The sequence below is a fragment of the Bombina bombina genome, chromosome 6, assembly GCF_027579735.1.
Source record: "Bombina bombina isolate aBomBom1 chromosome 6, aBomBom1.pri, whole genome shotgun sequence".
Classification (NCBI taxonomy): domain Eukaryota; kingdom Metazoa; phylum Chordata; class Amphibia; order Anura; family Bombinatoridae; genus Bombina; species Bombina bombina.
In genome coordinates, this window is record NC_069504.1 from 825,801,694 (window position 1) to 825,873,782 (window position 72,089).

Here is a 72,089-nt window from a genome sequence, read left to right on the forward strand (position 1 = left end):
ATGTATTAACCCCTAAACCGCCGCACTCCCGCCTCGCAAACACTATAATACATTTTATTAACCCCTAATCTGCCCTCCCTAACATCGCCGCCACCTACCTACAATTATTAACCCCTAATCTCCCGCCCCCATCGTCGCCGCTACTATAATAAGGTTATTAACCCCTAAACCTAAGTCTAACCCTAACCCTAACACCCCCTAACTTAAATATAATTTAAATAAAACGAAATAAGTTTACTATAGTTAAATAAATGAATCCTATTTAAAACTAAAGACTTACCTGTAAAATAAACCCTAAGATAGCTACAATATAAATTATAATTATATTGTAGCTATTTTAGGATTTATATTTATTTTACAGGCAACTTTGTATTTATTTTAACTAGGTACAATAGTTATTAAATAGTTAATAACTATTTAATAACTACCTAGCTAAAATAAATACAAATTTACCTGTAAAATAAATCCTAACCTAAGTTACACTAACACCTAACACTACACTATCATTAAATTAACTAAATAAATTAATCATATTTAAAACAAAATACTTACCTGTAAAATAAACCCTAATATAGCTGCAATATAACTAATAGTTACATTGTAGCTATTTTAGCATTTATATTTATTTTACAGGCAACTTTGTATTTATTTTAACTAGGTACAAAAGCTATTAAATAGTTATTGACTAATTAATAGCTACCTAGTTAAAATAATTACAAAATTACCTGTAAAATAAATCCTAACCTAAGTTACAATTAAACCTAATTAACTACAAGTACCTACAATTATCTACAATTAAATAAACTAAAGTACAAAACCCCCCCACTAAATTACAAAAAAAAACAAACACTAAATTACAAAAAATAAAAAAATATTACAAGAATTTTAAACTAATTACACCTAATCTAAGCCCCCTAATAAAATAACAAAGCCCCCCAAAATAAAAAAAATGCCCTACCCTATACTAAATTACAAAAGTTAACAGCTCTATTACCTTACCAGCCCTGAACAGGGCCCTTTGCGGGGCATGCCCCAAAGAAAACAGCTCTTTTGCCTGTAAAAAAAAAAACACAATCCCCCCCCCACATTACAACCCACCACCCACATACCCCTACTCTAACCCAAACCCCCCTTAAATAAACCTAACACTACCCCCCTGAAGATCTCCCTACCTTGAGTCGTGTTCACCCAGCCGGGCCGAAGTCTTCATCCGATGGGGCAGAAGAGGACATCCAGACCGGCAGAAGTCTTCATCCAAGCGGGGCAAGAAGAGGTCTTCCATCCATCATACAAGTACCAAAATACAAACAAACACTAAATTACAAAAAATAATAAAATATTACAATAATTTTAAACTAATTACACCTAATCTAAGCCCCCTACTAGCTATTAATATAGCTTCAATATAACTAATAGTTACATTGTAGCTATTTTAGGATTTATATTTATTTTACAGGCAACTTTGTATTTATTTTAACTAGGTACAATAGCTATTAAATAGTTAATAACTATTTAATAACTACCTAGCTAAAATAAATACAAATTTACCTGTAAAATAAATCATAACCTAAGTTACAATTACACCTAACACTACACTATCATTAAATTAACTAAATAAATGAATCCTATATAAAACTAAAGACTTACTTGTAAAATAAACCCTAATATAGCTGCAATATAACTAATAGTTACATTGTAGCTATTTTAGCATTTATATTTATTGTACAGGCAACTTTGTATTTATTTTAACTAGGTACAATAGCTATTAAATAGATATTTACTGTTTAATAGCTACCTAGTTAAAATAATTACAAAATTACCTGTAAAATAAATCCTAACCTAAGTTACAATTAAACCTAACACTACACTATCATTAAATAAATTAACTACAAGTACCTACAATTAAATACAATTAAAAAACTAAACTAAAGTACAACCCCCCCCCCACTAAATTACAAAAAATAAAAAAATATTACAAGAATTTTAAACTAATTACACCTAATCTAAGCCCCCTAATAAAATAACAAAGCCCCCCAAAATAAAAAAAATGCCCTACCCTATACTAAATTACAAAAGTTAACAGCTCTATTACCTTACCAGCCCTGAACAGGGCCTTTTGCGGGGCATGCCCCAAAGAAAACAGCTCTTTTGCCTGTAAAAAAAAACACAACCCCCCCCCCCCCACATTACAACCCACCACCCACATACCCCTACTCTAACCCAAACCCCCCTTAAATAAACCTAACACTACCCCCCTGAAGATCTCCCTACCTTGAGTCGTGTTCACCCAGCCGGGCCGAAGTCTTCATCCGATGGGGCAGAAGAGGACATCCAGACTGGCAGAAGTCTTCATCCAAGCGGGGCAAGAAGAGATCTTCCATCCATCAGAAAAGTACAAAAAAACAAACAAACACTAAATTAGCAAAAATAATAAAATATTGCAATAATTTTAAACTAATTACACCTAATCTAAGCCCCCTACTAGCTATTAATATAGCTACAATATAACTAATAGTTACATTGTAGCTATTTTAGGATTTATATTTATTTTACAGGCAACTTTGTATTTATTTTAACTAGGTACAATAGCTATTAAATAGTTAATAACTACCTAGCTAAAATAAATACAAATTTACCTGTAAAATAAACCCTAACCTAAGTTACAATTACACCTAACACTACACTGTCATTAAATTAACTAAATAAATTAATCCTATATAAAACTAAATACTTACCTGTAAAATAAACTCTAATATAGCTACAATATAACTAATAGTTACATTGTAGCTATTTTAGCATTTATATTTATTTTACAGGCAACTTTGTATTTATTTTAACTAGGTACAAAAGCTATTAAATAGTTATTGACTAATTAATAGCTACCTAGTTAAAATAATTACAAAATTACCTGTAAAATAAATCCTAACCTAAGTTACTATTAAACCTAACTCTACACTATCATTAAATAAATTAACTACAAGTACCTACAATTAAATACAATGAAATAAACTAAACTAAAGTACAAAAAAAACAAACACTAAATTACAAAAAATAAAAAAAATTACAAGAATTTTAAACTAATTACACCTAATCTAAGCCCCCTAATAAAATAACAAAGCCCCCCAAAATAAAAAAATGCCCTACCCTATACTAAATTACAAAAGTAATCAGCTCTATTACCTTACCAGCCCTGAACAGGGCCTTTTGCGGGGGCATGCCCCATAGAAAACAGCTCTTTTGCCTGTAAAAAAAAACACAATACCCCCCCCCACATTACAACCCACCACCCACATACCCCTACTCTAACCCAAACCCCCCTTAAATAAACCTAACACTACCCCCCTGAAGATCTCTCTACCGTGTCTTCACCCAGCGGGCCGAAGTCTTCATCCGATCGGGCAGAAGAGGACATCCAGACCGGCAGAAGTCTTCATCCAAGCGGGGCAAGAAGAGGTCTTCCATCCATCAGAAGTCTTGATCCAGGCGGCATCTTCTCTGTTCATCCATCCGGAGCGGAGCGGCAGCATCCTGAAGACATCCCACGCAGAGCATCCTCTTCTTTCTTGATCCGACGACTAGGTGACTGTACCTTTAAGTGACGTCATCCAAGATGGCGTCCCTTGAATTCCGATTGGCTGATAGGATTCTATCAGCCAATCGGAATTAAGGTATGAAAAATCTGATTGGCTGATTCAATCAGCCAATCAGATTCAAGTTCAATCCGATTGGCTGATCCAATCAGCCAATCAGATTGAGCTCGCATTCTATTGGCTGATCGGAACAGCCAATAGAATGCGAGGTCAATCTGATTGGCTGATTCCATCAGCCAATCGGATTGAACTTGAATCTGATTGGCTGATTTAATCAGCCAATCAGATTTTTCCTACCTTAATTCCGATTGGCTGATAGAATCCTATCAGCCACTCGGAATTCAAGGGACGCCATCTTGGATGACGTCACTTAATGGTACAGTCACCTAGTCGTCGGATCAAGAAAGAAGAGGATGCTCTGCGTGGGATGTCTTCAGGATGCTGCCGCTCCGCTCCGGATGGATGAACAGAGAAGATGCCGCCTGGATCAAGACTTCTGATGGATGGAAGACCTCTTCTTGCCCCGCTTGGATGAAGACTTCTGCCGGTCTGGATGTCCTCTTCTGCCCGATCGGATGAAGACTTCGGCCCGCTGGGTGAAGACACGGTAGAGAGATCTTCAGGGGGGCAGTGTTAGGTTTATTTAAGGGGGGTTTGGGTTAGAGTAGGGGTATGTGGGTGGTGGGTTGTAATGTGGGGGGGGTATTGTGTTTTTTTTTACAGGCAAAAGAGCTGTTTTCTATGGGGCATGCCCCGCAAAAGGCCCTGTTCAGGGCTGGTAAGGTAATAGAGCTGATTACTTTTGTAATTTAGTATAGGGTAGGGCATTTTTTTATTTTGGGGGGCTTTGTTATTTTATTAGGGGGCTTAGATTAGGTGTAATTAGTTTAAAATTCTTGTAATTTTTTTTATTTTTTGTAATTTAGTGTTTGTTTTTTTTGTACTTTAGTTTAGTTTATTTCATTGTATTTAATTGTAGGTACTTGTAGTTAATTTATTTAATGATAGTGTAGAGTTAGGTTTAATAGTAACTTAGGTTAGGATTTATTTTACAGGTAATTTTGTAATTATTTTAACTAGGTAGCTATTAAACAGTAAATATCTATTTAATAGCTATTGTACCTAGTTAAAATAAATACAAAGTTGCCTGTAAAATAAATATAAATGCTAAAATAGCTACAATATAACCATTAGTTATATTGTAGCTATATTAGGGTTTATTTTACAGGTAAGTATTTAGTTTTATATAGGATTAATTTATTTAGTTAATTTAATGATAGTGTAGTGTTAGGTGTAATTGTAACTTAGGTTAGGGTTTATTTTACAGGTAAATTTGTATTTATTTTAGCTAGGTAGTTATTAACTATTTAATAGCTATTGTACCTAGTTAAAATAAATACAAAGTTGCCTGTAAAATAAATATAAATCCTAAAATAGCTACAATGTAACTATTAGTTATATTGTAGCTATATTAATAGCTAGTAGGGGGCTTAGATTAGGTGTAATTAGTTTAAAATTATTGTAATATTTTATTATTTTTGCTAATTTAGTGTTTGTTTGTTTTTTTGTACTTTTCTGATGGATGGAAGACCTCTTCTTGCCCCGCTTGGATGAAGACTTCTGCCAGTCTGGATGTCCTCTTCTGCCCCATCGGATGAAGACTTCGGCCCGGCTGGGTGAACACGACTCAAGGTAGGGAGATCTTCAGGGGGGTAGTGTTAGGTTTATTTAAGGGGGGTTTGGGTTAGAGTAGGGGTATGTGGGTGGTGGGTTGTAATGTGGGGGGAGGTATTGTGTTTTTTTTTTACAGGCAAAAGAGCTGTTTTCTTTGGGGCATGCCCCGCAAAGGGCCCTGTTCAGGGCTGGTAAGGTAATAGAGCTGTTAACTTTTGTAATTTAGTATAATTTAGGGCATTTTTTTTATTTTGGGGGGCTTTGTTATTTTATTAGGGGGCTTAGATTAGGTGTAATTAGTTTAAAATTCTTGTAATATTTTTTTATTTTTTGTAATTTAGTGGGGGGGGGGTTTGTACTTTAGTTTAGTTTTTTTAATTGCATTTAATTGTAGGTACTTGTAGTTAATTTATTTAATGATAGTGTAGTGTTAGGTTTAATTGTAACTTAGGTTAGGATTTATTTTACAGGTAATTTTGTAATTATTTTAACTAGGTAGCTATTAAATAGTCAATATCTATTTAATAGCTATTGAACCTAGTTAAAATGAATACAAAGTTGCCTGTACAATAAATATAAATGCTAAAATAGCTACAATGTAACTATTAGTTATATTGCAGCTATATTAGGGTTTATTTTACAGGTAAGTCTTTAGTTTTATATAGGATTCATTTATTTAGTTAATTTAATGATAGTGTAGTGTTAGGTGTAATTGTAACTTAGGTTATGATTTATTTTACAGGTAAATTTGTATTTATTTTAGCTAGGTAGTTATTAAATAGTTATTAACTATTTAATAACTATTGTACCTAGTTAAAATAAATACAAAGTTGCCTGTAAAATACATATAAATCCTAAAATAGCTACAATGTAACTATTAGTTATATTGAAGCTATATTAATAGCTAGTAGGGGGCTTAGATTAGGTGTAATTAGTTTAAAATTATTGTAATATTTTATTATTTTTTGTAATTTAGTGTTTGTTTGTATTTTGGTACTTGTATGATGGATGGAAGACCTCTTCTTGCCCCACTTGGATGAGGACTTCTGCCGGTCTGGATGTCCTCTTCTGCCCCATCGGATGAAGACTTCGGCCCGGCTGGGTGAACACGACTCAAGGTAGGGAGATCTTCAGGGGGGTAGTGTTAGGTTTATTTAAGGGGGGTTTGGGTTAGAGTAGGGGTATGTGGGTGGTGGGTTGTAATGTGGGGGGGGGGGTTGTGTTTTTTTTTTACAGGCAAAAGAGCTGTTTTCTTTGGGGCATGCCCCGCAAAGGGCCCTGTTCAGGGCTGGTAAGGTAATAGAGCTGTTAACTTTTGTAATTTAGTATAGGGTAGGGCATTTTTTTTATTTTGGGGGGCTTTGTTATTTTATTAGGGGGCTTAGATTAGGTGTAATTAGTTTAAAATTCTTGTAATATTTTTTTATTTTTTGTAATTTAGTGTTTGTTTTTTTTTGTAATTTAGTGGGGGGGTTTTGTACTTTAGTTTATTTAATTGTAGATAATTGTAGGTACTTGTAGTTAATTAGGTTTAATTGTAACTTAGGTTAGGATTTATTTTACAGGTAATTTTGTAATTATTTTAACTAGGTAGCTATTAATTAGTCAATAACTATGTAATAGCTATTGTACCTAGTTAAAATAAATACAAAGTTGTCTGTAAAATAAATATAAATGCTAAAATAGCTACAATGTAACTATTAGTTATATTGCAGCTATATTAGGGTTTATTTTACAGGTAAGTCTTTAGTTTTAAATAGGATTCATTTATTTAGTTAATTTAATGATAGTGTAGTGTTAGGTGTTAGTGTAACTTAGGTTAGGATTTATTTTACAGGTAAATTTGTATTTATTTTAGCTAGGTAGTTATTAAATAGTTATTAACTATTTAATAACTATTGTACCTAGTTAAAATAAATACAAAGTTGCCTGTAAAATAAATATAAATGCTAAGATAGCTACAATGTAACTATTAGTTATATTGCAGCCATCTTAGGGTTTATTTTACAGGTAAGTCTTTAGTTTTAAATAGGATTCATTTATTTAACTATAGTAAACTTATTTCGTTTTATTTAAATTATATTTAAGTTAGGGGGTGTTAGGGTTAGGGTTAGACTTAGGTTTAGGGGTTAATAACCTTATTATAGTAGCGGCGACGATGGGGGCGGGAGATTAGGGGTTAATAATTGTAGGTAGGTGGCGGCGATGTTAGGGAGGGCAGATTAGGGGTTAATAAAATGTATTATAGTGTTTGCGAGGCGGGAGTGCGGCGGTTTAGGGGTTAATACATTTATTATAGTGGCGGCGATTTGCGGTCGGCAGATTAGGGGTTAATACTTGTAGTTAGATTGCGGCGACGTTGGGGGAGGCAGATTAGGGGTTAATAACTATAATGTAGGGGTCGGCGGTGTTAGGGACAGCAGATTAGGGGTTAATAGCTATAATGTAGGCGGCAGCGATATCGGGTCGGCAGATTAGGGGTTAATACTTGTAGTTAGATTGCGGCGACGTTGGGGGGAGGCAGATTAGGGGTTAATAACTATAATGTAGGGGTCGGCGGTGTTAGGGACAGCAGATTAGGGGTTAATAGCTATAATGTAGGCGGCGGTGATATCGGGTCGGCAGATTAGGGGTTAATACTTGTAGTTAGATTGCGGCGACGTTGGGGGAGGCAGATTAGGGGTTAATAACTATAATGTAGGGGTCGGCGGTGTTAGGGACAGCAGATTAGGGGTTAATAGCTATAATGTAGGTGGCGGCGATATTCGGTCGGCAGATTAGGGGTTAATAAAATAATGTAGGTGTCAGCGATAGCGGAGGCAGCAGATTAGGGGTTAATAAGTGTTAGATTAGGGGTGTTTAGAGACTCGGGGTACATGTTAGGGTGTTAGGTGCAGACTTAGTGTTTCCCCATAGGAAACAATGGGGCTGCGGTGTTAGGTTTTTTTTCAGCCGAAACTCCCATTGTTTCCTATGGGGAAATGCCGAATCTTAACGAGCTAATTCGGATTTATTCGGAGATACGGCAGCTATTTCGGATTCATTCGGTAGATTCGGAAGTATTTTAATTCGGAAATCCGAATCGATCCGAATCTCCGAATTTACCGAATTTACCAAATTTCCGAATTAATCCGAAACGAACCGCACATGTCTACTTGAAAGTGATGCAGCATAGTTGTAATAAAGCTGACTAGAAAATATCACCTGAACATCTCTATGTAAAAAAGAAAGATATTTTACCTCAAAAGTTCCTCAGTAGCCACCTCCCATTGTAAAGGATTTTTAAGCAGCATATTAGTATGTCTGTCCTGGGACTGCTGAAAGGATGAGCCTCGTGAACTCTCATATTATTTCACCAATCAGGTAAAGGAAGCTTACTATGAAATCTCATGAGAGTTAAGTCAAATCTCATGAGATCACAGTAAGAGTTCATGACCTCAGCACTGCTGATGCTGATTGGCTGCTGTTCATTTCTTCATTTTTTTTTATTTATTTTTACCTGCAGCTGGGAGCAGGTGAAGTATAACTTTTCACACAGAACTTACTCTGCTGAGCTGAGGAAATTGTGAGGTAAAAATCTTCTTTTTTTACATAGAGATGCTCAGGTGATATTTTCCTGTCAGCTTTTTACAGTTATACTGCATCAGTTTCAAGTGATTTAGCATATGAGTATTATGTCCCTTTAAGCAATGTATCTGCATTTGTCACATGCTTACCAGGCAAGGAAGTAGAATATGAAGTAACAGCAGTGCATAGGAATATAGTGAAGGAAAAGGAAAATAATCATTATAGGATTGATCATAGTGTGTTTGCTTTGAAATTTAATTGTAAAAGGACCTGCATATCAGAGTAACATATCTAAAGCAATGTGACATAATAGTCATGTTAAACAAACTGAAATACAGTAAAGTTCCTCCTATATGTTGAATTCTGCTCAACTACATAATTGCATTAATCTAAAGTGAAAGTATTACTCTCTCATATATATAGGAAATGGTACTACTATTGTTGCTATAACAACACCCAAAAAAATCTCTTTTTGCATTCAGAAAAGTTAGTGACCATATGCTGACATTACCTATGTTCCCAAAGCTAATTATAGGACTAATCCTATCTTCTCTTAATGCACTATGGGTATAATCCTTCATTATAATCATGTATTAAAAATTAAACTGACTTATGAACACTAAAAGTGCATGCTATTTGTTTAGCATTATCCAGTGCAGTGTCATAAAGGTCATATTGTTTCTAGGAAATACATTTCACATAATACAAATATTTTTCACATTGTGACATTACAAATAAATAAATGTATGTTCCTTTCATTTCAAAAGGCTGAACCTTTTTTTAGTATCATAGTAAAAAATGCTTTTATCTATTTTGGGTATATGCCTTATGTAATTGGCATATAAGATGCATTGGCATATAAGCTTCTTCTAATAATTATAGCATGCAGATTCAACATTATTATATTTCAGAATTGAAGAGAAATTAGTAATAGGATACAGCATAAAATAAAAAAAATAAAAAATAAAGGTTGTATAGAAACCCTTGACATATTTTCTCCTGGTGAATAGTAGCATTGGAAACAAATTACATAGTATGCATTTGGAACATATTACACTATAAATTATTTACTGATCCATGTTTTTCTTTATAAATATTTACCTGTGCTGTACACTTAATTCTAATACTGTTTTAGTGCAAATGCAACAAATTGAAGGGACTTTGTACTCAGATAGTTTTTCGATTTATATTAACAAGCAGCATTTAGATGTGTTAGTTTGTTTGGACTTACAAAATGTGAAACGCATGTCAATCAAAATAGTCCAGTGTAGCAAAGTCAAGTTTATTCGCCTTTAGATCCAAGGGGTAGATTTAGCATACTCCGGGCGGACAGGATTCATTATAGCGAATCATGTCCTTCCTGCATCACTAAATGCAGACAGCATATGCTGTCAGCATTTAACATTGCACGAGCAGTTCTGGTGAACTGCTTGTGCGATGTGTACCCCAGCCGCTAGCAAGGGGTGTCTATCAACCTGATTGTATTTGATCGTGCCGATTGATGTCCGCAGCCTCAGAGGCAGCTAACTAGTTAAGGAACAGTGGTCTTAAGATCACTGGTTCTTAACTCCAGTTTCCGGCAAGCCTGAAGACTCGCACGGAAACAATTACATTGGGGTTGATACGGGGGTTAGTAAATCTGCCCCAAAGTATTGTGTAAATAGCTCAAAAATACCAAAAAGGCTAGTGTTATATGATCGTTTAGAAACACTGTGAAAAAATGTGAAATCCATTTACATTGCAACTATTACAAAAGTATCAGTTTGTGCACTTTATATGAATTCCCATTTCTAGGAGTGTGCATGAATCTATTGAACTATGTGGTAGCTGTGTTTGAAACAATATCTATAGTAATCTCATACAAAGTAGTAAACATTTATTGCAATGTTATACAAAGTTGCAATCACTGCTGCTATATACATGTGCACTCTTCTGAGCTCCTATGAGTCTACTTCCATTTACAATTCTACAAAGGATACTAAGAGAACAAAGCAAATTTCATAATAGATGTAAATTACAGAGTTCTTTACAATTGCATGATCTGAAAAGTTTAATTTTGACTTTATTGTCCCATAGTGGTAAAACTGAAATGCAGGTTTTGAATAGAAGCCTTATTGCAATACACTTACATTATCTTCTAGATGCTTCTAGTAAAAGCTATCACAGTTTTACTGAAAGATGTGCACAAAGCATATGCATATATGCACCAGCATTGAAACACAACACTTGCTCAATGAGGACACCGTGGCTTGTACTGTGTAAGGAATAACATCACTGCAGATGGCAAACACACCACTGCCAACTGTATGAATAGGTGCAGCAATGTTTGTGCATTCAGCATCTACACTTAGGTTCTGCATGCATAAGTGCAGTGTAATAGTTATCATTAAAGGGACAGAACACCAGATTTTTTTTTGTTTAAATAGAACGATAATCCCTTCATTACCCATTCCCGAGTTTTGCATTACTAACACTGCTATAGATATACACTTTTTACCTCTGTGATTACCTTGTATCTAAGCCTCTGCAAACTGTCCCCTTATTTCAGTTCTTTTGACAATCTTTTTAGCCAATCTGTGCTCACTCCAGGGTAACTTCACGTGCACGTGTTCAATGTTATCTATATGAAACACATGAGCTAATGCCCTCTAGTGGTCAAAATGCATTCAGATTAGAGGCAGTCTTCAAGGTCAAGAAATTAGCATATGAACCTCACAAAATTAGATTTCAACTAAGAATACCAAGAGAACAAAGCAAAATTGGTGATAAAAGTTAATTGGAAAGTTGTTTAAAATTACATTCCCTATTTAAATCATGAAAGTTTTTTGGGACTTGACTGTCCCTTTAAAGGGACACTGTACCCAAAAAATTTCTTTCGTGATTCAGATTGAGAATTAAATTTTAAGCAACTTTCTAATTTACTCCTATTATCAAATTTTCTTCATTCTCTTGGTATCTTTATTTGAAATGCAAGAATGTAAGCTTAGATGCCGGCCCATTTTTGGTGAACAACCTGGGTTGTCCTTGCTGATTGGTGGATAAATTCATCCACCAATAAAAAATTGCTGTCCAGAGTACTGAAACCAAAAAAAGCTTAGATGCCTTCTTTTTCAAATAATGATAGCAAGAGAACGAAGAAAAATTGATAATAGGAGTAAATTAGAAAGTTGCTTAAAATTGCATGCTCTTTCTGAATTACAAAAGAAAAAATGTGGGTACAGTGTCCCTTTAATACAGTGATAGTTTTTACTAGAAGCAAGTTTTTTCTTATACAAGTGTACTTCAAAACCATTTTTGTTATGTTTTTTATTGGGATATGAAACTCAACAAAATGAATACAATTTAATAAAAAAATAGTTTCCAATTTACTTCTATTATCAAATCTATATTGTTGCCATGTTATTCTGTGTTGAAGAAATACTTTCTGGAGCACTAAATGGCAGGAAATAGTGCTGCCATATAGTGCTCTTGCAAATGGATAATATTCTTAGAAAAACAGCTGCCATATTGTGCTCTAGATATGTGCATGCTCTTGAGATTATGTCCCTACTTTTCAAAAAAATATACCAAGAAAACAAAGAAAATTTGATTATGGAAGTATATTTGATAGTTGTTTAAAATTTCATGCAATATCTAAATCATGGAAGAAAAATGTTGGGTTTCATTTCCCTTTAAGGATGCATGTTAAAAATAATGGAAGCAAAAATATATGTATTTGTAACAGTTACCCATTAATTAGTGATATTCCGCAAACATACTGCAATTTAAAGGTACAGTAAAGTCCAAAATAAACTTCCATGATTCAAATAGGGCATGTGATTTTAAACAGCTTTCTAATTTATTTTTATCACCAATTTTGCTTTGTTGTCTTGGTATTCTTAGATGAAAGCAAAACCTAGGAGGTTCATATGCTAATTTCTTAGACCTTGAAGGCCGCCTTTAATCTAAATGCATTTTGACCATTTTCACCACTAGAGGGCGTTAGCTTGTGTGTTTCATATAGATAAAATTGACCTCATGCATTAACAGAGGAGTGAGCACTGACTGGCAAAATGCAAGTCTGACAAAAGAACTGAAAAAAGGGGGCAGTCAGCAGAGGCTAAGATACAAGATAATAACAGAAGTAAAAAGCATATTATTATAACTGTGTCGGTTATGCAAAATTGGGGAATGGGTAATTAAGGGATTATCTATCTTTTAAAACAACAAAAATTCTGGTATTGACTGTCCCTTTAAGTATTGTGCTATACATTTATATCAAAAAGGCAGTACCTTTGTAATAGACCTTCTTATGTTTGTGGTGATAATGTGGAGGGATATAAACAACCGAGTATATGGTAGGCGAGCAAATCATCATAGTGTAGAAATCTCTGAAATACTTTTCTTATTTAAGAGAGAAAAACCCTACCTTGGCCTGAAGTGTAAAACAAAGCAGTGACCTAATGTATTGCTTCAGCCTAATGCCCAAGATTTTCCAATAACTATCATAGATTTATTGTCTGCTTCCTCTAAAAGTCTATTTTTCTCAAAATTAAACTATTTGCTGCTAGAAGCCAACGCTAGATGTCAAAGGGATAAACCGCTTGAGAGATTAGTCACACATGGGAATTAAATTACCACAAGCCTATATTATACAACAAAAAACATTTACATTTGTGCATTTAGTACCCACAAAAGCATATTCCAGTGAAGGGGTAAAAGCCAGAATGGAAAAGTTAAATAATTAGGTTTTCTATTAAAATTTATTTTAGCCAATCAGTGCTGACTCATAAATAACTCCACTTGGATGAACACAGTATTATCCATATGGCCCGTATGAAATAGATAAGAGAAAAAATAGATTACAATATGACCCTACATTTCGTTTTTTTAACAAAGATTAATAAGAGCACAAAGCAAATTTGATACTAAATGTAAATTGGAAAGTTGTTTAAAACTGCATGCCCTATCTGAATTATAAAAGTATAATTTTGACTAGACTGTCCCTTTAAAGTAAGAAAGTAAAACATAAAATATAGTGTTACACAGTAGACGTGCATGGACAGGAACAATTGTTTTGGATAAACTGTTTATCAGAGAAAAAAAGAAATCCTTGAACCCTAAGATTCATTCTTTAGGTTGTTTAGTTATTCATTAACTAAGTGCCTTTTCCATTATTTCCTATTGGGAAGGCGGTAAGGGCATCAGAGGAGCAGCTGTACAGCATTGCAAATGGTCAGATAGGCACCCAGTGTGAGGGTTTAGGTGAGTGGAACTCAAATGCAGGAATCGATACACAGGAAACGAAAAGTAAATTAAAGGGCTTTACTAAAACAAGAAAAAATGAAACACAACTAGCCAAAAGTCAGGTACTAGGAGATCAGTCCAGCAATAAGGTAATAAGGACAAAAGCAAGGACAGGCCAAAAGGTTGGGTACTGTGAGAAAAGTCCAGCAACAAGGTACCAAGGGGGTAAAGCAGGAGCAAAGTCAAAGAACAGGCCAAAGGCCGGGTACCGTGAGATCAGTCCAGCAACAAGGTACCAAGGGGTAAAGCAGGAGCAAAGTCCAAGAACAGGCCAAAGGCCGGGTAACGTGAGATCAGTCCAGCAACAAGGTACCAAGGGGTAAAGCAGGAGCAAAATCCAAGAACAGGCCAAAGGCCGGGTACCGTGAGATCAGTCCAGCAACAAGGTACCAAGAGTCAGTCCAAGGACAGGCCTAAGGTTGGGTACCGGGAAATCAGTCCAACAATAAGGTACTAAGAGTCAGTCCAAGGACAGGCCTAAGGTTTAGTACTGGGAGATCAGTCCAGCAACAAGGTACCAAGAGTCAGCCCAAGGACAGGCCTAAGGTTGGGTACCGGGAGTTCAGTCCAGCAACAAGGTACCAAGAGTCAGTCCAAGGACAGGCCCAAGTTTGGGTACTGGGAGATCAGTCCAACAACAACAAGGTACAAAAAATTCAGCAGGTAGAGGAATACCAGCAGGTACAGGTGGTGAGATCGGTATGGGATACCAGGAAGATTCAGTGGATACAACAGGATTCAGGTAAGCTGAAACTGGTACAGCGAGTACAAGAAACTCAGCAGGTACAGGAATCCTGGCAGGTACACTTGTTTAGGATGGCACAGGATAAAAGGTGAGTGCAGCTGGTACAGAAGGATTCAGGTAAGCTGCCTCTGATACAGCAAGTATGTGATACCAGGTAGGTTCAGTGAATATAGCAGGATCCAGGTAAGCTGCATCTGATACAGCAAGTATGTGATACCAGGTAGGCTCAGTGAATACAGCAGGATTCAGGTAAGCTGCCTCTGATACAGCAAGTATGTAATACCAGGTAGGTTCAGTGAATATAGCAGGATCCAGGTAAGATGCCTCTGATACAGCAAGTATGTAATACCAGGTAGGTTCAGTGAATATAGCAGGATCCAGGTAGGATGCCTCTGATACAGCAAGTATGTAATACCAGATAGGTTCATTGAATACAGCAGGATTCAGGTAAGCTGCCTCTGATACAGTAAGTATGTGATACCAGGTAGGTTCAGTGAATACAGCATGATTCAGGTAAGCTGCCTCTGATACAGCAAGTATGTGATACCAGGTAGGTTCATTGAATACAGCAGGATTCAAGTAAGCTGCCTCTGATACAGTAAGTATGTGATACCAGGTAGGTTCATTGAATACAGCAGGATTCAGGTAAGCTGCCTCTGATACAGTAAGTATGTGATACCAGGTAGGTTCATTGAATACAGCAGGATTCAGGTAAGCTGCCTCTGATACAGTAAGTTTGTGCTACCAGGTAGGTTCATTGAATACAGCAGGATTCAGGTAAGCTGCCTCTGATACAGTAAGTATGTGAATATGAATATGAACTAGCTGGTTTTGCTATTTGAAACCACAAACAATTCAAATAGACTACAGGAAGATCAATTCTCCTTACCTTATCACCATTTTACACTCACACAAAGCATCCTTAACTAATTTATTTCTTTATACTTAGACAAAACAATTGAAAATAAACATTTTAGTACTTATCTGTCCTACCTCCCACTGGGAGTTTAAATTATTCTCCTTGTTTGCATAGCTTTTACATAGACAAAACTTAATTATTGAATTTGTTTTAGCATAGGTGTGGATAGAACAGGCCAAATGAGCTATTTCAAATTATTAAAAAAAAAGTTAATCAAGTTATTTGTGTCCCATTTAATATAATCCAGCAGGTAAAATAGATTACTGGGAACACATAAAAAGGGGAGAACATTTTACAGCACACTGTTACTATTATTTTGTGCCAGTTCCTTATAATCTTTTTTTATTTTGGTGTGTGGGGGGCAGGGGGTCTACAAGTCACATATCTATATTCATTTGCCCTAAAAGACATTGGAATATCCTACCATATATTAAAGGGAGAAAAACACTTGGGACTTTGTGGGTCATTGGGGGAAGAAATGAGCAGAGCATGGGGAAATTTGGTAAGCAAAATTTATACCACTGACTGCACCATTGAACTTATTATGGCCGGAGAGCTGCTAGAGGAAAATAAATATATACAATTAAGTATAATGTCTAAACCACAGTTTGCTCTGTCTGGCATCTACTTTGGCCATATATTCTATAACATCATTTCACAATGCTCTATATGCTTCTGATGTATAAGTCTGTTCTTTCTATAAAAGTTAACAAAATAGGTTAAGGTCTCCAAATCGTTATCTTTCCAGGATTTACCTGTACTTTCCAATAGGCAAGGTATGGTCTTAGGGTTGCCACCTCAGCAATGTTTTCCAGGACACTTATGAGTTACACATGCTGCAGGGTATGATGGAAGGAACATGTATTGTGTTTCTTGACAACTCTATCCATATTCCTCCCTGAACACCCTGCAACATGTATAACTCATAAGTGTCCCGCAAAATATGACTGAGGTGGCAACCATATGGGCTGTTCTACTTCATATGTACCTAACTGCTCAACAAACATCTAATTTGGCATTTGTAACTATGTCACTCCCTAAGTAGCTTTAATGGCAACATATATAGATTTCTCTTCATGCCTGATTTACCTATGAATTGTGCTGGATTTGTGTAGATACTTTTTTTATATAGATATTTTTCCTGAGTATATAAAAGCTTAACAAACCCAACCAACCCTTACCTGCAGTTTCTGCAGATCTATAGGTACATTTTCTTAGAGCATGCAAAGACAACATTTACGTGTTACTTCAATGAAGTGTGACTTCTTAAACAGCTGGTTTTACTCCACGTTCCAACACAAATACTCTCAGCTGGTGATAAAATATAACACCAGCTCTAAACTCATTGTGGGGGAGATCCTCAATTGAATTTATATTCTGTTATTTGATACTAGTTTCCAATGTAATGTCTCCATATTTGAAAGATCCTTTGATTGTTGTCAGGAGTACAATTTCAATGCTAAGGGCTTAGACTCTACAATTTTTACCAACTTCCAAAATATTCTCTACTGTCTCTAACCATTTTCAGCTAATCAGAAAAATAAAGACCACATTGATGACACTTAGCCCTTACCTTATTTTAACCAAGGTTTATCTTCCCAAACAAACATTTATGACCATAGAAAGCCGAATACTATTACTTTTTTATATTAAACATCATAAAAAAGGTGTTAAAATATGCATAGAAAATATAGTACTATAAAAAGATATAGAAACCAGTGCACAGTTTTAGAGGCACCGATAGTCACTTAACATTCCGTGAACATTTTTCATGCTCTTTTATAATTTCTTGGAAGCTATTCAAAAATCACATATGTGCAAATATTTTAATCCTTTCTGTACGTGGGCATATAATGCAGTAAAAAAAAAAAAAGATTCATAATGATTTATCTGTTACAGAATCCATGTAGGTTTATAATTTAGAGTGTGTGTATATATATATATATATATATATATATACACATACACACATATATATATATATTATACTTTACTTATGAAGCGCCAACATAATCCGCAGCACTGTCCATGGATACAATTCATTTAAATAAAACAGCACAAGACTTGTAAGAGAGAGGACAAAATTTACAAACGCATACAGGAGGGATTGAGGGCCCTATTACTGTGGGAACAATCTAGAAGGGTAGGAGGTTGAGAAACAGGAGGTGAGGACTGCAAGATTTAGAAAGATGTTAATACAGAGTTAGATGAGGGAAATGTTAGGTAAGTGAAATTAAATTTATTGTTGAGTTGGGTGGTAGGCTTCCCTGAACAGAAAAGTCTTCAGGGAACATTTAAAGGAAGAAAGGGCAAATCCTGACAGCATGAGGGAGAGTTTTCCAGAGGGTAGGTGCTGCACTACTGAAGTCCTGCATTCTAGCATGAGAGGAGGTGAGAGGAGGTGATAGTCGCGGATGCAAGGAGCAGGTCATTGTTGGATCTTAGTGGGTGGGCTGGAGTATACTTGTGTATTAGAGAGAATAGGTAGAGTGGAGCGGTGTTGGTGAGAGCTTTGAATGTAAGGGTGAGAATTTTGAATTTAATTCTGCTGTGAATGGGGAGCCAATGAAGGGACTCGCAGAGAGGTGCAGCAAATACAGAGCAACGGGAAAGGGGAATCAGCCAGACAGAGGCATTTAGGATGTATTGAAGGGGGGAAAGGTGGGAAAGAGGAAGGCCAGCGAGTAGGTTATTGCAGTAGTCAAGTCGGGAAATAACAAGGGAGTGGATTATTTGCTTTGTGGTGTCAGCACTCAGAAAAGGGTGAATCTTGGAAATATTGCTTAGATGGTTGCAGCAGGATGTAGAAATCAATTGGATATGGGGGATGAATGATAGATTTGAGTCAAGTGTAACTCGAAGGCAGCGGACTTGGGGCGATGGGGAAATGGTGATGCCGTCAACAGGGCTAGAGAAGTCAAAAGTCGGTGTAGAGCTTGAGGGTAAGAAGGAGCTCAGTCTTGGACATGTTAATCTTTAGGTGGTGAGAGGCCATCCAGGAAGAAATACCAGATAAACAGTTGCTGACATGAGAAAGGACAGAGGGAGAGAGAGCAGGGGTGGAGAGGTAGATCTGGGTGTCATCAGCTTAGAGGTGATATTTGAAGCCATAACTGTTGATAAGTTTACCCAGCCAAGAAGTATAGATGGAGAAGAGTAGAGGACCCAGAACAGATCCTTGAGGTACTCTAACAGACAGAGGCATAGGACACAGAAAAAGACCTGTTAGAAAGATAGGAGTGAATCCAGGAAAGAGCAGAGTCACAGAGGCCAAAAGAGCTAGGGGTCTGTAGGATGAGGGGGTGGTCAACTGTATTAAAGGCAGCTGAGAGGTCATGTAAGATGAATATAGAGTAGTGGCCAATATTTTTAGCAGAGAGAAGATCGTTAGTAACCTTGGTAAGGGCAGTCTCAGTTGAGTGTTTGGGGTGGAATCCAGATTGCAGGGGGTCAAGCAAAGAGTTGGTGGACAGGAAGTGGGTTATGCAATTGTTAACTAGTTTTTCAAGGAGTTTTGATGTTAGTGGAAGCAGTGATATGGGACAATAGCTTTCAGGAAAATTATTTTTGCAAATAGTGTGTTTGCTGAACATGCCAGGGCTGTGTGTGGTGTGGTGTTTTGCGCAACTGGGGAGGGGCAAGTGTGTCTAATGCAGAGGAGAGAGTTTTGTTATAGTGGGCTGTAGCAAAATCAGGACAGGTTATAGTGAAAGTGTGAGGGAGGAGATTTTGAATGACTTTTTAAAATTGGAGCGGATCCACAGCATATATAATTATAAAAAGATAGAAAAAATAGAAAAACAGGAGTCAAAGGGAAGAAATAATAAGGATGCTCTAGCCAACACTCGCCATTAATATTAAATATTAGTTACAAGAGTAAAGCTACTGAAGTGATCTGAGCCAATACACGTCCAGACAGCATGTAAATATTTAACACATTTACTATGAAGAAATCACAAAAAAAAACACGCAAATCACCTTAAATACAGGGAGTGCAGAATTATTAGGCAAATTAGTATTTTGACCACATCATCCTCTTTATGCATGTTGTCTTACTCCAAGCTGTATAGGCTCGAAAGCCTACTACCAATTAAGCATATTAGGTGATGTGCATCTCTGTAATGATAAGGGGTGTGGTCTAATGACATCAAAACCCTATATCAGGTGTGCATAATTATTAGGCAACTTCCTTTCCTTTGGCAAAATGGGTCAAAAGAAGGACTTGACAGGCTCAGAAAAGTCAAAAATAGTGAGATATCTTGCAGAGGGATGCAGCACTCTTAAAATTGCAAAGCTTCTGAAGCGTGATCATCGAACAATCAAGCGTTTCATTCAAAATAGTCAACAGGGTCGCAAGAAGCGTGTGGAAAAACCAAGGCGCAAAATAACTGCCCATGAACTGTGAAAAGTCAAGCGTGCAGCTGCCAAGATGCCACTTGCCACCAGTTTGGCCATATTTCAGAGCTGCAACATCACTGGAGTGCCCAAAAGCACAAGGTGTGCAATACTCAGAGACATGGCCAAGGTAAGAAAGGCTGAAAGACGACCACCACTGAACAAGACACACAAGCTGAAACGTCAAGACTGGGCCAAGAAATATCTCAAGACTGATTTTTCTAAGGTTTTATGGACTGATGAAATGAGAGTGAGTCTTGATGGGCCAGATGGATGGGCCCGTGGCTGGATTGGTAAAGGGCAGAGAGCTCCAGTCCGACTCAGACGCCAGCAAGGTGGAGGTGGAGTACTGGTTTGGGCTGGTATCATCAAAGATAAGCTTGTGGGGCCTTTTCGGGTTGAGGATGGAGTCAAGCTCAACTCCCAGTCCTACTGCCAGTTTCTGGAAGACACCTTCTTCAAGCAGGGGTACAGGAAGAAGTCTGCATCCTTCAAGAAAAACATGATTTTCATGCAGGACAATGCTCCATCACACACGTCCAAGTACTCCACAGCGTGGCTGGCAAGAAAGGGTATAAAAGAAGAAAATCTAATGACATGGCATCCTTGTTCACCTGATCTGAACCCCATTGAGAACCTGTGGTCCATTATCAAATGTGAGATTTACAAGGAGGGAAAACAGTACACCTCTCTGAACAGTGTCTGGGAGGCTGTGGTTGCTGCTGCACGCAATGTTGATGGTGAACAGATCAAAACACTGACAGAATCCATGGATGGCAGGCTTTTGAGTGTCCTTGCAAAGAAAGGTGGCTATATTGGTCACTGATTTGTTTTTGTTTTGTTTTTGAATGTCAGAAATGTATATTTGTGAATGTTGAGATGTTATATTGGTTTCACTGGTAAAAATAAATAATTGAAATGGGTATATATTTGTTTTTTGTTAAGTTGCCTAATAATTATGCACAGTAATAGTCACCTGCACACACAGATATCCCCCTAAAATAGCTATAACTAAAAACAAACTAAAAACTACTTCCAAAACTATTCAGCTTTGATATTAATGAGTTTTTTGGGTTCATTGAGAACATGGTTGTTGTTCAATAATAAAATTAATCCTCAAAAATACAACTTGCCTAATAATTCTGCACTCCCTGTATAAATAAAAACAATAGGTAAAAAATGTCCATAGTAAAGGACCTAAATCCCGGGATTAATGGTAAAAATACAGAAATCAATAAATATAAGTGTTAATAATAAAACACCATTATATATGAACAACCATCATCACCCTATATCAACAAACATCCCATATAACAGTCCAATGCACATGAAAAATATAACATATAATAAAGGTATAATCCAGAGCAAATGCAATTATTTTGAGCCTTCGAAACACGTAAGACACCAGATAAAGACATTTTTCAAGATCGCTGCACATATCAAGTTCTCCAGTTTTGTTCCTAAAGTTTTATACCGTATTTGACCCAAGAGGCTCTTATTACAGGACTTTCTTGACAACAGAATCTAAAGTATATAACGCTACTTTGTTTGCAACATGCTTAAAGATTACCTCATATGACATTGAGGTTTTTAAATATATTCTGGACACCTGAGAGTCTACCATACCCCAGGAAACACCTGAGAAACAATAGTAAAATCCTGTGAAGCCTGGCAAGAAAGAGCCAGCAGTCCACAGATCCATTCCTATTCTTAAAGGGATGGACAAACAGCACCCCTCTCCTGAGCTCTCCACTTACCTTGAATCTATATCTACACTGGATATTTAAATGAACAGTCACTCTATTATCTACAACTCTATTCCATAATTGTTCTATGCTTGGAAATTTTTGGACTACATTATTGAAATTGAATGTTTTTATATATATTTTTGTGTAAAGTAATATTTTTGGGTAAAGTATTATCACTTCACTGACAACTTATTATCCTATAATATAAAAGGCCAAGTGTGTTTGTCCGAAGCTGTCATGCGCAGTAGAGACAGCACAAGGACAAACACACCTGGCCTTTGAGTCCCTACCTGATCTGCAGCAGAAGTGAGCGTGACCAGACATGTGCGGGGGGCGTGGCGGAGGCGTGGGTAGACGTGAAGGGCCGTGAAGGGGGCATGGCCGGTTGTGAGGGGGCGTGACCGGGCGAGAGGGGAGAGAGATAGAGAGGGGGGAGAGAGAGGGGGAGAGAGAGAGAGGGGGAGAGAGATAGAGAGGGGGAAGAGTGAGAGGGGGTAGAGAGAGGATGGAGAGAGAGAGAGAGGGGGGGGAGAGAGGGAGAGAGATATGGGGGAAAGAGAGAGAAGGGGGAGAGAGTGAGACAGAGGGGGGGAGGGGGGAGGGAGAGATGGGGGGAGGGAGAGAGAGGGGGGGAAAGAGGTGGGAGAGAGAAGGGGGAGAGAGGGGGAGAGTGGGGGAGAGAGAGGGGGGGAGAGAGGGGAAGAGAGAGCATAAAAGAGAGGGGGAGAGAGTGCAAAAGAGAGGGGAGAGAGCGCAAACAAGGGGGGAGAGAGAGAGTGCAAAAGAGAGGGGGAGAGAGAGCGCAAAAGAGAGGGGGGAGAGAGTGCGCAAAATAGAGGGGGGAGAGAGAGTGCAAAAGAGAGGGGAGAGAGAGAGCAAAAGAGAGGGGGAGAGAGAGAGAGCACAAAAGAGAGGGGGAGAGAGAGCACAAAAGAAAGGGGGAGAGAGAGAGCACAAAAGAGAGGGGGAGAGAGAGAGCGCAAAAGAGAGGGGGAGAGAGAGCGCAAAAGACAGGGGGGAGAGAGTGCAAAAGAGAGGGGGAGAGAGAGAGCGCAAAAGAGAGGGGGTAGAGAGAGAGAGAGTTCAAAAGAGAGGGGGGAGAGAGCACAAAAGAGAGGGGGAGAGAGAGAGCAAAAGAGAGGGGCGAGAGAGAGAACAAAAGAGAGGGGGAGGGAGAGAGCGCAAGGGGTGGGAATGCTGTACTGAAAAAAATGCCCCGTGCTTTAGGACTAGTCATCTTATCATTGACATAAGATTACTACTGAATACCTATTGCATAGGATTTTTTTTGATACAAGTATACTTAGATTTCACTGTGACATCTACAATTAGACACCTATCAATGGTAGCATTTACCATCTGTCTAATACTTTTTATTTTGATATATTTGCATATCTTATATTTTTTTGACATCAGGTTTAGCACCATTTAAACTCCATTCTGTTCTTTATATATATATATATATATATATATATATATATATATATATATATATGTATATATATATATATATATATATATATAATATGCGTGATTCAGAAAGAGCATGCAATTTTAATACCCTTATAAATTCACTTCTATTTTTGAATGTTCTTTGTTCTCTTGGTATCCATTGTTGAAAAAGAATACTGTATCCACTGTTATTATTATACTGCATTCTTGTGTGCCTTGTTCCCCTTTTCAGTACTATTGTGAGACCTAGCTTGCACGCCCTAGCAGCAGCACATAACAATACTTTAATCAAAAATCACATTATTTGAGAATATTTCTTAAAATAAATAAGCCTAGATTATAAGTGGTGCACAGCTAATACAACGGGAAGCACAAATGTGATTGCAATGTTGGGATATTTTTACTGTTTGAAACATATTTCTATCTCAAATGCATGGGCTCGCTGTACCTAATGCTTCCTATACGTACTATGACGAGATCAAAGAGGAAACTCATGCTCGGATTACAAGTCCAAGGCTATTCCTTGTACTCTAACGATAATCACATTAACGCTGTAAATATTAACCAAAGGGAAAAGCTCTAGTAAAATCATTATGACGTTATAATCCGCAAAACTGGCATCTTAGGTTTTATTTTCACACTATTTCAAGACCTTTTACAAAGAACATTGCTATTGTGCATAGACAAAACAAACTAATGCCATTTTTAGATGTACTGAAAGGGGCAGCATACTGTAAAATGAGTTTCCCTTTAATGTGTTTAGAATTATTGTTTTACCTGCTGTAGAGTTTAAAATTAATAGGGAAATTATCCTTTAGGCATATTTTTTATCTGAAATAGCTGTATCTGCTAAAAAGAAAAAATAAATAAATATCTGTATTTTCATCATGAATATACCTCGGTAATGAAACAAATACACATGTCTAGAGATAACCAAGTGCTGCGGAATCTGTTGGCGCTCTACAAATAACCGATAATAATAATAATAACCCTGGTTGTGTCATACATTTCCCTGCTATAGCCACCATGGGGAGAGAGGAGACAGGAAAGAGAAACCCACCTACAGTTAACTGCAGGATTGTTCTATTGTTTCTTTTCTCTGAGAGAGAGCTTAAAGGGATAGTAAACCCCTTTAGATTGTTACATTAAATGTTAATGAAATACATTTGCAATATACTTTATTTATTTTACCCCTTTTCATATAATTTAGCTGTGGAAATGTAGGATCTTCTAAATCTAACAACCTAAATTGCACCCTGTTGGTTTCTCAAGTATAACCCTGTTGTGTTTCATTCCCCAATTGGCTTTAAATTATAGCAACTGCAAAATAATGCATTTTATACTAACATTATGATCATGGCTAGCTGGTTGTCTGCAGACTAAAGCCAGATTGCAACTGCAATTAAGGCAAATGCTGGGTGGAGTTTGGCTATAGAAAAACAATTGCAGTAAATCGGATGTTAACTTTTTTTGAAATTGTTGAGCTTATATTGTATGATATTCTATATCAAACATGTCTTGTAAGCACAATCAGCTAGATTACAAGTTATGGCATAATGGCTGTTCGCAATGAGCGTGTTCGTTATTTTCATTGCACACTTTTCATAACGTCGGGATTACAAGTCTGAAAAGAACCTCGTTACGCATCGCGGTAATACGAGTACCGCATTTATTTCCAAAGGGGAATCACGGACGCATAATGGAATCTCCAATGCAAATTGAAGAATACCGTGATTTGTCCGCTAACACTCAATATCACGAGAAATACACACTGCTCTTTCATATCACGCATACAACTTCATGGACACAAACTAAAATAAGATCAAATGGACAAACAACAATCGCTCACACAACATAGCACATACGAATTAAATATTCACAATACTTTACTACTAATACTACACAACATTTACACTAAACGAGGATTACGAAAATACGTGGCTATCTGCATCACGGAACAAAACAACATGAAAAAGGAATTGCATCTTAATACACAAACAAAACATTCACATTGATGATTACAAAATATTATTACAAAATAAACATTTTCAACACTTAACTAATACGATATGAACAGAAATCGACATTTAGATTTTGGGATAGTAAATTTGGAGAATGTTATGCAAAATGATCACTATGACATCATCTCATTATACTCTCAATGCAAAGAAATAGAGCCACGGTTTTGCAATTAAAAATCTTCTTTATTCAAAGGAACAGCAGTTGATAAATACTGTCAAACAGATCAAACAGCTTGGGTTGAGATATCTTAGGTGATTCCAAGGGACCCACTGATGCGTTTCGGCTCGCTGGCCATAATCGTGAGCTGCGGAATCTGTTGGCACTCTACAAATAACTGATAATAATAATCGTGGCAAATACAATATTGTGGGACAATAGAGTGAGAGTTAGTTAGTGAGAGTGAGAGTTAGTTAGTGAGAGACAGAGAGTTAGTGAGAAAGAGTGAGAGTTTGTCTGGGTGAGTGTGCGAGTGCTGTTGTTTGGTACATTACATAAACATATTTACATGCAAACACATTCAATACATGCATACGTATATCAGTAGCACTACATACACACACATACACTCTATACCCCATTCCCTTTAATGCCATACCCATCCCATAGTTTGAATTTGGTTGATTTACAACTTATTATTTACATACCCTCATTTAGTCCCTTTTTTATACGTTTGTCTGTTAATTAATACCCCATTACCTATTTTTTTTGAAGACAGTTTTATCACTTTTTACTTTTAGTTCATTATTTTGACCCCCTTACATTTGGGCACTTTCACATTTTAACGAGTATGGCGGGAAGGAGGGCTAGGGGAAAGCCGAGGCAGGAGATCAGCGAGAAGCTCTTACATCTTATTACGCAGCAGGTTACTCAGCAGGTTAGGGGGCAGGTTATGGAGGAAGTTAGGCAGGAGAGAGGGACAGGGAGGGGGAGAGGAAGGGGGAGACGTAACAGAGAGGAAGGGGGAGAGGAAGGTGGAGAGGAAGGGGTGGGTGGACCCAGCCACTTGGTTGAAGATGAACAAGTGGCTGGGCCCAGTGGTGTAGGTCAGGAGCGCAGACAGGGTGCAATACACTCCAGAGGCTCACATCACATGGGAAGCTCAGGCAGAGGGAGGAAAGGTATACCACAGAGGAGAAGGAGGTCCTCAAAGCAGCCTATATGGAGAGGGCTAGGAGGCTGCAGGCACCGAAGACCACCCCTTCAGAGAAGAAAAAGTTGTGGCTGGAGATCACGAATGCTGTCAGCGCAGTGGGGGAGTGCAGGAGTGAACTCAAGAAGAAGATGTCAAGGGAGAATGCATACCATGCAGGGAACGGTGGTGGCCCAGAGCAGACATTTGTCTACAGCCGCTGGGAGGACATGCTGCATCCCAACATCTCTGAGGTGGCCATAGTCGGTATCGAAGGAGGAATTGATACCGGGAACCTGCCCCTATCATCTGCTGGTAAGCTCATTTAATAATCTCTTTACATCCACCTCATAACCCATTCACACCCAAAAGAAATTAGGGATATAAATAACGCAATTACGCTTTTTTAAACGTTATTACGAAAATACATTCAGAATTACCTTGAGAAAGTTGGATTGGAAGAAAAGACAGCACATTAGGTGTGCATTTAAACAGATATAAGACGCACGCAAAAATACATTCATATTGACCATCTAGATAGCCGAAAGACGGGTTTGCAAATACGTAAATCGTATTGTTTGATTTTGGTTGCAATTAAATTACGAAGGCAGCCTCATTAATACACTTTCAAACATAACATTTACATCTTTATTTGGAACTGTGCTAATATCTTGATTTCTTTCATTTTCAAATATACAGAGTCTGAGGCCGGGGAGGAGGAAACACAGCACCAACATAGGCAGGAGTGTGGTGAAGAAGGTGACAAGCCACCTCTGGGAGAAATGGAAGATATCCCTGCACTTTCACCTCCTGAAGAAACCCCACATGCAGAAGACATCCCTGCACCAGCCCCCCGTGCAGAACCAGCCCCCCGTGCATTAGTCCGCCATGCACCAGCAGCCGTCATGCACAAGATCCTCCTGAGGAGAACATTCCCCCAGAGGTATCAGAGGTGGAGCTGATTAGGGCCTTCCTGATAGAAATGCAGAGCTCCCAGAGGGAACAACAGGAATACCAACAGTTCATGACAAACACAATGAATCGACTGATTGAAGGACAAAATAATATTTTGCAGGTCCTCCAGGAGGTGACAGGCAGACCAGGAATGGGAAGACCCTCAGCTCCTGGACCCTCAACTCCTGGGTAGGGATGGGCGATTATTTCGAAAAATTCGAAATTTAAAACGAATTTTTATACATTCGTTCGTTCGAATCGAATTTCAAATGTTTATATGTGTAAATGTTTAAATGTTTAAATGTTTAATTCTACCGCCCGCATTGAATTTCCAGTGGGCGTAGCAATTGCTAGGAAAGCTCAGGAGCAGTAAAGAACATAGCTTCGATTTGCTGATTCGTGGATACATATATCTACCGATTGTCATTGCCTCACCCATGTGTTCACTTAAATACTAGTAGTTTATTGGTGTTCCTTCAACACATTATACCAAGAGATTGAAGCACATTTGAGAAGAGACGAGAATTGCAAACAGGGATACAATTGTATGTTCAACATAATTAAGGACAAATACATTTAGGGTTTCATGTCCCTTTAAGACTGACATTTGAAATATATGCTCACAGTACTATATTTAGAGAATAACAATGTGGAATCGATAGATTACATGATATTGAGCATTTACATTAAGAAGAAATATCAGGACATATTATGATAAAGGTCAATGCATATTGAGAAATTAATTCAAATACAAATGAGCATGTTTAGGAATTTTCAGTGTAGAAAATTAAACATAACACATTTTATTTTTTTTAATGGGAAAATATTGTTGACAAACATATGAAATAAAATGGAGTATATTCATCGCTGAATATTTATGGATTAACACTTGCCTCAAAATAGAATCGGGATCAACAACACTGCCCTCATTTGTTTCTTCCAAGAGACAGTCATTTATTTGCTCTTTATCATCTATGTTTTAACAATTTACATGATTGACACAATCCATAATCCAAGAAAATCATGGTTTTAAACCTGTGTTCTCATTCACAAAAGTGGCAAATCCAATATTGTGGGACAACGTAATCCAATCAAAGGACGGAATCAACACCTTTGCATGTGACGTTTTAAACCACATGGCGCATCTGAGATTGCGTAAAAACATAATCCGAACCAAAGACGGATTTTAATCCTTTGCATGTGACGTTTTACACCACATCGTGCATCCGAGATCGCGTAAAAACGTAATCCGAACCAATGACGGATTTTAAACCATTGCATGTGATGTATTGTGCCACATGGCACATATGAGATCGCGTAAAAACATAATCCAAACCAATGATGGATTTTAATCCTTTGCATGTGACGTTTTACGCCACATGGTGCATCAGAGATTGCATAAAACCTAATTCGAGCCAATGATGGATTGTAATCCTTTGCATGTGACGTTTTAAGCCACATGGCACATCTGAGATTGCGTAAAAATGTAATCTGAACCAATGACGGCTTTTAATCCTTTGCATCTAATGTTTTACACCACATGGCGCATCCGAGATCACGTAAAAATGTAATCCGAGCCAATGACGGATTTTAATCCTTTGAAAGTGGCGTTTTATGCCACATGGCGCATCTGATATCATGTAAACACGTATTCCGAACCAATGACGGATTTTAATCCTTTGCATGTGACGTCTTAGGCCACATGGCATATCTGAGATCGCGTAAAAATGTAATCCGAAACAATGACAATTTTTAATCCTTTGCATGTCAATAACAAACGTGTTTCTATTTTAAAAACTAGTATGTGCCATATTGTTATCTATCAAGCAGTTTGTTTCATGCAATGCACAGCTTCAAATAATGTAATGCTACATAACATTATACTCTGATATATGAAATATAATCCATTGTTGGTAATAAATATATATTTCATTAGAATAGGAAGATTAGGAAACATTTAGGAAGCTGCAGGTTTTAATATGGAAACAATGCTACTATATACATTAAAAAAATGTGTATGGTTTATACATTATATGTTACCTATAGCAATACATCGTTGGGTAATTACATACAGGGAGTGCATAATTATTAGGCAAATTAGTATTTTGACCACATCATCCTCTTTATGCATGTTGTCTTACTCCAAGCTGTATAGGCTCGAAAGCCTACTACCAATTAAGCATATTAGGTGATGTGCATCTCTGTAATGAGAAGGGGTGTGGTCTAATCACATCAACACCCTATATCAGGTGTGCATAATTATTAGGCAACTTCCTTTCCTTTGGCAAAATGGGTCAAAAGAAGGACTTGACAGGCTCAGAAAAGTCAAAAATAGTGAGATATCTTGCAGAGGGATGCAGCACTTTGCAAAATGCAAAGCTTCTGAAGCGTGATCATTGAACAATCAAGAGTTTCATTCAAAATAGTCAACAGGGTCGCAAGAAGCATGTGGAAAAACCAAGGCGCAAAATAACTGCCCATGAACTGAGAAAAGTCAAGCGTGCAGCTGCCAAGATGCCACTTGCCACCAGTTTGGCCATATTTCAGAGCTGCAACATCACTGGAGTGCCCAAAAGCACAAGGTGTGCAATACTCAGAGACATGGCCAAGGTAAGAAAGGCTAAAAGACGACCACCACTGAACAAGACACACAAGCTGAAACGTCAAGACTGGGCCAAGAAATATCTCAAGACTGATTTTTCTAAGGTTTTATGGACTGATGAAATGAGAGTGAGTCTTGATGGGCCAGATGGATGGGCCCGTGGCTGGATTGGTAAAGGGCATAGAGCTCCAGTCCGACTCAGATGCCAGCAAGGTGGAGGTGGAGTACTGGTTTGGGCTGGTATCATCAAAGATGAGCTTGTGGGGCCTTTTTGGGTTGAGGATGGATAAAAAGTGGATGTGTCAGGGAGCTCAGTAAAACAGTTTAAGCCTGCCCACTGTTCACACTCCTCACAAAGTGTGAAAAAGTTGAAAAGACTGAAAGGAAAGATTGTGGGTGGCGCCAGTGAAGGCTAACTGTGAGAGTAATTGATTTCTGGTGGGGAATATGTCTAAAAGTGTGAGTCACAATTTCCAAAAAATAAAAGTATATATATAAATCACAACTATACCTATTGTAAAAAGAGATTATTTATAATATTACCAAACTAATTCAGCTCTAAGGACAATAAAAAATAATCCTAAAAAACAAGTTATTTAAATAAATTGATAATATTTTATTTTAATACATAGACTAGTCAAAACATTAGGACATTTAGAGTAGAATTGCACCGGTGCCCCTAAAATAATTAGTATTAAAAAATCTAATAGAACAATGATTCCTAAAAAACAATTCCTAAAACACAATATAATATACTTATTCCTAAAACACAATGTATTATACTTATAATATACTTCTTCCTAAAACACAATATATTATACTTATCAAACAATCTAAAATAAAGAACATAAGATGAGAGGTGATTCGTGTGATGCAGGTTAGTGGAAGTATAATACAGATACCAGCTCTCAAAGTCCCTTTTAGTAACCTTGCAGCGATAACATTAGTCAGATTCTGATTTACTCCTATTCCGGATAAGTGTAATAAAGTTGCAACTTAAGATATTTTTCCAATTTGTTACATCAAACTTGTTACATCAAATTAGCCCAGGCTGATCTTTTCAGTATTGATGCGTGTAAGATAAATCTAGTATGCTGAATCTGGGTCTCAGCGATATTGGCAAGCTTTTGTATTATCAGTTCTTACTCACCAAATATCCCCTCAGTGTAGCACAGTCTGGTTTCACTGTTGTATAACCGCCAGGCTATCTCACCAACAGTTGGACTTTCCTTCTTAATTTGCGACAAATACCGATCAGCAGTTTCTTCGCTTTAATACTTGAAAATCCTCAGAGGGTATAACGATCCGTTTGCAGAAGTGCGCGCACTTATTTTGAAATTGCCGCTCCTACTGTTCAACCAATCTGTCTTCCTTTTGTTTGCACAGATTCTGGCTTCTTGGTATACGGTTCTGGGAGCACAATGATGGTACATACAGGCTCTCAATCAGCCTCTCCTTGCTTTGCACAAAGCTCACAGGTGCTGGGAAATCAGTCAATCCACGCGTATCGGCTCTCATGGGGCCTTTGTCAAGATAACTGTTCCCATTGTTTCTCTCCTAATAAAGGCTGTAAAATTAACCCCTTAGTGTTCAAGTCAATTAGCTCATCAAGATGTTTTCTTTCTTAACAGTTTTTGTTTTTTCAAAAAATAATAAATAAATTGGTATCTTAAATCCTTTGTTGAAGAGTTTTTATTATATATTGTTTTGTATTCCAGACTTGCAAGGTTACTATCAATGATAGAAGTATAATACTACATATTTTGGCATTTCATGCTAAACATTCATCTCTAAATGTGGATTACACATCTCACCACCTAAAAACATTCTTCATAAGTCCATTTTAAATAAGGGGAAAGAGAATAAGTCAACTTGGATATCTATTATACATTTCAAAATGGATATAAAAAAATTAATTTATTACTATGAGATTAAGTCTAAAATTAACATAATACTAGCTGGAAGCCTCCAAATTTTATATAGAAAGATCTATATATATATATATATATTAGATGACAGTAGTCCATTTATATATACAAAATTCATATGTCTTACAAAATGTATAATATAATAAATGTAATAAACAACCTAAGTTTTTATATATACAAAAATATCAGTCTAGATAGAAAATGTATTTAATGGTATATTTTAAAATTATTGTTATAGATCCAAAACGGAAATGTTAAGAATATTTAATAAGATAAAATTGAGACAGACCAAACAATTTTTTTATAAAATCTAAAAAATCTAAAAACTCAAAAAAGGACCAGGATAGACTAAGTGTTAGGATTTAGGGTTTAAATTCTATAGGCCATATTCAGATAAGTCTATTCAGATCAAGCTCACTATTCAAACCTGATGGATGTAACGTGCCAAAATTATAGATCAATTCTGCTTCTTGTCTAAGGAGCTTCCTCTCCATATCTCCCCTTCTCCCATCTCCATGCACTTTTTTTATCCCCCAGTATTTCATACAATTTAAATTTCCCTGGTGTTTTTCATAAAAGTGTTTATATAGTGTCGTGTCTTTCCTATAATTTTCAATACTAGGATAATAGGATGTGCTCCCTAATCCTATCTCTGAGTTTTCTACTCGTGACTGTAATCTTTTGCACCTCGGTCAAACGAGTAGAAAACTCAGAGATAGGATTAGGGAGCACATCCTAAGTATTGAAAATTATAGGAAAGACACGACACTATATAAACACTTTTATGAAAAACACCAGGGAAATTTAAATTGTATGAAGGGGAGATATGGAGAGGAAGCTCCTTAGACAAGAAGCAGAATTGATCTATAATTTTGGCACGTTACATCCATCAGGTTTGAATAGTGAGCTTGATCTGAATAGACTTATCTGAATATGGCCTATAGAATTTAAACCCTAAATCCTAACACTTAGTCTATCCTGGTCCTTTTTTGAGTTTTTAGATTTTTTAGATTTTATAAAAAAATTGTTTGGTCTGTCTCAATTTTATCTTATTAAATATTCTTAACATTTCCGTTTTGGATCTATAACAATAATTTTAAAATATACCATTAAATACATTTTCTATCTAGACTGATATTTTTGTATATATAAAAACTTAGGTTGTTTATTACATTTATTATATTATACATTTTGTAAGACATATGAATTTTGTATATATAAATGGACTACTGTCATCTAATATATATATATATAGATCTTTCTATATAAAATTTGGAGGCTTCCAGCTAGTATTATGTTAATTTTAGACTTAATCTCATAGTAATAAATTAATTTTTTTATATCCATTTTGAAATGTATAATAGATATCCAAGTTGACTTATTCTCTTTCCCCTTATTTAAAATGGACTTATGAAGAATGTTTTTAGGTGGTGAGAGGTGTAATCCACATTTAGAGATGAATGTTTAGCATGAAATTCCAAAATATGTAGTATTATACTTCTATCATTGATAGTAACCTTGCAAGTCTGGAATACAAAACAATATATAATAAAAACTCTTCAACAAAGGATTTAAGATACCAATTTATTTATTATTTTTTGAAAAAACAAAAACTGTTAAGAAAGAAAACATCTTGATGAGCTAATTGACTTGAACACTAAGGGGTTAATTTTACAGCCTTTATTAGGAGAGAAACAATGGGAACAGTTATCTTGACAAAGGCCCCATGAGAGCCGATACGTGTGGATTGACTGATTTCCCAGCACCTGTGAGCTTTGTGCAAAGCAAGGAGAGGCTGATTGAGAGCCTGTATGTACCATCATTGTGCTCTCAGAACCGTATACCAAGAAGCCAGGATCTGTGCAAACAAAAGGAAGACAGATTGGTTGAACGGTAGGAGCGGCAATTTCAAAATAAGTGCGCGCACTTCTGCAAACGGATCGTTATACCCTCTGAGGATTTTCAAGTATTAAAGCGAAGAAACTGCTGATCGGTATTTGTCGCAAATTAAGAAGGAAAGTCCAACTGTTGGTGAGATAGCCTGGCGGTTATACAACAGTGAAACCAGACTGTGCTACACTGAGGGGATATTTGGTGAGTAAGAACTGATAATACAAAAGCTTGCCAATATCGCTGAGACCCAGATTCAGCATACTAGATTTATCTTACATGCATCAATACTGAAAAGATCAGCCCGGGCTAATTTGATGTAACAAGTTTGATGTAACAAATTGGAAAAATATCTTAAGTTGCAACTTTATTACACTTATCCGGAATAGGAGTAAATCAGAATCTGACTAATGTTATCGCTGCAAGGTTATTAAAAGGGACTTTGAGAGCTGGTATCTGTATTATACTTCCACTAACCTGCATCACACGAATCACCTCTCATCTTATGTTCTTTATTTTAGATTGTTTGATAAGTATAATATATTGTGTTTTAGGAAGAAGTATATTATAAGTATAATAAATTGTGTTTTAGGAATAAGTATATTACATTGTGTTTTAGGAATTGTTTTTTAGGAATCATTGTTCTATTAGATTTTTTAATACTAATTATTTTAGGGGCACCGGTGCAATTCTACTCTAAATGTCCTAATGTTTTGACTAGTCTATGTATTAAAATAAAATATTATCAATTTATTTAAATAACTTGTTTTTTAGGATTATTTTTTATTGTCCTTAGAGCTGAATTAGTTTGGTAATATTATAAATAATCTCTTTATACAATGGGTTGAGGATGGAGTCAAGCTCAACTCCCAGTCCTACTGCCAGTTTCTGGAAGACACCTTCTTCAAGCAGTGGTACAGGATGAAGTCTGCATCCTTCAAGAAAAACATGATTTTCATGCAGGACAATGCACCATCACACGCGTCCAAGTACTCCACAGCGTGGCTGGCAAGAAAGGGTATAAAAGAAGAAAATCTAATGACATGGCCTCCTTGTTCACCTGATCTGAACCCCATTGAGAACCTGTGGTCCATCATCAAATGTGAGATTTACAAGGAGGGAAAACAGTACACCTCTCTGGACAGTGTCTGGGAGACTGTGGTTGCTGCTGCACGCAATGTTGATGGTGAACAGATCAAAACACTGACAGAATCCATGGATGGCAGGCTTTTGAGTGTCCTTGCAAAGAAAGGTGGCTATATTGGTCACTGATTTGTTTTTGTTTTGTTTTTGAATGTCAGAAATGTATATTTGTGAATGTTGAGATGTTATATTGGTTTCACTGGTAAAAATAAATAATTGAAATGGGTATATATTTGTTTTTTGTTAAGTTGCCTAATAATTATGCACAGTAATAGTCACCTTCACACACAGATATCCCCCTAAAATAGCTATAACTAAAACCAAACTAAAAACTACTTCCAAAACTATTCAGCTTTGATATTAATGAGTTTTTTGGGTTCATTGAGAACATGGTTGTTGTTCAATAATAAAATTAATCCTCAAAAATACAACTTGCCTAATAATTCTGCACTCCCTGTATATTCAGAAATAATAGAAAGAGATTAATCATCTAAGATGTGTGCATTAAACACAGTGATTTTTTTAATACTACTACAATAAGATGTAAGGAAAACTGGATAATATGTGTTGCCATTATTCAGATAATAGTCTGTTTTAAATATATTATATGTCTATGTTGATATCAAAATAAATTATAATAAAATGTACATTAGGAATGCATATCCATAAATTAAGATTTGTGGTCAGCATCACTTAAGGATTCTCAACATAAAATATCTTTTAGGGCAAACAAAGGCCAACACAGCCCCTTTGGAGCCATCTGACAAGGTGACATAGTGCATCACAGTCCTTGGAAAGAGTTGACAAGGGCAAACAAAGGCCAACACAGCCCCTTTGGAGCCATCTGACAAGGTGACATAGTGCATCACAGTCCTTTCAGGGAGTTGACAAGGGCAAACAAAGGCCAACACAGCCCCTTTGGAGCCATCTGACAAGGTGACATAGTGCATCACAGTCCTTGGAGGGAGTTGACAAGGGCAAACAAAGGCCAACACAGCCCCTTTGGAACTATCTGACAAGGTGACATAGTGCATTACAGTCCTTGGAGGGAGTTGACAAGGGCAAACAAAGGCAAAAACAGCCCTTTTAGAGCCATTTTACAAGGTGACATAGTGCATCACAGTCCTTGGAGGGAGTTGACAAGGGCAAACAAAGGCCAACACAGCCCCTTTGGAGCCATCTGACAAGGAGACATAGTGCATCACAGTCCTTGGAGGGAGTTGACAAGGGCAAACAAAGGCCAACACAGCCCCTTTGGAGCCATCTGACAAGGTGACATAGTGCATCACAGTCCTTTCAGGGAGTTGACAAGGGCAAACAAAGGCCAACACAGCCCCTTTGGAGCCATCTGACAAGGTGACATAGTGTATCACAGTCCTTGGAGGGAGTCGACAAGGGCAAACAAAGGCCAACACAGCCCCCTTGGAGCCATCTGACAAGGTAAAATAGTGCATCACAGTCCTTGGAGGGAGTTGACAAGGGCAAACAAAGTCCAACATGGCCCGTTACTAAAAATCAGATAAGGTGAAATAATTTATGAATGCTCCTATTCATATGTGTTGTTCTGTTTCAGATATTCAAAATAGATTGTAGACTATTAGCATTTGATAGTCACTTAAAATATTACATTCAGTGGTGCCTCCCCCATTTCATTGTTCCCTATCTCCCCACTTATGTCTCTCTCTCCTGTCTCTGTCTCTCCCCATTGTCTCGGTCTCTCCCCATTGTCTCTGTCTCTCCCCTCTGTCTATCTCTCCCCTCTGTCTCTCTCTCCCCTCTGTCTCTCTCTCCTCTCTTTCTCTCCCCTCTGTCTCATGTGGCTATAGAATTTCATTTAAACCAGTGATTCCTTAGGTGTATGTTGGACAACAAATACTAATTTATTAATGCTCCTATTAATGCTCCTATTGATATGTGTTGTTCTGTGTCAGATATTTAAAATAGATTGTATACTATTAGCATTTGATAGTCACTTAAAATATTACTTAAAAATTCAGTGGTGTCTCCCCCCTTTCAGTGGTGCCTCTCCCCCCCCCTTGTGTGTCTCTCTCCCTCTCTCTATCCATCTCTCTTTCTCTATCTGTCTGTCTCTCTCTCTATCCATCTCTCTCCCTGTCTCTCCCACTCCCTCTGTCTCTCTCCTTATGTGTTGTTCTCCCCCATGGTCCCATTCTCTCTCTGTCTCTCTTCCTCCCCCTCTGACTCTCTCATCCCTTATGTGTCTCTCTAACCCTCTGTGTGTGATTGTCTCTCTCTCTCTTTCTCTCTAACCCTCTGTGTCTCTCTCTCTCTCCCTGTCTCCCTCTCCCCTTGTCTCTCTCTCCCTCTCCCCCCGAGTGCTCTTCTGTGTTTCGGTCTACCTTTTATTTATTTAATTAATGAATTGGTGGTGCCATCTGAGGATGTGGCCACTGGATCAAGACATTTTTATATTGACTGAATAATGAAGGAATCTATAAGCATAATTTGCAGAATTAAAGTAAAAAGTATGTTTTAAACATATTTTAATAGGCCTGGATTTCTAGATCTCATAACCAGAGCAAGCATTTTGTTATCTGGCAAGAGTTTCTGTTACAATCCTTTAGACTAAATCAGATGTTTACTAAGTTGACCAGTTTTTCAAAGACACCATTTATTTAAAGGGACATGAAATCCATGTTTTCTTTCATGATTTAGAAAGAGCATGCAATTTTAAATAACTTTCCAATTTACATCTAATATCTAATTTTCTTCATTCTTTTGATATCCTTTCTTGAAAATCATATCTAAATATGCTCAGTAGCTGCTGATTGGTGGCTGCACATAGATACCTCATGTGATTGGCTCACACATGTGCATTGCTTTTTCTTCAACAAAGGATATCTAAAGAATGAAGGTGTATCTTAGCCACTGCCTCACCAGCCTCTGAAGTCACCGCACGTCACTGGTTTAAAGGTATTGATAGATTTGAATCAAGAATAATTAATAATAATATTCAATTGATCCTTGAAACTCTGATTGTTCACTGGTATTTTTAATGGAACGTTTGATCAATACATTAAAAGCCATATTTTTAGGGGGAGGTCCTACGTACTGACGTAGCACGCTTGAGGATAGCGCGCGAGACGCGCTAGGGAGCGGAGAGGACCATCGCAGTGTTTGGAGCACCGGAAGTGAGGAGACTGAAACAGACGCTGGGTTCCACAGCCGGCAGACAAGCAGCTCCCCCCCCCCTGGCTTCCACAAGCGGCGCAGTACACTCACTAGGCGGGTGTTGTATGGGCGAGGGGAAGCGGCCTGAGGGGAAGCGAGTACTTGCTTAATATATCCCCGAACGGGGTCTATATATATTGTATCAGGTGGCGAGATTACAATTTGGGGGCTGTAGTAATCAGTCCCTTGCATATAAGGTATTTTTAAATTGACTATAACTCTGCTGCCACATATACTTTCTCTGCCTTTCTGGCCGCTCCCTCCCCCCCCCCGCCCACAGTATCCTAAGCCGTGAGTGATAAGCACAGTTAGTGCATATAGAGGACTATAGATTGGCATAGTCAGCATAGCCATCTACCCCCGGAAAAGGTGCTGTGGAATACAAGGGATAACCCCCACTGTCCCACCCCTGTCTGAAAGTAGTGTCCTGCTTTTGTTTTATTCTTTGCTCTTTTCTGACAAGAAAGGGGATAAATAGAGAAAGGGACTATAAAACACAAATATAGTGATACACAAGGGGGACTGACGGATGCTTCACAGAAATCAGCGCGCTGGACTGCTGTAAAAGGTCCAGCTTGCTCATACTGGCACGCTGATGTGCCGTTTTTTTTGTGAGTATTATTTTGAAAATCACACGCAAATCTAGATATCCTATCTTACAGTCTTACACACATGAGGCCTTGTGTCCCTGTTTTCTTCTCTTTTGTTATATATGGGATGGAGTTACCAGCATCGGTGAAGGAATGGCAGAGAGACAGCGTGCTAGGCTGCTGTAAAAGGCCTAGCCAGCATCACTAGGCACAACAGAGTGCTGCCGTTTTTGTGAGTACCCTGCATACGTAGATTTAGCTCTGCACTTGTTCTAAATGGATTTACACAGGGATGGCCCTGTTTGTTTTCTCTTTCTTTTTTCTCTTTTCCTTCTGCATGCACAAATTGAGGAGCAACTACGTCTTGAGTGAAACAGCATGCTGGACTGCTGCTAAAGGTCAAGCCCGCAACTACTGGCACATTGAGTGCCGCTAAAATCTGTGAGTACCCTGTGCTTCCCCCTCCCTTCTTTCCACATTTGATGATATTGATACACACATGGGGCGTCCTTTCTCGTTTATATCTATCTGTCTAGAGATTTCTGAAGTTGGAAGAAAAGAAAGAATCTCCTGGAACACTTAAGGATGCAACTGCAAGAATAACGCTGTTTTCCCTTGGTTGAAAATAGGGCGGTGTGAAGTTGGTACTGACTCTGGACTTATCAAGTACCAATATGTTACATAATTAATATTTACTTCTGGTATTACCTGTAAGACAGTATGTAATTTGCCTGTGTATTCTTGTTTTTTTTATTTTTTGCCTTATCTCTCCTCTTTGAGGGTAACTTCTGTTTTTTTTTTTTTTAGTAATTCTCTCCTCTCTGAGGGTAGTGTTTAATAATGTTCATTATAGGTATAAATCAATATTGGTACACACTTTGTCTATAACACTGTGCGTAGATACTACCTAGGTTTACTGTAGGGATTTGGGGGGTGTTGCGGACCGGTGCTAATTTCAGGAGTTAGGGTCTGAATAAAACTAAGCTGAGGCTCAACTTATCTTTAAAGATTGATAGAAAGTATATATGGGAGATTGAATTATCACTTTTTTCTCTTTTTTTATTACATATTCCCTATGGATAAATATATATCTTCAGTACCTAATAATAAAACAGTAGCCATGACAGGGAGAAGGCAACAGGAAAAAAAGCAGCCTAGGCGCAGCACAGAGCTAGCTACAGAAATCTCACAAGACTCAGGGCCAGATTTAATAACGAATACTGAACTGCTGAAACAAATCACTACTCTCTTTCTGCCCAAATTTGAGGCAATACAAAGCACTGTAGAGGTAATCTCACAAGAAACAAAACAAATCTCTGCAAGGCTAGGCTTAGTTGAGCAGCGTATCTCGGACTTAGAAGATAGAGATATTGAAAAAGATAGAGAACTATCAATTATACAAAAACAAGTTAAATTTTTAAGTGATAAGGTTGAAGACCTTGAAAACAGGTCATGGAGAAATAATTTGCGCATTATTGGAATACCTGAAAACCTGATAGAAAAAGATCTTCTGCACTTCGCTGCAGTTCAGCTACCTACTTTATTAAAAATCCCAGTAAACAAACAGGCAATGATAGTGGAGCATGCCCATAGGATTGGGAGTTTCAGGACACAGGAAATGGGGGAAACTAGGCCTAGACCGATCATTGTTCGCTATCTGAATTATCAAGATAAGTTAAAGATCTTACAGGCATATAGGCTTCAGAAGGAGGTCTTTTACCAAAATAAGAAGTGTCTTATCTTTCAGGACTTTTCTTATGAAACCTCCAATAGGAGGAAACTATGTGCACCTTTATGTTCCAAATTAATAAAGGAAGGTCAGATTATTATACCCGGCTAGAATAAGTATTAAAACCCCAGATGGGTTTAAGACCTTTGATAATCCTCAGGAAGCAGAAAAAATTTTATTAGAGGAAGTTAGGTGATAGGGAAGGATATAGTTGAGGATATATTGTATTGTTGTTGAATAGGATGGTTCGCAGTTTAGGGAATATCATGTTGTTGCTAGAAGAACCATATAAGGGATTGCTGGAATACAATGATAAGGGATTGGATGGGGAGGGGGCGGGTTGTGGATGGATGAATGGACCCTTTTTTTTTTTTCTTCTTTTCTCTCTCCCTTCACTCTCTCTCGCTTTCCCCCCCCCCCCCCCCTCGACCAGGTTGGGAGCTAAGGGGTATAGCACAAGCTGAATGTTGAATGAGTGGGAAGTATAAGATAGGTTCCTGGAACGTAGGCGGTTTTAATCCTCCAATAAAAAGGAAAGCTGTTTTGCAACATTTGAATAAACTTAAAATAGATATAGGTATGCTGCAAGAAACGCATCTTGATGAGGGGGAAAGTCAGAAGTTGAAGTGGGGATGGGTTGGAGAATTGGTATATGCCCCCGCTATTCATAAGAAAAAAGGGGTTGCCATTCTGTTCAGGAAAAATTTGCAATACCAAATTGTGAAAAAGGAAATAGATCCACAGGGTAGATTTATTATCTTGGAAATGGAACTAGGGGGGAGGAGAGTTATAGTGTGTAATGTATATGGCCCAAATGAAAAGAAAAACTGTTTCTGGAAAATGCAAGATAAACTGATGGGATCAGATAGGAATATTATTCTTGGGGGGGATCTGAACATGGTGGCATCAGGATTAATAGACAGGAAACAACAAGTGGGGAAGCAGCACTCGGGAAATAGGGACACTAGAACATTTAAAAAATTCTGTTATAACCTAGATCTTCTAGATATATGGAGAAATACTTTTCCAGATAGTAAGGAATATACTTGCCTCTCCAAAGCATATAAATCCCTTGCGCATATCGATATGTTCTTAATTAGTAAGAAATTGTTCACCTTGGTTCAAGAAACAACAATATCGCCAATTACCCTCTCTGATCATGCGCCAATCTTGCTCTCTTTAGTAATTAACGCTAATAAATCATTAAATAATAAATTGTTCTTCCCAAGTTATCTATACACAAATTTGAAATTTCAGAATTTTTTGCTTAGTAAGTGGGAGGGATACCTAGACAAAAATAAGGGATCTGTTGAGAATATAGAGATATTATGGCAAGCCTTTAAGGCAGTAATTCGAGGAGAAATAATAGCCTTTTTGGCTAAAGCAAAAAAAAAAAATAATAGTCATTGATTGCAGCTCACGAATCAGATTGTTAATAAATTTCAAAGATACATACAGAACAATAATAGTGAGAATTGGAATCAATATCTAGAGGCTAAGAAACAGAGGGATCACTGGTGTATATCAAGAGAAATACAAGCAGAAACAAGGCGAAATAGTAAGTTCATGGCCTATGGTAATAAGACAGGGAAGTTCCTGGCTAAAATGATTAATTCTCAGAAATCAAGTAAAGATATAATGATTATTAAAGTGGAAGGTAAAGTTTTTACTCAGCCATTGGATATTATTAAGGAATTTCAAAAATTGTATAGGGAGAGAGAAGTTGAATATTGTAACAAGGAGCAGTTCTGGGGAAGTATTAGGCTCCCCCAAGTTAAGAAGGAAGATCTTGAAATGTTAAATACCCCAATAACCCAGGAGGTAATTAGTAAGGCTTTTAACAAATTAAAACTTAATAAGGCGTCGGGACCTGATGATATTCCTGGGGAGTTATATAAGATCATTGGGGATAAAATTATTCTTACCTTAACGGATATGTATAACTCCTTCCTTATAGGGGGGAATAGCCCAACCAAATATTTTAATGAATCCAGGATTGTCCTGGTACCAAAACAGGGGAAGGACTTGACATATATTGAGTCTTATAGACCTATTTCCCTGCTGAATGTGGACTACAGATACTAACACACATTCTGGCAAATAGACTTCAGATAGCCATTGGTCCACTTGTGCATTCGGATCAAACCGGATTTATGAAAGGTAGGACGTTGGTAAAAAACATTAGAAAATTAGAACTTGTAATAAATTACTGTGATGTAGCGAATAAAGGGGGTTAATTTCTAGCTAAGGATGCCGACATTATATCTATCGATACACAGAAGGCTTTTGACTCTCTGATTTGGGATCACATGTTCACCACCTTGGGAAATTTTGGGATTAAGGGTAATTTTGTGAATATTATCACATTATTATACAATACACCCCAAGCTGCACTAGTTATTAATTCTACTCTCTCAGATAAATTCAATCTACAATGGGGGACAAGACAGGGTTGTCCTATCTCACCCCTGCTATTTAACTTATCCTTGGAACCCTTAGCTATCTATTTCAGAGAATACCTAGAAGGAATAGATATAGGACAATTTAGGATACAACAAGCAATCTATGCTGACGATTTGCTCATTTTCACATAAAATTTGAGAAATAATTTACCATTAATAGTTGATGCATTGGACATATTCCAGACATTTACAGGTTTTGGAATAAATAAGAGTAAATCGGAAATATTATGGCTGATTAAAAATAAAGACTCCCGGACATGCCCTGAGTTCCGGTGGAGGAGGAGCTGCACAGCTGCAGCTCAGCTCGTTTCTCCAGTCCCCTGGATTTTGGCGGAGCTCTTTTCGCGCCAGCCCCTGCTCTGGGGCTTCCCTTGGATAGTACCAAGAACCACTCCGGAACCCCTGACAGTGGCACAACATCCCACTGTTATACCCTAATCACCAGTTGTTTTGGCCTTTCGGAGAACAGCTTTACAACCTACTGATCTCAAACAAAATTATGGCTGCCTCTTATTACACCTAACTTTACTACACTGTTCTGCCATTTTCAATCAAACTGCCTCACATCGTAGGCTGTATCCTTCCTTGGAGACAAGACGTTTGCTGCGGTTCCTGGCCCTCCCCCCTCCGTGTGCTTGCCTCACCTGACAGCCCAGCGTGAAAACCATCAACACAAACCATCTCTCTGCTGTACCTGTTGTCTCTCCGGTCCTGTCGGCTGGGGCCTGTCCTTCTCCCTCCCCCACCGGTGCTGCGCGGGAGGGAGTTGGGCCCGGTCTGGAGAGTAGACCTGGAGTGCAGCTTGCCCCTGCGTTGCTTGGCCGCCCGGCGCGGCGCCGCCCACTCCCCCCCCACCGGTGCTGCGTGGGGGGAGCTGAGCGCGGTCCTCAGCGGGAGAGCCGACATAGGAGGCCCTGATACGGCGTCTGGGCCGAAATTAGCCCGACAACGATCTGCGGGCTATCACAGAGGATAACTGACGGTAGGATTCTCTGGAGGGGGTGAGTTTGCCAGCCACGCTGGAGATAACCTAACTGTGGGAACTGTTTTCGCCTGTAGCAAGGGGATGGAAGAACAGCCTTAGGAAATATTTTATTCTCTCTGAACCCAGCTAAGATTGGGACCAACAAGGGTTTGAGTGTGAAGAGAAGAAAGAGACATTCTTTATACTGTTTAAACTCTTATGCTCGCAAACTTTTGCTCCATATCTGTCCTTTAATTACTGAGGACACTGCACAAGTTCTCCTTCTATGGTTCTGCAGCAAAACCCCTGTGAAGTACCTCAGACCGAGTAACATTTCATTTAAAAACTTGACTCTACAAAAACAAGACTCCGGGTCACTTTAAAATATATTGAAGAGGCTGTTTTTCTTCTGTTTTTCTATCTGTTTGTATCTTTTTGCAGAATTAAGTTTACTTTACTTATTAATGGATATTTTAGATTAGATTCATCAGCTTATTGACGGCTACTTAATTCTAGGCTTGCCAGGCCTATTTCTTCTATCACAGCTAGTTTATTGTTGCTGAGAGATTTCTTAATAATAGCTTTACTGTCCATCAGGGTAATCATTCTATACTGAGGATAGGCTGATCTAAGACACACATAGCATGTATTTAGTGTTGTAAAGTAATCTGTATTTTCTAGAGGTTATATTTCAAGGAAGCATTGTATCTCTACCATGTCTCTTATGTAATTGATTGACATCAAATTCTCGGACCTATCCTTGTTAAAGATTAAAGAAAGATAAATCTCTGGGGGTTTACTCAGTAGAGAAGACTAGTTAAACTAAAAGCTTATAGTATGTACCTTCCTTATAAAAACTTTAAAAGATTCTGAGAGGTAACCTAAGCCCCGTAACTAAGTATATTTTAATATCAATCTATCCCAGGCCTTTCCTGGTTAAATATCTGGCTAAGCACAAAACTATATCCATCTTTTTGCTATAAGTAACGCCTCTGCCCCTACTGGCTTTCAGGGCAATAGAAAGGAAATAAGGATACAAATCCAAGGTTAAAACCCCTTTTTATCTAAACTTAATTGTCAACAGTAAAATACCTAAAACGCCCTAGACATAAAAGAAGTCACATTGTGCAAAGGCTACACTGATATATTGGCTATTTAGTAGGTATGAATAATTATTGGGAAAAATGTGAACCAACTTGGTTATTTACTCTTCAAACACGGTAATTGTGGCACATACTGTGGCGACTGTGGCATAACCGTGGTGTGTACAACAATGAGGGTGTAAAATTGGCTCTGTGACAAGGGCATAGAGAATAGATTAGGGACTGCAGCAAATTGAGCTGCCTAGGTTTACAATAGATCAATTAAGTTACTAATATAATTCTGTAAAATACACGTAAAAGGGAGTAACAGTAAAGTAGCCCTGGAGGGGAAGAAGGAGGAGAAGAAAAAGGAGAAATTGCTGTAAATTACAATGTAGTATTTAAACACCTTCTCAAAGGGTCAATTTGGCCGAAGGAAGCAATAGACTTTAGAAGTAAAGTAGGGGCTAGGGATATCATAAGTGGAAGAAGCTTTTAGAGCAAATGTGAACACAAAGAGCCGGAGAAGAGAAGGGGTTAAACTCAGAGTCGCTTCTGTAGTGGCTCCACAACTAATCACCTATTAGATTTTGGATACTATTAACAACACGTGACCTTTTTCACACTATATATCTCCCTCAATTGTCCATCACTATCACTATCACACAGAACCCCTCACATCCCTTCGGTTTTATCACCTCCCTGCAGGGTTTTTTTTTTTTCCTTTTTTTTCTTTTTTTTTTTTTTTTTTTTTTTTTTTTTTTCTTCTTTTTTCTCTCTTTCTCTCCCTCACTCCAAATATTAGCACCCTGGTAAACCTAAAATTAAGAGCACACTTCTAAATCACAAGTGGGTACACCACACATGGATAAATTTTTAAACACTCTCGGCAAAACCCCTTCTCCAATCATGGCGAATAGAAACAAAGATAAGAAAATAAAAAGCTCAATAAGCACCTCAGTGGATACTAACCTAGCCTCCAGCAATTTTCCATACCCCTATGAATCTTCCAATACTCAAGCCTTGGTGGATAGTATCTTAGAAGCACTTGCCCCCAAATTTGACACTCTGAGGTCAGAGATTAAGCAAGATATGAGATCACTTTCACAAGAGCTTAGGCAATTCTCTAACAGAGTACAAGAACTTGAGCAACGAGTCTCAGATCTTGAAGATCTAACGGTCACATATACTACAAAATCTAAAATTAATGAAGCAACAATTGAAAAACTTCAGTTTAAAATTGAGGACTTAGAAAACCGCTCTAGACGGAATAATTTTAGAATTGTAGGAGTACCAGAAGAGAAGCAATATGATAACCTAAACAACTTTATTTCTGAAACACTAGTACAACTCCTCAAAATTCCAAGTGCATATCCCAAAATTATTATTGAAAGAGCTCATAGATTAGGGAGACCTGCCTCAGACAACACAGAGAAAGCTAGGCCAAGACCAATTATAGTCAAACTACTGAATTTCCAGGATAAAATTACCCTTTTTCAATATTACCATAAAAATCAGCCCATTGTACTAGGGAACTCTAGTATTTTTATGTTCCAAGACTTCTCGGTTGAAACGGCAACTAAGAGAAGGGTGTTATCCCCAACATGTACTAAACTTATTAACATGGGCATACGGGCTACCCTGATCTATCCAGCAAGGCTCAAAGTATGGGACAAGGACGAAATATATTACGCTGAGACGGCTAAAGAGGCAAGTGAACTCTTAGCCAAATTAAAAATACCTGAATAATTAAAACACTCAAACAAAAAGTGAGACAGTTGATAATTGTTAAGAAATGGTTCAAAATCTTGGTTCTCTCCCCCGGGTGCCTAGGCTTCCCCCCAATCCCCACCCCCCCCCTCCGCCAATTTTTTTTTTTTTTTTTTTTTTTTTTTTTTTTTTTTGTGTTTCTGGTTTATCCCCTTATATTAAATTAAGAATATGACAAAGTTAGATAGTATTACATTTGTTTCGTGGAACATTGGAGGTCTCACATCCCCCATAAAAAGGACAGCAATTTTAAACCAGCTGAGGAAAATAAAGTCCGACATAGTATTCCTCCAGGAAACGCATTTAAAAATAGAAGAAACTAGGAAACTAAAGAAATCCTGGGTAAAGGAGGTACTGGCCACTCCAAGTTTAAATAGGAAGAGAGGCGTAGCCATACTCCTCGGGAAAAAGATAATGACCAGTGGCTTAGAGATTCTCAATACACAGGTAGACCCAGAGGGGAGATTTATACTGTTAAAAATCAAGGTGGCGAAAACCATATACACATTATGTAACCTATACGCACCTAATGTGATAGACGCATCTTTTTGGGATTCCTTATTAAACAAAATTATGTTATTCCAGGAAGGCTTTTTGATATGCGGGGGTGATTTCAACATGGCCCCACAATATCCGCTAGACAGACTAAGATCAGCCGCCAATCAACTTAAAAATAAAAGAGATAATTTAGAAACCAAGATTTTTAAAAAAATTACACAGAACTTGGCAACAAAAGACATATGGAGAGTGCAGAATCCAGAGATAAGAAACTTTACATGCCTATCTAGGGCCCATAAATCATTTTCCAGAATTGACCTATTTTTAGTAGATACTAAGCTCTTTGAGCGGAAAATAAGGACAGAGATCTTACCTATCTCCCTATCGGACCATGCCCCCATTGTTCTTCAGTTTCAGGAACTTGATAAGAGATGTAAGCAAGTACGTTTTTTTTTTCCTAGGTATCTATCAAAAGATTTAAAATTTAAAAATTGGCTCAATCTCAAATTTAAAGAATATGCGGAGCATAATGTTGAGTATAGTAGGCATCCTATGATATTTTGGGAGGCAGCAAAGGCTGTTCTAAGGGGTGAAATAATATCCTACACAGCCAATCTCCAGAAAAAAATCAAAAGTAGAGAGAAAGAAGTGACTAGCTCATTAATTAACTCTTATAACCATTATCTCTTAGATAAAACAAGGATTAACTGGCTTAAATATATAAAAGCCAAAAATGAGAGAGATACGTATTTATCCTACCAGGCTTCGCAAAAAGAATTAAAACTTCAAGCCAGACTGTACAGATTTGGAAACAAAACAGGTAAGCTCCTGGCTAATTTAGTGAAAGGATCAAAAGGAGCAACCTTGATTGAGTCACTCCAACAGGAAGGCAAAACAATAACTAGGTCAGAGGAGATAGCAGACCTCTTGTTCATATATTTTCAGGAATTATACTCAGCCAAAAAATCGGACGAGACCCAATCTGCTCAATTCTGGAGACAGCTGACACCCCCTTCTTTAGGGAGGGATGAGTTAGAGATCCTAAACGCTCCTATTATGGAGCTGGAAATAGAGAAAGCCATTAATAAACTTGCATTGGACAAGGCACCCGGCCCAGACTCATTACCAAATGAATTTTATAAAATTCTTTCGCCATTGATAGTTCCAAATCTTTGTAATTTATATAATGCAATATACATAGACCAGCTTCCAATCCCCCCCTCTTTCTCGGCATCAAACACAATATTAATACCTAAACAGGGTAAAGACCCCACCTTGAAAGAGTCATACAGACCTATAGCTCTACTGAATATAGACTATAAGATTTTAACATCTATCTTAGCAAATAGACTACAATCTATCCTACCTATAATTATACACAAAGATCAAGCAGGTTTTCTTTACAAACGCAATTCATCAGCAAAGATAAGAGAAGCTCTATTGACGGTAGACTATTATAAGACAGAGGTGGATGGGGAGGGGGGGGAGGACATCTCTGACAAGGCAGTCATTTCTATAGATGCGGAAAAAGCATTTGACTCTGTTCATTATGATCATATAACAGAGTCTTTACTTAAATTTGGGTTTGAAGGTAAATTCTGTCAACTGATTAAAAATCTATACAACAAACCATCTACAAGACTGCTGGTTAACGGCTCCCTTACCCCAGAGATCATACTGGAGAGGGGGACCCGACAGGGATGTCCTCTCTCCCCCCTGCTTTTCGATATTTCTATAGAGCCCTTAGCTATGATGGTAAGACACCAATTAGAAGGCATAAAAATACGAAATAAGGAGCTTAAAATTGCATTATATGCAGACGACATTCTTCTCTACATAGCAAATATTAAAGACAACCTGCCAAAGTTAATATTGCTTATTAAACAATTTGGTTCTTTTTCAGGCTACAAAGTCAATACTTCAAAATCAGAACTGCTATGGCTGAGAAAAAATAAGAAATCACCATCAAACATACCCTTTAAGATAGTGTCAGAGGCCTTTAAATATCTAGGCGTCCTAATTCCATCTAATATAGACAAGCTTTATGAATTAAATATTCCCCCAATATTGCAGGATATTAAACAGAGGTTAACAAGTTGGCAAAGTCTCCCCTTGTCTATAACTGGTAGGATAGCCTTGTTCAAAATGGTACTATTGCCAAAACTGTTATATATCCTCCAAAATGTTCCAATAATTCTCAAAGGGAAAGACATTCGGCAGCTGAACGTGGCATTGAGAAGATACATCTGGCAGGGCAAAAAACCAAGAATTGCTTTTTGTAAATTACAACTACCAAGAAATCAAGGGGGGTTGGCACTGCCGGATGTACGTTTGTATAATATAGCTTACTCAGCACGCATTGTGGCAGATTGGATCTTTTCTAAAGATTATATAACAAATAATGATTTAGAGAACAACATATGCTACCCATTCCTTCCAGTAGCCTTAATACATTGTAAACCTAAATCAATACCACAGGAACTGAAATCATTTAAAACTATTTACAACCCTATACAAAGTTGGTGGAAATTGGGCAAGCTTCTATCAATAGATGGTAATGCATCTAAGTTTGTTCCATTTCGGGGTAACCCGAAATTTCCGGTTGGCCTAGACTCAGCCATATTCCAAAGATGGCACACGGTAGGATTGGATAGGGCTATTCAGTTTATAGATAGAGAGAATCAAGTGATTAAAACCTATGAATCACTCAGGCAGGAATTTGATATTCATAATAGAGAGTTCTTTGCCTACCTGCAAGCCAGACACTTTGTAACAGATCTCAGGAGGGAGGCAAACGGAAGATGGACGTGGGGGAAATTGGAGGGGTGGTTGGAAATGGTGAAAAATGGTCAGTGCTCCATCTCACCATGTTATTATATGTTAGCCTCCCTTAGGGGTACATCAAATCTTGAGAGACTCTCGGCTGATTGGAACAACTTAATACCAGAGAGCAATGTTGATGCCCAGCTGGTACAGGGCTCCTTTACAAGAATAGCTCAATCCACACTATCCTCAACCTGGAGGGAATCACAAGTTAAATTGCTATATAAGGCGTATTTCACCCCAGAGAAAGGTTTAAAATGTGGGAACAATAAATTCAATAAATGCCCAAAATGTTCACAACCCGCAGCGGATTTGGTCCACATGATATGGAGCTGCCCTAAGATGGGTCAATTCTGGAAAAAAGTAGAATATTGGTTAAAAAATAAAGTAAAGATTCCTCCATTTGAAATAACCCTGAGTTATTGTGTTTTCCTGAGAAATGTTAGAGAAAAATCACATCCCCAACATAAACTAATTAACATGACAGTGGTTGCAGCCAGATATTTGATCTTTAAGAAATGGAAATCGACTGCAACACCCACGATTACGGAGATCAAAAACTGTCTAAAAAAACAATGTATATTAGAACAGCTCGACACCAATATGAACGACGAAGGGGACATTAGAAAGTTTTTCGCAAAATGGTCCTTGTTTATTAAGAGCTTTTCGGCAGTGGAAATAGATTATATGATTTTCCCATTTAGAAATTCGGAACTGGTACTATTGGGGATATGGTAGATTTCATTGGGAGATATTTTTTTTTTTTTTTTTTTTTTTTTGGCGGGGGGGGAGGGACAGGGGGGAGCAAAATCAGGGAGCAAGTGATAAATATGACTTGTCTCCAAGATATGACATAGTATGACAAAACAAGGTAATTTAGGGTATATGTGGCATTTGAAAGTCTAAATTACATGATTATTTTGCGGAATAGAACAAATATTATGTCACTAGGTTTATTTCTTTTCGTTATGAATACCTTGAAGCTGGTGGGAATATAGAAAACAGGAAAAAAAATAAGGTTGAGACTACTTTTGTTCTTTTTGTTTTTTCTTTTTATTTCAGAGATGCAACAGAAACAATAACAGGTTTATTACGATCGTATATTGTGAATATCTTTGCTGTATTTATGTATTTTGCTCTTTGTGGTTTTTCTTTTTTTTCTGTTCTGACGCATTACATTTTATGCTGTATTGTGAACTCAACCTTAATAAAAATATATATAAAAAAAAAAAAAAAATAAAAAATAAAGACTCCCCTACAACACCTTTTATGGAAGCAAAAGAATATATCTCATATCTGGGGCTGAAATTCTCACGCAACCCAGGGAAGTGGTATAGTTTAATCTTTCTCCCACTTATTGCATCAATGAAAGAAGATATAGATAGATGGATGAATTTGCCCCTGTCTTTATCTGGCAGGATTCAGCTAATAAAAATGATTTCATTACCTAAATTTCAAGCTATGCCTCTCCTCTTGGCAAAAAGGGATAGCTTGATAATCAATAAACATATCAGGCAATTCATCTGGAAGAATAGCAGATCTAGGATAGCCATGAAGCGCATGTTTGCTGGGAGGAAGGAGATGGGAATGGCCATCCCGGATTTCGAAGCTTACAACTTAGCCGCTAATATGAAGTATGTTGCAGATTGGTTCTTAGAGACAGATCACTTCTCGGTCTATGTCATAGAGGAAGGGCTAGTTGCACCATTCTCCTTAAAAGCCCTAACTCATATGTCACCATCCGAAATCCCTAAAAGGATTAAACAATTAATAATCATTGAACAACCGATACGAGCTTGGCGCAAGTTCTGTGCAAGAACGGGCTCTAACTTTAGGGTCTCTCCATTTTTAACCATTAGAGGGAACCCAGAGTTTTCAGAGGGATATGACTCCTCAAGATTCGGGAAGTGGACTAATGCTGGGGTTAAGTATATGATTCAAGTAGTTAATACAGTGGAGAATAGAGTCAAAACATTCAACGAATGTAAGTTAGAATTCGGTATTACTAACTCCCAATATTTTGCTTTTCTGCAACTTAGACATTATGCTGAACAAATTCTGAAGACGCCAAGTTTGGAGTGGAATAATAAAGCCTTAAAACAAATCCTCTGCTTATTTAGTATAGGGAAACTCTCAATCTCATCTATATATGGGGCCTTACTAGTTAATCAAGATCAGAGTAATATTAGATATCTAACTTTAAGATGGAGGGAGTGTTCGGCTATTTCCATAGAGCCAGAGCTCTTGACTAATTCGGTTAAAAGAGCAGCAAAGGCTATGAAAGGGGAATACTATAGAGAACAACAAATTAAAATCTTATATCAGGTATATGTTACCCCGAAGTCTCTCTCACCGTGGGTAAAAGGTAGAGATAGTTTGTGTTGTATTAGATGTAAATTAGGTTTAGCTGATATATATCATATGTTTTGGTCCTGCTCGGTGATTCAGAGATTTTGGGGTAAAATCTCATTCTGGTTAACAAAATTTTTTAAACGACACACCTATATCACATGTCAGAATGTTTTCTTTTTAACAACGTATGAGGAAGCGGGGTGGAACCCCTTATTAATAAATATAGCTATTCTTATAGGTAGGAAAATAATTTTGAAAAATTGGCGATCCCATAAGGAGCCCAAATTTACAGAATTTAAGAAAAGTATACATTATCAGCTATTCCTAGAGCAGATTAAAGTTCAAATGGAAATGGAAGTAAATATAGAGGCTTTTTTTGCTAAATGGGAAACTTATATTAAGTCGCTGGATACCAATATCAGGAAGCTGGTCATTTCTCCATTTAGAGATTCAGTGTTCATATTGGAGTCTAACTTAAGGGGGGAATGGATATACCCCTAGGCCAGCTGGCGGGGGGGGGGGGGAGGGGGGCAGGGCTGGAGAGATTTGTATGGTGCCTATTTTTTATGTGTGGTTACTGTTGTTTCCTTTTTTATGGTCCTTTTTGTATGGGATTTGTATGTTTGTGGTATAAAAATTGCTTGAAAATCCAGTATTGTGCACAAATATGAAGCTCTCCTGATTTAGCAATAAGTTTGTAGCCATATAGGTTGAATTGGTAATTGTATTGATGTTTGACAGTCCGGCCCTGTGTGGCGCAAAGGATAAAGCGTGTGTGCTTTTGTGTCTCTTTTCTTTTTTTGTAACATTGTACACTACTGGCAATAAATAAAATAAAAAAAAGCCATATTTTTAAAAGTCAACATTATGTACTAATCTTTATGATTTTATAATATGATATTTCTCTTTTTGATAATATATTAGTACGCATGTATGCATTTGAGATTGAAACGCCATAGAGTTATTTTAGACACATGCCCTTGGATTGATTTTGTAGACTCCAACAATTGGATAATATGGGATTGTGTAATATGATCAAATCTAAATGGCCACTCCACATAGCCTTTGAAACAAGGTTAACACATAGATTAAGATGATTGCCTTTGTAATCTTAAATAGAATTATTTTAAGATTTATGGTTCAATCAATTACTATTCAGAATCTATACACGGTAGATACTTCAGTAAATATTAAAGATTAAGAATAGAATGGTATCTATCTGACATTACTTTTACAGAGTATGTTTTGTGAATATCTCTTTACATTAGGATTAAATGTATGTCATCCCAATTTTAATGGACACATTTAAAATTGCATTTTCTAGGTTAGAGGAATATTAATATTTGTTTGAGTGAAATGGACACTCTACACATAAATCATTAGCAAATCCCTTTACATATCATACATCATGAAATTACATCAATGAATTTCCGCACGATTATGTTTTATGTATACTTAGAAGCGGCTGAGAAGCTCAGAACAGTGATGACCTAATGAGATTGTCTGCATCTAGGCACTCAGATGAATAGCAATGACTGTCTGTACAATCATAAGATGATTATTGGGGGTTTGGATGTAATGTGCATGTGACATCATAATGTCATTCATGACAATTCATAAAAAAATAGGAAAATAAATAAAAACATATGTTCATGTTGCATGATATAGAAAGGGGGCAGTAGTGTCTTTTAAAAATAATGGAATAATATATTTTAAAGCGACAAAGCTGTAGAGTTTATTTTTCTTCAAGAGTATGATTTGTAAACAATAATACATGTTAGATACAATTTATATATATTTGAAGTACCATCAGACTCAGAGGGAGCCACTTCATCCTCCATCACACAATCTCTGTAAAACATAATCGCCTAGATTTAGAGTTCTGCGTTAGCCATCAAAAGCAGCGTTAAGGGGTCCTATATAAACAATAAAACTATATTTGTTTTGGAATTCATCAAAAATGAAAATCTGTAAGAGAAAAAAAAAATTATATTAGAATCTGAAATCAATTATATTATTTAATGAACACATGAATAAACAAATATTTGTTAAATCTAATAATTGGAAATTCATCTTCTGTCTATGCTCTAACATGTATTGTTTGTTTTGAGATGAAAGCCAGGTTCAGACTCGAGATCTATAGCTATCTATAAATAATTTTAAATTAATCACATTAAATTGTTTAATCAAGAGTTGACTTACATATTAACAATTAAAATTAGACATAATGCCTAATATCCAATTTTGTTTGAAAATTCATAATTATTCAATTGTATGAGGGACATAATTGAATGTAATATTTCATGTCCCTTCAAAAACTAATATACCTAAATGTCAACTATGAAATGTATCCCTTTAACTGTCTGATTGATCATTATCTGAGTCTTAAAAAAAAGGACATGTTGAAAATTGTCAGACACATTCAATATATTCTGAACTATTTTCCCATTATTCCTCCTATGATTCTTAATAGCATGCATTGTGCAAACTAACCTGGATGTATGGTTTTTAAAAGTTGGTTCTATTCAAAATATCAGTTTATCTTCAATATGTGTCATATTCATCACTTTGCAAATAGAGGATTGTGAAATAACATCTAAAAGAAAAGAGGAAACATAAGTGTTTCCCATAGGATGTATTCTGCATCCCCAGTCTTGTTCCATAGAATTGTGTCCACTTACCATGTGAACGTGTCTTTGTATGTTTTTCCAAGTCAGCACAGTTGAAAGACAATACCACAGACAGGATCACATAGGTAATCTTCACCTTCAATCTGGTATTCTTCACCTTCAGTCTGGTATTCTTCACCTTTAGTCTGGTATTCTTCATCTTCAGTCTGTAGATGAAGTACATCTCCCTAATGGAAAAAAAAGTGTAAATCAAACCGCTAATAAAATGGTACATAGTTCTGCATCCCTCCCCTACCTACCTATTTCCTAAAATGTTTATAACAATAGCTTACTAAGCGTATGTAGCCTCTTGTGTTCTGTTCTAACAATACATTGTGAAGCTGACTCACATACATTGTCCATACTTAATCTCTGATGTCTGACTTTGTCAATTCTAATGTGCTTCAGACTATCCTTTTATCTGCTATTTGCTGCATTTTTGACTTTCAGAATATCTAAAATCTAATAATGTCTAAACTAAATACTAAATGTAAACTAATTGTATGCCATATGATGGATCATTGGGAAAAATCCCCCCCCGTCTCGGTCCATACATTGTGTCTACTTACCACTTGATGTTGTCTTTAAAAATCAGGTGGCAAAGTCATTACAGGAGCCAATACCAGAATCATATGATGTACAAATTACCTATGATAAAAAAATATATTTTACATTTTTCTATAATCATTTCTTGAACAATCCTAACATGTTCGCACAATTCTTTCATTTTACACAGTCTCACATATTCATAATGTTCCTATATAACGTATAGTATTTACCATCTGAAGTGGCAGTTGATGATGTTGGCTCTGACATTGAAATCCTTTTCCTGGAATGGCCCCTCTAGAACTGGGTCGTCCTCATCTTGGAGGAGGTCTCGGGGCGCCTGGACAGCCTGCAGCATCCCAGCCCGCTGAGCAATGTTATGAAGGATGCTGCAGGCTATAACGATCTTTGCCACCGTACCAGGGCTGTATTGGAGGGCTCCTCCAGACCTGTCCAGGCATTGTAACCTCATTTTGAGGAGCCCAAACATCTGCTCCACTACAGACCTGGTCCACTTGTGCAACCGATTATAGCGCACCTGGGCGTCGTCAGCTGGGTTACGCTATGGCGTAATGAGCCAAGGCCGGCTCATGTAACCTGAATCACCTATAAATAATGAACATGACAAAATGTAAATATTAACAATATCTTACACATTATGATCTGAAAATACATTTAAATAAAATGATACAATGCATTTGTGTATACGAAAACCGCCTAAACCAGACATTTGTGGAAATTGACATAAATGGTTAAAGCGCATCCTAGATCTGCACATTTAAGCTATGACCTGCTACATATCTGTTTTTCGCTAAAACTAAACATTTTCTGAAAGAGAAATAAATGGTCAAAGCGCGTCCTAGATCTGCACATTTAAGCTATGACCTGCTACATATCTGTTTTTCGCTAAAAGTAAACATTTGCTGAAAGAGAAATAAATGGTTAAAGCTCATCCTAGATCTGTACATTTAAGCTATGACCTGCTACATATCTGTTTGGAGCTAAAACTAAACATTTGCTGAAAAAAGAAATAAATGGTTAAAGCGCATCCTAGATCTGCACATTTAAGCTATGACCTGCTACATATCTGTTTGGAGCTAAAACTAAAGATTTGCTGAAAGAGAAATAAATGGTTAAAGCGCATACTAGATCTGCACATTTAAGCTATGACCTGCTACATATCTGTTTGGAGCTAAAACTAAAGATTTGCTGAAAGAGAAATAAATGGTTAAAGCACATCCTAGATCTGCACATTTAAGCTATGAACTGCTACATATCTGTTTGGAGGTAAAACTAGACATTTGCAGAAAGAGACAAATAAATGGTAAAGCACATTCTATATCCGCACATTTTGCGCTTTACACAAACACAACTGTTTGCGAACATTACAGTGGCAATTGTCTAACTAATTAACTATGCTGTGCACAAGTACTCACCAACGAGCCACCCATGGGGAAACTGTCTGTCCTCAAACTGCCGCCACAGTGACGACTGCCTGAGGATGCAGGCATCATGACAAGCCCCACTGAAATTCGCATACACCTGCATAATCCGCATCCGTGCGTCACAAAAAAAAACCCTGCACATTCAGACTATGAAAGTGTTTGCGATTTCGGTAGGGGATCTCTTCTGCTGGAGCATGCAGCGCAATGTGGGTGCAATCTATTGCTCCCAAAACATTGGGTATTTGAGTTATTGCATAGAATTCACTCTTGATTCGCCTCCAATCGTCCTCATTTTGAGGGAATCCTATGTAAAGCTTACAAACTCGTACCATGGCATCCAGAAACTTGTCAAAAACCACAGAGAAGGTGCCCTGAGACAACCCATGCATGTACCCCTCTGACGATTGAAAATTTCTGGAGGCCAGGATGTGTATGCAGCAGAGCATCTTGGTCATGGCAGGGATTGCAGTCCATATACGTTTACGTGGCTCCAGAGGAGGTTTAAGTACTTCGTAAAGGGCCATGAGTTGCTCTCGATTGAGCCTATACTTGTCATAAACCTCAAAGTCGCTCATGTTCTCAAAGGTGGGCCTCACCCTTTCAACACAAGGACCTCTGATCAGACGTTCCCTACGCCTCTCTTGGAGATGCCGAGCCCGCCTGATTCTGTTGTACAAAACTTGTCCAACAGCACCTGCACAAGCTAACTGCGGATTATCCATAATTGAAAAGCCAAACAGCACAAAGCCAAACAGCAGAGCAAACTCTCAAGGAGTAAAAAGGTATGCAAAAACACAAAAGCGATTTAATACAATGTCGACCAGGGACGCTTTGGCCATGTTGTTTGGGGGATTTATAGTGCAAAATGTCCTATGGTAGCATCTTCGTAATGATTGCTGATTGTATCCAATTGATTGTACCTGAATGCTTTCAAAGTGGGTGTTTTTTAAGGTGTTTGCTGAAATGTTGTTTTCCCCAATAAATCATAATGTGAAAGTGTTAAAGTGTAACATATACAGTGCATCTTTGTGATATTTGTTCATATGCATAAAAAATACTTATTAAACGCAATGTTATTGTGAAAACCACACATCCACGCTAACATGATTGAAAGGGCATACTTGTGTATAATGTGTGCATAGACATGGCATAGAATCTGATCGATCAATGTTGCTGCAATATTGTTGCAAAACGATAAAGTAACGATTGACATTTCTAATATTCTATATATAAGTGATTGGCAAGATTTCAATATTTTACGTGTCCCATTAAAATCGCAATAATAATGAAGATATTCCGGCTGACATCTATAATATATAAGTGATTGGCGAGATGTCAATATTTTACGCGTCCCATTAAAATCGAATTAAGAATGAAGATCTTCCAACCTCTCATCTACGCATATGTAATATTGCAATATTGAGTGAGAAACTGCTGAAAGGGGCGGTACAGTCCTAATACTGTAATCTGTATGGTTGAAGCTTCGAATGATGTCATCATATTAGCAACATGCCTGTCTAGTTTACAAATCTTCGTTATGTTGTTGTATTTTGCAACATTCTTATTGTGTGCTAATTAAAAAGATAAATGTGTGCTTTGTTGTTGTGTGATGTGTGTTATGTACATATATGTATGTATGGTGATTCTCTCTCACATATGTTCATTAATATAAAGCAGTATAGCATTGTTATTCCTTCCAAAAAAGCGACAACTTTATTTTCTAATGATATCTTATTATTCTACAGAATTCCTAATGTTATATTATGTTTAAATTGTGATGTTAAAGGGGTAGTAAAGCCATAATTTCTCTTTCCTGATTGAGAGAGAGAATCCAATGTTAACCAACCTTCCAATGTACTTGTATGATGTAAATGTGTTAATTGTTTCTATATGGTTTGTTGAGTAAAGAGCATTGCACATGTGTGGGGCAATGACAAGAGGCATGTATGTGCAGCCATCAATCATCATCTGGTGAGCCTATCTAGATATGCTGTTCTTCCAAGTTTATGCCTTGAATACATGAAATGCTATAATAGACATAAATGAGATAATTATTTAAAATGGCCTACTGTTTGTGAATAATGAAATGTTAAAAAGTATTTTTTCTGTCCGTTTAAATATGATTTAATTCATGAAACCGATTTCGTATTGTTGATGATCGAATTGATGGTGATTTCTAGTTGATGTAACGTAATTTCGTAAATGAATTTGATGTTGTAGTGAGGTTCACACAAGTAAAAGCCATAACTCCAGTGTGAAATAGTCTGTTTCTTGATCTATTTGTCATAGCGGGACCAACACAAGAGTTAATAAATTAGCACCACAATTGTAACGCTGCTAATACGAGTTTTAAAGGAGAAAAAAATCTGACTTGCTTTAGGGAAATCTGCCGGTCGCGTGCACGAGCACGTATTCCCCATAGAAGTCAATGGAGGCTAGAAATTTCCTTTAAAAAAACTTCCAACACTTGTGTTGAGCGTAAAGTGAGTGACGCCATGTCCTTCTGTTAAAAAGTAGCTAAATCGTGTTAATTTCCTATTAAAAAAATGTTTTATGTACGTAATGTACTGTATATTGATTATATGTATCTAATTCTGTATGTATGTGATGATATTTGTACGTAGATGTAGCTATATGAGTGTATGTTCACGTATGTCTATGTAAGTCAATGTGGAAAAAAAATTGGTGTCTTTTTTTCTAACACCCGAGATCATTTATCTTTTATCCATTATATATTTTTTTCTAAATATATTCTGGAAAACAAAATATTGTCGAGTGTTTGTATGTGTGTATGTGTACTTTGTATAATATTTTTGAATCGATTCGTGAATGCTTTCGTTAACGATTTATCAATAACTACTGGTCTGGGAGAGCATTCTGAATTTGAGCGCAGATGGTGATTTTCGTGGCGCTACATAAACTTTAGGGGCCGATTTATCAAGGGCCGAATGGCCCCTGATGCCACTGTTTCCGTGCGAGCCTTCATGCTCGCTGGAAATAGCAGTTAAGCTCGTCCGCTGCCTCTGAGGCTGCAGACATTAATCTGCCTGATCGTATACAATCAGGTTGATTGACACCCCCTGCTAGCGGCCGATTGCCCGTGAATCTTCAGGGGGCGGGATTGCACAAGCAGTTCTCCAGAACTGCTTCTGCAATAATAAATGCCAACAGCATATGCTGTTGGCATTCAGTGATATATGTCAAGCTTAATCTGCTGAGCGGATCATGTCAGACAGACACTTGGTAAATCAACCCCCAAATATCTACTACTCATTTAAAGTTCAGACAGTGCTATTGCATTATCTTTTTATCATGCAATTGTTGATACAAATCTGCTTTATTTACTGGTCCTTTAAGTGTTAACATCAACATTTATTTCCATGTTATCATACATTATATTGCAAAAAAAAAAATGAATAAAATAGTGTAAAAAAAGAGTTAAACCACTTGAATACTTCCTGCTATGTCACCTGAGCTGAGATTGAAAATATATACAATTTTGATAGATAGATAGATAGATAGATAGATAGATAGATAGATAGATAGATAGATTGATAAATGATAGAGAGACCTTATCCTTTTGAGCAACCAGAATTCATATTTTCATTTAATTCTATATTAATTCCAGTAATTAGTCCATATAGTCAAATCATTTTGGTCCAATTTTTATGGATAAATGTGCTGACCATAGATGTCTTTATGCAAATAAATTTTCTGGAGATTTGTTTATGCTGAACATGTACACAAAATGTCCTTTAATTCTACAAAGTAGATAATCTAATTCAGTCAAATTTCTGCATCCAATGTTTGACAAACAATAACTGGAATTTATTACTTAGAAAAACAGGGTAAAGGCTGACCATAAATTTTAAAACATATAATTAAAATTACCCTCATTTCTTTTTGAGTGGTAAATACATAGGCGAGTCTGTTGTTGTTTGTTTAGGATCCTTTTTTCAAATCTAGTTCTACAATTTATATAATTTTACACTCAACAGAACTGATTGATGTGTTTTAAAAGAAGCCTTTGTTGGGAATATTACTCCAAGGAGAATGGGTGTTAAGCTAATGATATCACTGCTGTTTTTTGTTCTTTATCCACCAACATATTACATCTTGTTGTTGATTGTTCAGAAGAATAAATCAAGCTAAAGATTCTAAGATTGTCAGTATAACAAGTATATTTACATGAGTGCATAAAGGGATGCTTTACTAACTAGAATATTATTTTACAATATCACACATTGGACCAGGGGCATAAGTAATTCTCACTAAAACCATGGAGCAAAGGTTGTGATGCGGCCCCCGCCATTTTAACAGTGCCCTTTTTGGCAAATCAGCAGAAGCTGAGCTAGCAGCCACATAGGAGCAAAAGTAGCTGCTTCTCTGAGAATATGTCAATTCCCCCCAGTGGTTAGTCAGCACAAAAAGATATGCACTTGCACAGCCTTTCTCTACAAATATGGTGGATGTTTTTTCAGAGTGACCCTATTGTGATGACCATCTTGGAATCCTTAACAGCATATTTGTAAAGGCAAATCTATACATTTTTAGTCCTTTTTTGTAGGGGGAAGGAGCCAGTGGGGTCAAGCATGATGCTGGTAGAGACTGGAAACAATCAGACCCCCTTATAATGAAACCATTATTGGCTTCAGGGTCAGGTGGGTCAACTTGAGGTGCATGCCTGGTCACAATTAGGGCTCTGATACTCTCTGTTCCAAGTTTATGGGCCCCTATGTTATTTCACCACTCAAGTTGGCAAGCTGTAGGACTATTTTTTTGTGGCTGCTGCTTGGACAGAGGAGAGTATTATTTAAATAGATTTTTTTATTTGTTTATATTAAGGGGTCAGTCTACACTAAAAATGTTATTGCTTAAAATGCCTTTACTACCCATAGATAATGCCTTTACTACCCATACCCCAGCTTTGCACAGCCAACATTGTTAGATTAATATACTTTATAACTTTTAAACCTCTAAATTTCTGCCTGTTTCAAAGGCTCTGTTGACAGCCTCTTATCACATGCTTTTGTATTTGCTTTTCACAAAAGGAGACTGCTATTTCATGTGGTCCATATAGATAACAATGTGTTCCACCCAAGGAGTTTTTTTAGGAGTGAGCACAACACAGTACTAAATTCAAGTCAATAGATAATAAATAGAAAGTCATGTGATCATTATGCAAAATTGGGAAATGGGTAATAAAGGGATTATCTATATTTTAAAACAATAAAAATTATATTGTAGACTGTCCCTTTAATCTTTACTTAAAGTGTATAGTCATGTTGTATTTTAATTCCCATATATATTATTTGTGGCATTCTTTGTGGACATTCAAGAAGAAAATATATTTTTTTAATCTTTTTGTACTTTCAAATTACAAAGATTTCAGTGTCTGCTTTGTGCTAGTGGGAGTTGTGCATCTTCTTTAAAAAGTCTACATTGGTGGAATCTGGATTTTTATAATATACATGTCTGCTTCTTAAGCTGAAGTTCATTTGGTCATTTGCCTGATTAATGCAATGGAGCTAGAACTATTGGGTTATCACTCCACATGAACTTTACCTGTGGATCTACTTTAATGATAAGATTGTGTCCTAAGCACCTTCTTATTCAGATGTTTTCACTCAACTTAAAATGGTGTTCTTGAGTCTGTAGTTGAGGGGTTTTCAGTAACTAACAAAGGCTAGCGGTAGGTGTTTCCTGAGCTCGAAAAGAATCAAGGGGGAGGACATCTTATCTTAACCCATTTGATATCCTCTTGCTCAATTGCTTAAAGCAATGAGGCCCATTTATCAAGCTCTGAATGGAGCTTGAGGGCCCGTGTTTCTGGCGAGTCTTCAGATTCGCCAGAAATGCAAGTTATGGAGCAGCGGTCTAAAGACCGCTGCTCCATAACCTGTCCACCTGCTCTGATGAGGCGGACAGACATCGCCACTATTCAACCCGATCGAGTACGATCGAGTTGATTGACACTCCTGCTGGCGGCAAGTCTGCAGGGGGCGGTGTTGCACCAGCAGCTCACGAGAGCTGCTGGTGCAATGCTGAATACGGAGAGCTTATTGCTCTCCACATTCAGCAAGGTCTGTCGGACCTGATCCACACTGTTGGATCAGGTCCGACAGACCTTTGTTAAATAGGTCTCACAGTCTCTGATCCGTGAGGAATATTCTCATGGATATGGAGTCTATTATAGTTCCAAGGAAATTCACCCTTGTACTTGGAATAAGAGAACTCTTTTTCAAGTTTATCTTCCTTCCATGTGATTGAAGAAGGCTGAGAAGGGACTCTGAATGTTCTTCTGCTGAAAAGATGGTGCCTGTACCAAGATATTATCCAGGTAAGGCGGTACTGCAATATCTTGTGTTCTGGCAACGGCTAGAAGAGCCCCCAGAACCTTTGTAAATATCCTTGGAGCAGTAGCTAGAGCTATGAACTGGAAGTGCTGATCCAGAAAAGCAAACTTCAGGAACTGAAAATGTTCCCTTTGAATCGGGACATGAAGGTATGCATCCTTCTGATCTATTGTGGTCATAAACTGTCCATAATGAACCAGAGGAAGGTTTGACCATATTGTCTCCATCTTGAAAGAGGGAACACTCAGAAACTTGTTTAGGCACTGTAGGTCCAGAAATCCCTCCTTCTTTGGAACCACAAAAAGGTTTGAATAAAACACCAAACCTCTTTCTGCTGTAGGTACCGGGACAATTACTCCTAGAGAGGAGAGATCCCGTACACAATCTGAGAAGGCAGCCCTCTTTTCTAGTCTTGTAGACAAACTGGAGAGTATGAATCTGCCCCTAGGTGGATGAGACTTGAATTCTATCCTGTATCCTTGAGATACAGCCTCCAGGACCCAAAGATCCTGTACATCCTGGAACCAAGCATCTGAAAAAAGAGACAGTCTGCTCCCTACACGATCTGATGCTGGATCGGGGGCCACCCCTTCATGCCAATTTGTTTTCGGCGGACTTCTTAGTCTGTTTGGACTTATTCCAGGAGTGAGCCAGCTTCCAATTACTCTTGGGCTGCTCGGACTTGGAAGAGGACTGCTGTCATTGTGACTTGTCAGCATGAAAGGAATGAAAATTAGACAGTTGCAGTCCCTTAGGCCTATTCTTCTTATCTTGTGGTAGGAAGGCACCTTTCCCTCCGATAACCGTATAGGTAATGGAGTCCAGCCCTGGACCAAATAAAATCTTCCCCTTGAAGGGAAGAGAAAGAGTCAGGATTTAGAAGTCATATCTGCAGACCAAGACTTCCACCGGAGAGCCCGGCGGGCTAGAACCCCAAAGCCAACAGCCTTTGCATTTATGCGAATAATCTACATATTTGCATCACAGATGGAGTTATCAATTCTCAGTGCTTAATTCTCTCCTGAATATCCTTGAGGGGAGTCTCCACCTCAATGAGCTCCGACAGAGTGTCGCACCAGTAAATAACTGCTTCAGCAACCACGACTACAGCTGCCGTCGGTTGAAATAAAAACCCTGTATGTTGAAACATCTTCCTCAGAAAAGTTTCCATTTTTTTATCCATAGGCTCTCTAAAAGAAGAACTATCCTCCAGAGGGATAGTAGTATGCTTAGCCAGTGTGAAGATAGCGCCATCCACCTTCGGGATGAAGCCCCACAAATCTAATTGAGAGTCAGGGACCGGGAATAATTTTTTAAAAGTAGGCGAGAGGGAGAAAGAAGCTTTCCCGTTCGTTACTAATAATAACTGGCACATGAAAAGTCAGAGGGACCTTCCTATCTTCATAAACCCTGTCTAATTTAGTGATCTTAGGCTCCTCAGGGAGTGTAGTGTAGACAGAACCTCCTTTAATAAAAAACGCAGATGCTCAATTTTAAATCTAAAGGAGGGTTCCTCCGCTGAAGGAGGTTTAGTAACTGAAGTCTCCAACTCAGAAAGTTCACCCTCTGAAGCTACAGAGGTTAACTCAGGATAGCTGGGGTATAGTAGCTAAATCCGACAAATATTTAGATGACTCAAGGTCAGGAGAACTATGTTTAACCTTTCTCTTGCGTTTGTTAGAGCGAGGTAAGGCACTCAGGGCCGCAGGCACAGCCCATTGTAACTGCACGGTAAAGTCAGCTGGAAAAAAAGCCCCCTACAGATGGAAGATTAGTAGAGGCACAGGGAACTGCATGTGGAGCAAGTAGTGTAGAGAGTGTAGTCATTTCTCAGGATTCAGATTTCTGAGAAGTAGACGTCTCAGAAGGGCTAATAGCGCTATGAGTATTAGCAGGCTTGTCTTTCTTAGACTTTAGAACAGTGTTTAGGCAAATGGAACAACGTTGAGCAGACAGGCAAACTAGAGCCTCCTCACAATATAAACAGGGATTATTAATCAGTACAGAAGGAGTGGAATCTTCTAATGCAGTATTAGAGTCCTCCATACCTTAGTATATACCCACAGAAGGACAATCAAAAAGAAACACTTTTATTTAAAAAACGGCACCTTAATACTCCCAATGGCTGGGGCATTCACCACCTCCTAGACCCAGACAGCTAACAGTGAAAACGCTCTCCTCAGGAGTGATATCTGCAGCAGGATCTTAGGAAAAGAGACTGTACCAGGTCATGTAGTACGTAAGACAGGAATTCCCCTGCTATGAAAAAGGGCGCCAAACTATTATGAGCTGCGCAACACTTCAAACACGAAAGTGAAACCTGTTTGTTCCAAGCCAAAAACACACAGCCTATGAGCCTAAAAAATCTCTCACATTAAGCAGATATAAATCCCCAAACTGTTAAAATAATCTCTCTAAAAGAGATATTAACCCTTGATCCTATTAAGGTATAAAGGAGCAACACTGTGACCCTGTATAGTGTTTTAAAATGTATATATACAAAACGGTCTTACCCTCCAGGATCCATGCTGTGGAACAGGCACAGCCTCTCAAGTGTGACAGTCTTGCAGCTGCGCTTCTGACATGGACTTGAGTGTGTAGCAGCAAGCAGTCTGGATGGGTTCCCAGAAAATCTTTCCCTGCATCTTCAAACTCTAACTTTCATCAATAATCTCACTGAGAGGTTGACATGATTACTTCAAACCCCAGTCCTTTCTTGAAGGGAACATACCCATACAGGACTATCCAAATCTTCTAACACTTCTCTGCCACCTCCAATAGTGACAAAAGGCAAAAAATGACTGGGGGATAGGGGAAGTGGGAGGGATAGTTAAGCCTTTGGTTGGAGTGTCTTTGCCTCCTCCTGGTGGCCAGGTGTTGTATTTCCCAACAGTAAGGAATGAAGTTGTGGACTCTCCCTGCCTTATGGAAGGAAAAGATTGCCCACTGAATGAGAAACAGAAATCCTTTATTGATGGATAGTGACATGCCTCAAAAGCATAAAAACAATTTTTATATTGGTGTTTTTACATTTACATAATTCATTTCAGGGCTTTAGCTGTAATATAATATTACATAATAACACATATATATTAAGTTATAATATAATATAATAAAATATTGAATACTAATGTCAATTTTGGAGAGTGGCCTATAACCTAATTTATTTACTTCCCATTGACTTAATGGGATATGAAACCCTGATTCAGATAGAGCATGCAATTTTAAGCACCTTTCTAATTTACCCCATTATCAATTTTTCTTCATTCTCTCGGTATCTTTATTTGAAAAGCAGGAATATAAGCTTAGCAGCCAGCCCATTTTTGGTTCAGCACCTTGGGTAACACCAATCAGCAAGCACTACCCAGGTGCTGAACCAAAATGGGCCGTCTCCTAAGCTTATATTCCTGCTTTTAAATAAAGATACAGAGAGAATGAAGAAAAATTGATAGTGGAGTAAATTAGGAAGGTGCTTAAAATCACGTGCTCTAAGTCATGAAAGAAAAAAAAAATGGGTTTCATATCCCTTTAAACTATATAACTGGGTTCATTTTACATTAATTTTCTTTTAAAACTGTTCCTTCAGGAGCATAACCCCGGCGTAAACTGAGGGCTGCCTGTGTATGTGTTTTTTTTTGCAAATCAGTGAAGTGCAGTAGTAATCTGCTCTTTTTAGGATTGTATGTTGTCCCATAGATCTAACATTTCCACATTCTCAACTCTAGAGAGAGCAGTCATGTCTCTAAGGTATACTGATTTCAAGTACAGAGAAACAGCAAATTTTAGTAAAGACTGAAATATTCCCTTTAACTATTATTAATCACTCAAGTAACTTTGGTGTTTACGTGTGTAAGATGATTCTCTATTGGTTTCATGGCCTCCAGCAAACTCACAGTTTACAGACTCTATTCTTTTCAGAGCACAGTTAATAAAATTCAACTCCCAACACACAACTGTACCAGCCGAGCAGTGTACTGATTATCACTCTAGTGGAACCAGGTTTAACAATCCATACAACCAAAGGCTTTTATTGACTGGATACTGTATTAACAGGTTCACTAGTTCTGTCTGCGAACTACCACATCATTAACTATTATAGGTCCAGGATGTCACTCCCATGGTGAACTACAGCCTATGCTATACCTGAATGGCAATGAAATAACAAGGAAATACAATACCATGTCACTGTACTAAAATAAAATAACTGCAAAGCGTAGGATAAAAATAAAAAAAAGTGAATGAGGATACAGTGTTAGAAATAAGGAGAATATCTTTGAGTTTAAAGGGACATGAATATCAAAATAAAAATTTCATGGTTTGAAAACATCATTCTACTATCAAATTTGCTTATACCAGTTTTTTAAATGTTCATCAGTGTGATTATCAGTGTGTTTTTGTGTGTGATACACACTGTTTTTTTCAATAAAGCAATACCTTTTGCATAGTCAGTTAGCGCCCCATCTCCCAAACCCCTGTATATACTGACATTTCATAGAAGGGGATCTAGGAGACACGGACAGGTCCTTTGAATAGAAGGAGAGAGTGATCACCTGTCTTAAAGGGGAAGCAGACTGCAACGCTGGACAGAGGGAAACAACTCTAGTATCTACCTCAGGCTATATAGAGCCTCCACGCCAGTATCTTACCTCATACTGATTGAGGTTGTATCAAGTGAGTGCCCATCTGTATATAAGTGTTTGTTTTATTAAGCTGCCATAATATACTGCACTAGGATCTGGTCTTTCTGTGCGCCCCTCCCTTCTTATATATATATACATATTTTTAGACATGTATATGTACAGTATGTATCTCTATGTTAAAGCCTTGTGCAGTCCTTTTTTGTTCTAACACTTGAGACTTCATATATTTGAGCCCTTATAACTTTTTATGCATTTTTTAAAATAATTTTTATTAGATGGTATTATTATGAGTGTAACTGTACTTTTAAATATAATTTTGATGTGTTTTGTGTCACTTTTTAGTCGAGCGTTACAGTTAACCTGAGCTCTGAAGTCACATTATCCCGACGCGTTAAATTAATTTACGCTAATGTGACAGTGTTTACTTTCATCCTGTAATACATATGCTACTTCCAACACACACAAACACCAGCGATAATCCCTTTTCCACTCATGGGGCAACAGTTAACCTTCCACTCGTAATCTAGCCCTTAATATTAGTTTTACTATTAATTAAAAGGACGTTACTCATTTGCTAAATCACTTAAAAGTGATACAGCATATCTGTAAAAAGTTGACAAAAAATATTGCATACACATTTGCATGTAAAAAAGGTATATAGTGTACCTCAACATTTCTTCAGGTCACCAGAGTAAGTGTTTTGTGATCCAGGGCTACTCTTTTTACTGTCATCTACATGGTGGGAAAAAAAACAACAGCCAATCAGCTTACTTTACTGTGATCTTGTGGGATCTCATCATAATCTTGTGAGATTTCATAGTAAACTTCCTCAAATTTAAGAGTGAAATAAAGAGGCCATGCCAGGACAAGCATCCTGGATGCTTAAAGTCTCTTTATAGTGGGATGTGACTACTGAGGAAATTGTGAGGTAAAATATCTTCCTATTTACATAGAGGTGTGCATGTGATATTTTCTAGTTAGATTTTTACATATATGCTGAATCACTTAATTATGTAATAATAATTATGAGACAACCTTATCGGCTTTGGAACAATTTAATACAGCCATGAGACAAAATAATATGGGTAATAAAGTCTTTATGAAATTTGCATGTTTGGCCCAAGTTTTTTTGCAAACCATCAGACAGGGATGGTGGATAAGGACATTCAGGGTGCCAGGAAGTAAAGATACTAGATAACCCGCCAGCTGAGCCTACCCAAAAAACTTGCATAGTTGCCGACACATAACACTATGAGGCCTATTTATCATATGTCTGTCGGACCTGAGTACGAATCAGGTCCCACAGACATCGCTGAATGAGGAGAGCAATACGCTCTCCATATTCAGAATTGCACCAGCAGCTCACAAGAACTGCTGGTGCAACGCCGCCCCCTGCAGACTCACGGCCAATCCGCAGCCAGCAGGGGAGTGTCAATCAACCTGATCGTACTCAATCGGGTTGAATTCTGGCGATTCCTGTCCGCCTGCTCTTTAGACCGCTGCTTCATAACTGGTGTTTCTGGCGAGTCTGCAGGCTCGCCAGAAACACGGGGCCTCAAGCTCCATTCGGAGCTTGATAAATAGGCCCCTATCTCTCCTATGGGACTTAACCCTTAATCATGTTCCAGACTATCATAGCCCTACACTGGAATTCTTATTCTGAAAATGTTTGTTTTATTACCGTTTTTCAACATTAACTTCATATTTTTAAACAAGTTTAGAGAAACTCAAATTGTATGAGAGATCAGCAAGTCCTACAGGGCAATATACTGAAAGGAGTGCAGTCCCTTTAAGCTAGGGTTGCCAGGTATCCAAGATTTTGTCCATTATATCAGCCGTCCAGAACAAATTTTTACCAAAATATTGAATACTTAGATTTTTATCCAATAAGTGGAAGCTAAATTTAAAAGATATAAAATGCCTCTCATCATTACAAATATGTAAGTATATTGTAGTAAAAAAATCACTGTTTTACGTTACAGGCAGTCATGGGTACTAGATTGTCGGTGTTATGTGTAGCCACTGTAGCTACTCTGTGTATGATTCCGGCAGTTAAGGGAAGGTGTGAATTGCATACGGGCTAAAACCCCTAAACAGCTATTCTTAACTAAAGATAACCTAAATTAATAGACCACACAAATTGCTAGAGGTAAAGACCAAACATGGTCGCATTTATCTATAACAGAATTTAAAATAGATGATTAAACTTATCACGTAGTCATCTTTGCAAGGTTGGCGGCTACTGGAGTCCCTAAGACAAAAATCCCAAACAGGAAAGAGGACTCGGCCAAAGGACACCATAGCAGAGCCTAAAAAGACTCCATCCCATCAAGAGCTACAGATGCCCGAGGAGCTCTCAGACCACCAGGCCCAGTGTGTGTGTCAACCCTAGGTCACAACCTAGGGACATTGCCATACCCACTAGCTTAACCTTCAGGACTCTGCACTTAAAAATTCAGGTCCTGACCTCCCACCACAAGGAAATAACGATGCCTTTCCAAACCTTAAAGACACCAGTGAAAATAAGTCATAGAACATGCTAACACCGGGGATACAAAAATTAATGACCAGGGGCCTACAATGACAAGTTCAATTAAACAAGTCCCAGCCCCAGCAACTACCAGCAACCCTAAAAAGGAGCCTTTCACCCCCCGCCCCCCAGAGTGCCAGCATCTGAAATGAGAAAAAAAACAGGGGAGGGAGGGTTGAAAAATCCCAGACCCCAACAACAGTAAAAGAGGAAAAGATTGAGCTCCCCACAGTTCAAAATTAAGTGTAAAAACCCACCCACCAAAATGCAACATTGTTGCACACTTACACATACATGGTAAATCATATCTGTAGGCACTAGGCACTAAATGCGCTTCAAGCTGACAAGCGGCCCTACACTTTCGGTAGTGTGTATTACTGACAGCAATAGGGTTCAATACGCAGTTGTAAAAAATAAATATGGAGAGGTCAAGGATGAAGTCTAAGGTAGTGCTTAGGGGAAGGCCCATTGTGTTAACCCACCTACCACACTTAGCCAATCACAGGTCTGCAGGCCGTCCAGTATTTTTGTATAGGTCACCTGGCAACCATATCTCAAGCTTGCGCAAGTAACATCCTTATTCAACCTTCTCTTTAACACTGCAAGACTCAGTTACATAACTTAGACAACATTAAAATATAGATTTCCGAATTAACAGTCCAAGCTACACTGCTTAACAAAAAATAATTTCATTAAATTTATAAAATAAATATTTTATATAAAATTAAAAACATTTTGAGGACAATATTATACTCACTGTGCCCCTCTCTGCAAAAGTGTAGTGAATGCTCTTAAAGGGGCATTAAAGTCATTATTATCTATATGCTTAGTATATATTTGACATGTGCACAGGCAAAAAATTCAATTAGTCCAAAAGATTAGTTGCAGATTTTTTCAAACGTTCGGTTTTGCCTAATTTCATGCATGCAAACATTCGGCTCAGATAAATATTAGATTCAAATTGCTTACTGTTTCCAATGGGAACAGCTTATATAAACAATTAATATTAACACAAATCTTACATTATAGATTATGTCTTTTAATGTTAAAAGAACATACAACTCCTGTATGACTAAAACCCAGCATTTAGTGCCTGACCCGCTGCCCTAACATCAGGCATTAATAAAACTAAGACAGGATTGGACAGGGGATAATGGACAAATAAATGGTAAGACCCCCTGTACGTCATTACAAATAAATGAGCCAAACAATATAACTGCTTCTCCTTATTCATGCATTTTATGTTTGGCACCAAATGGCATTAACAAATGAACAAATCGATTTTGTCAAGCAATTATTTGTTTTTTATTCCTTTCATCCATTAATGTATTTGGCTGTTCATATATCAAATGACTCAACGAATTAAACAAAATTCAGATGAATGTGCATTCGTCCGA